The sequence below is a fragment of the Erythrolamprus reginae genome, chromosome 4 (assembly GCF_031021105.1).
Source record: "Erythrolamprus reginae isolate rEryReg1 chromosome 4, rEryReg1.hap1, whole genome shotgun sequence".
Taxonomy (NCBI): domain Eukaryota; kingdom Metazoa; phylum Chordata; class Lepidosauria; order Squamata; family Dipsadidae; genus Erythrolamprus; species Erythrolamprus reginae.
In genome coordinates this window covers 25926158-25998246 of record NC_091953.1, presented here as the reverse complement: position 1 = coordinate 25998246, position 72089 = coordinate 25926158, and the positions used below count along the sequence as shown (strand labels likewise).

General features: G+C 39.8%; 2 protein-coding genes across 2 annotated transcripts; one reads left to right on the top strand and one right to left on the bottom strand.

The window, feature by feature from the left end:
* Positions 1-21836: 21836 nt before the first annotated feature.
* Positions 21837-51632, top strand: SLC46A3 (solute carrier family 46 member 3). The gene is made up of 6 exons (XM_070749846.1): positions 21837-21950; positions 33769-33973; positions 35949-36813; positions 41785-41868; positions 44168-44324; positions 46152-51632. The coding sequence occupies exons 2-6, from the start codon at positions 33782-33784 to the stop codon at positions 46237-46239; spliced, it is 1386 nt and encodes a 461-aa protein (XP_070605947.1). The 5' UTR covers positions 21837-21950; positions 33769-33781; the 3' UTR covers positions 46240-51632.
* A 1550-nt stretch (positions 51633-53182) lies between these two features.
* POMP (proteasome maturation protein) lies at positions 53183-71037 on the bottom strand. The gene is made up of 6 exons (XM_070751696.1): positions 70795-71037; positions 61584-61681; positions 60783-60843; positions 56557-56658; positions 54982-55075; positions 53183-53681 (listed from the first exon to the last, which is right to left on the bottom strand). Exons 1-6 carry the CDS (start codon positions 70795-70797, stop codon positions 53614-53616), a joined length of 426 nt encoding a protein of 141 aa, XP_070607797.1. The 5' UTR covers positions 70798-71037; the 3' UTR covers positions 53183-53613.
* Between the last annotated feature and the right edge of the window lie 1052 nt (positions 71038-72089).

The following is a 72089-nucleotide window of genomic DNA, read 5'->3' as shown; positions in this document are numbered from 1 at the left end:
TTTGATAGGAGACTTTAACGCAATTCATAACACACAAAAGGATTATAAAACCGTAAAGAGAAAAGCCCAGGATAGGAAAATCTTACCCAACACATTTTTTGAAATGGTAAGAGAGTTCAATTTGTTAGATTTATGGAGAGAGACATCAGGGAAACATGGAATATACCCTTTTCTCAACTCCACAACAATCATGGTCGAGGATAGACATGGCTTGGGGAGATCTAGATATGGATAAGTGTATAGAACAAGTGGAAATCGGACCAAATATATGGGCAGACCACCACCCAATTATAATTAAGATAAGAGAACCTAAAAAAGACTTTCTAAAATGGTCCCTTAATCAGCTACTACTTATAGAAAAAGATTACATTGATCAGATAAAAAAGGAACTAACGTTTTTCCTTAAGGATAATTGGAACGAAGATACCTCTACACAAAACTTATGGGACACTTTAAAAGCATACATAAGGGGGATCACTATCTCATACTCTGCTAAAGTAAAGAAAATTTAAAATCAAAGAATTAAAGATTACCAAAAGAAAATTAAACAATTAGAAACCGATTTGCAACAAGACATCTCAAATGAAAAACTAAAAGAGGAAAAAGATAAATTAAAACATCAAATTAATTTAATAACTCAGGATGATCTAACATGGAAATTAAAAAGGGCTAAGCAAGACTATTTTGAAAATGCAAACAAACCGGGCAGATGGCTAGCCTACAAACTTAAAAAAGAAGAAAAAGAGCGATACATCCAATCTTAGAGGACAATAAAGGAAACAGATATACCACAATAGAAGGGAAAAAACAAATTGACACTAATTACTATAAAGATTTATATAAAAAAGAAATAAAATCACTTGAGGAACAAAAGGCATACATAAGAAAATCTGAATTGGGTGAATTGTCTGATAATGAAAGAAAAATGTTAAACAAAGAAATTACGATGATAGAACTGGAAGAAACAATAAAAAACTTGAAAAATAATAAATCCCCAGGCCCTGATGGCACACCCTGAAAATTTTATAAAGAATTCTCTATGGAGCTAGGAGATCTCTTACTAATATTATACAATGAAGTGTTAGAAAAAGGTTTAATACCAAATTCCTGGATGGAGGCAATCATGAGTCTAATACCTAAAAACGAATCAGAGAAACACAAAATCCAAAATTAGAGACCCATATCCCTGTTGAACGTGGACTATAAAATTTTATTAAATATAGAAGGTAACATAAAAACAAGAGAAGAGCTAACAGAACAAAATATAAACATCGGATGGTGGCCATACTAATCCATTCTAAGTGGCAAAAAGATATAAACAATGAAGGAATATTGACAAAAGATACAACTTTTGACAAACTAATATTAGGAGGGGAAAAGAACTTTATAACAAAAATATATAATTACCTAATAAACTATGAAATGGAAACGGAAATAGTAAAAGGTTCAATGACAAGCTGGGCAAGGAATTTCGGATACAATATCCATATCGAACAATGGGAAACAATTTGGGAAAAAAACTATAAAATTACTAAATCAGTAGCATATAAAGAAAATTCTATAAAAATGTTCTACAGGTGGCATATGTCACCATCAAGACTAGCCCAAATCTTCCCCAAAACTAAACCAAACTGCTGGAGATGCGCAAACAAGAACGGAACCTTTTTCCACATGTGGTGGACATGTCAAAAAATAAAAACATTATGGAGTAAAATTAGAAGCTGGATCTACGAAATCATGAAAATCAATCTTCCACTCAAACCAGAGATTTTCCTATTAGGGATAATAGATGTAAAACTCAAAAAAGAAGAATACTATTTAATTCAGCATATTATAACAGCGAGTAGAATCACTATAGCCCAATATTGGAAAAAAGAAGTACCAACAGATAGAGATCTGATTTAAAATTTTTTAGATTGTGCTGAATTTGATTCTTTATCCCAAAAAATGAAAAACAATAAGAAAACACAAAAAATAGAGCTGGGTTAATTTCTACAACTGGATTAATGTCAGGGAGAGAGAGAAGGAAAACTCGAAGTGAACAAAAAATAAAACAAATTTGGATATAGAAAAACATCACAAACAGAGGAAAAGTAATATCTTATTTATTCGCTGATTCCTTTTTAGAGATTAAAATTAACGATAATTATGACAACAATAACATAAAATGCAATACTTAGAAAAGAAAAAATGAGAAAAACAATTGTATAAATGTATAGATAGAGAACTTCGCTGTTACATAAAACCGGGAAAATAAATTTAAAGTATAGCTGCAAACTGGCAGCCCGGGGAGGGAGGGGGGAGGATGGATGGATGTTATATGTTTGATATAACCAAAAACGACGATTGTACTCACACTCCGTGAACAATTTGTTATGTCAATGTATTGTTTTATATCTTTGTAAATACTCAATAAATATTATTTTTTTAAAAAGAAAGTGAATGAAGGGGGAAGAGAAGTACTTCAATACCAGGGGTGGAAAAAATTTGACTCTCTAGATGTAGTTGATTTATTTCCATATAGACCTAGGCAAGATATCCAAAATTGAGAAATGTTGACAGGTGTAAATCTTGAATATGATTGAGGGCTCCTACCACTGATAACCAACATGGACAGTAAGTCCACAATTTTATTCTGTAGGGGAGAAATTAAAAAGGGGAAAAGCCAGTATTTTTCTGCTTATCTGTAAGCCGCATTTGGTCTGAGTAATATATCACATGCTTGGTAGCTTCAATCAGAAGTTTATTTTGCAATATTTTAATTGAAAATTTCCCCCCCAGTTTATTTATTTATTATATTTGTCAAACAAGTATAGAGTTATAGTTTGTATTAACATAACAAAGTATAAAGAAGTGATAAAAAGGATTGCAAGAGTCTCAAGACTCACTTATGTCTCCAGGCTTGGGGAAATTAAATATAGACCCCCCCCCCCCCGGTCAATAAATGTGATGTAAGGCTGTGATTGAATTGTTTGATTGATTTTAATATACTGGGTTTTTAGCTTACGTAGTTTTTTAATTAATTAGATTTGCTTTGTATTCACTGTTTTATATTGTATCCTGTGAGCTGTCCCGAGTCTTCAGAGGGCATACAAATCTAATTAATAACAACAAATCTAATTAATAATAACAACAGCAACAACAACGGCATACAAATCTAATTAACAACAACAACAACAACAATAATAATACAGAAAGACAGGGACGGTGGGCACAATAGTGCGCTTATGCATGCTCCTTACAGACCTCTTAGAAAAGGGGAAAGGTCAAGTTGGAATTATTTTGCTTTTCAAAATTATTTATAAATTATATACATTTATAAAAATGGATAACTTTATAAGTAGAAAGGTGTTTTTTTTTACAAATATGCTGCTTTTTGTGCTCTTGGGCTGACCATTAAAGCAGTAAACAATGGAATTGCCAAATGTTTGGCTTTCTTGTTCAAGGCTTTTAAGGGCTAGAGAACCACAAGATCCAAATGTGCTTTGAATAATCACAATGTATTTATCATCTTTCCTAATTTACACCTTTTCATACAGGTTGGGATTAGAATCTGCAAAATTCCCACGCAATCTGGTGGATTCTAACAATTGAAGCTCCAACCAGGAGAAAGCTGAGCCAAAGTAATGCTGTGAATAACACTCCAGCTTTTTTTCCCCCACCTTTTTTCCCTTAAGGTGCCTAAAATTAAAGAAGCCATTATCAGTTTCCTACAGATTTTTTAGAAGCTGCCCTGCTTTATTAGGAAACTCAAATTAACGGAAGCAATCTTGTTAGAGCTATTTCCCCAGTTCTTACATCCTGCTGGGGTGATTCATGTCTTTTTGTGCTAAGCTTGGAATCCAAAAGATATTTTTAAAAGGTTCTTCTGAATATGGCTGGTAATTACATCTTTTTTCTTTTTCCTCGCAAGATTTTTCAGTTTATTGAGAATCAAGGGCTCCAATTGCATCTCATAATCCCCAAATTTGTAACCATTCCCAATTTCACATCTGGCATTGTTTTTGCTACTACCCCAGCAGATTAAAAGCATTTAAGAAGCAGGCCAGATCCTCCAGACAACATATTTTACAATATAGTGTTAATGACTTTATAGCCCCAGATCCCGACTTTCTCTAAGAATATATTTTATGCAAATGCAAAAGGGCTTGAGCTATAAAATATTTATGAAGCTGCAGAGGGATAAGATCTATGAATAATTTACATATTTTGCCAGGCTAATGTGAGGGTGGCTATGATAAATAATTCTGTGTAATGAAGCTTCCTGTTAACAAGAAATCTTGCATCCTCTTTTTAATAATAGTGTTCCCTCAATTTCCGCGGGGGATGCGTTCCGAGACCGCCCGCGAAAGTTGAATTTCCGCGAAGTAGAGATGCGGAAGTAAATACACTATTTTTGGCTATGAACAGTATCACAAGCCTTCCCTTAACACTTTAAACCCCTAAATTGCAATTTCCCATTCCCTTAGCAACCATTTAGATTATTACTCACCATGTTTATTTATTAAAGTTTATTTAAAAAATATTTATTAAAGGCGGATGAAAGTTTGGCGATGACATATGACGTCATCGGGAGGGAAAAACTGTGGTATAGGGGGAAAAACGCGAAGTATTTTTTAATTAATATTTTTGAAAAACCGTGGTATAGACTTTTTGCGAAGTTCGAACCCGCGAAAATCGAGGGAACACTGTATTAATATAATTTAGCCAGGTGGGATGGGGACACGCCTTCTAGGTAATGATGCAGTGAGGCTGGGTAGAACTAAGAGTTTTGGCTTTTTTTCAGTTTGAATAGGAATTTTAAAAAATATTGTTTAGGCATCATAATATCTCAAAAATATTAGTATTAATAATTTTCTCTAGGATGTTGACAGAGGGATCCCAAAACTCAAGATGATGGATGCAGCTGCAAGATTGAAGCCCCGTCTTTTTATGTGTCATGGTATATCCAAATGGAAAAATGGGTCTTGAAATCCATTGGAATGAGCAGAGATGGCAAAATTGACTGCTCTACTTAGAGACAATAACATGACTTAAGTTTCTTGTGACTTGGAGGCTACTGTTAGCTTTCTTACAAGACAAGGAGAAAAATGATCTTTTGATGCTGAGGTTTGAGGATTGGATTGGATTGGATTGGATTAGAGAAACATTCCAGCTTTTTAAATATAAGATTATTTACTTGACAATTCATGATGTGTTAGATTAAAACTGAACATGTGAATATTGGTATTTTTAGAATGTGGATTACTAATATTTTAAGATGGTTCAAACATAGGTGTTATTTGTTTAAATTTAGAGAAAGATTGTTCTATTTATTTCTGGACTAAAAAAAGGAAGGTCAGAGGTCATTTTTGGTACAAAATTGTTTGATATATATTTTCTCGCTTTTAATTCTTTTGTTATTGCCCTCTTATTTTTTATGTTGGTTTGTTTTTTAGTATTTGACTTTGAAATACTTAGATTATCTACGGTTGACTTATCCAGATTCCTAAGAGGTCAGTAAGGGGCGAATACAAGTGCACTAGAGTGCCTTCCGTCCCCTGTCCTATTGCTCTCCTATATCTCCTATACCTTTCTTCTATTCCTATATCTCTTCTTTTATTCTTTCATTGATATGTTCTATTACTATACCTTCTTTTCTATTATTTCTTAGATATATTTTACTATGAAACATAGAAACATAGAAGTCTGACGGCAGAAAAAGACCTCATGGTCCATCTAGTCTGCCCTTATACTATTTTCTGTATTTTATCTTAGGATGGATATATGTTTATCCCAGGCATGTTTAAATTCAGTTACTGTGGATTTATCTACCACGTCTGCTGGAAGTTTGTTCCAAGGATCTACTACTCTTTCAGTAAAATAATATTTTCTCATGTTGCTTTTGATCTTTCCCCCAACTAACTTCAGATTGTGTCCCCTTGTTCTTGTGTTCACTTTCCTATTAAAAACACTTCCCTCCTGAACCTTATTTAACCCTTTAATATATTTAAATGTTTCGATCATGTCCCCCCTTTTCCTTCTGTCCTCCAGACTATACAGATTGAGTTCATTAAGTCTTTCCTGATACGTTTTATGCTTAAGGCCTTCCACCATTCTTGTAGCCCGTCTTTGGACCCGTTCAATTTTGTCAATATCTTTTTGTAAGTGAGGTCTCCAGAACTGAACACAGTATTCCAAATGTGGTCTCACCAGCATTCTATATAGCGGGATCATAATCTCCCTCTTCCTGCTTGTTATACCTCTAGCTATGCAGCCAAGCATCCTACTTGCTTTCCCTACCGCCTGACTGCACTGTTCACCCATTTTGAGACTGTCAGAAATCATTACCCCTAAATCCTTTTCTTTTGAAGTATTTGCTAACACAGAACTGCCAATACAATACTCAGATTGAGGATTCCTTTTCCCCAAGTGCATTATTTTACATTTGGAAACATTAAACTACAGTTTCCATTGCTTTGACCATTTATCTAGTAAAGCTAAATCATTTACCATATTACAGACCCCTCCAGGAATATCAACCCTATTGCACACTTTAGAGTCATCGGCAAATAGCCAAACCTTCCCTACCAAACCTTCCCCTATGTCACTCACAAACATATTAAAATGAATATCTCCTCTATAACCTTCAACATGTATTTTACTATGTGTATATAGATATATACCCACTAAAACCCTCATTGTGTATTGGACAAAATAAATAAATAAAAATAAATAAATTCAATAAAATAAAATAAAAACAAAAAATTATATTTGCCATTTTGACTTTTTTGACACCTTCCTTGCAAACTCTCATCAGTGATTTCCCCCATACTCTCAATGTGTCCTATCTTGCTACAAATGTTATCCCAAAGAATGGGGTGCCATTGCTGGAAAACTGAGAAATTTTGTGAGTAGGTTCCTTTTTCCAAATGGTTAGAGGGAGCTTGAGTTTATTCCCAAATTCCCAATAAATTTCTTTGGCATTTTTAAGGATTCATCTGACCCATAAAGCATCCTGTCAATATTTTAACTGATTTAATCGCAGTTTAAAACTCTCAGAAATTCTTTTATTTCCCCTCTTTAGAAATATGTGACATAGAAAAACATGGCAAGAAAAAAAAAAGTAGCTTAAGTTTTATTCATGCATCCATTCATTCATCTTAAACAGCTGCTATCTCATTAACATCCTTACAATTTATATTGACTATTCCTAATATGATTGGCTTGCTTATTTGTACCCGGACTATCATTAAGTGTTGTACCTTATGATTCTTGATGAACTTATCTTTTCTTTTATGTACACTGAGATCATATGCACTGTTGTGATTCAGCCTGAGGATGCTCAGGGATCAGCTGTGTCTCTGCTGGCTCCATGCCCGGAGGAGGATGACAGCGCAGAGGAGGGGGCTGGACAGTCGGACGGGGGAGAGGAAAATCAGGAATGGGATGAAGGAGAACAGCATGAGAGCCCCGGGGGGGGGGGTGCTCTCCCCAGCCAGTAGCTTGGAGTCATTAGGTGATGATGCACAAGCTGTAATTGACATGAGACAGCAACGTTCAGAGCAACGAAAGGAGCAGTTAAAGAGATATTTTCACCATTGAAGTAGAAACAGCTGGGTTTAGGTGTGGTACTCATCAGCAGGGTTTAAAAGCCATGTGGAGTGTTATCAGCTTGGCATGGCGTTATCCTGTCTTGTTTCTCGGCGTCTCTGTTCCTGGCTTGTGGCCCAGCAGCTTTGGAAGATCCGTGGGAGGTATAGGTCTGCTATCTACAGCCTTGGCTTGGCAGCAAGAATTCTGTATTGCTGCATGGACTTTTGGCCTTCGTGAATATATCTGAAGATACAGCATTTTCCTGTTTGTAAAGACATTTTCTGTTACCTGTGTTTTTCTTGAATTTTATAAAACTGCCTTTGCCTTTTACCAGTGTGTCTGGATTCTCTTTTTGGGTTGGTATTGGCTTCTGGAGTGACCCAGACAGAACATGCGCCAATGACAAATTCCTTGTGTGTCTAATCCCACTTGGCCAATGAAGAATTCTATTCTATTCTAAACATGACGCTAGGTAGAATTTAAGAAGGGCCTTTAAGAATAACCGATGCATCGGATGACAGTTTCACGTGTTGTATGACATAGAACTTGTAGTTTGAGCTTGAATGGAAACCAAAGAGTAATTGTTTAACACAAATTTAATTCAAAGTGCCAGATCCATCACTTACATTTGGATCAATGCAATCAGAGGACTGTGATATTTGTTTATTTAAACAATTTATAGATCTACTGGTCTCACTGTGGCAGGTACTTTTCCTTTGGATGAAGGGATCAACTTAAGAAAAAAAAAGCATGGATTAGAAGGGAGGGGGAAGGTTTCCTTGGATACTGATATGCCAATCAAGAGTTTATTGTCAAGAAGACAGCTGCAATCTTATTTATAGATTCCAGTAGCAAAGGAAAAAGAGCTGTGATTTCTTCCCATCACTCTGTCAAGCTCTAGTGTGCAAATGATAGTTGACAACTGCATCAAGAGCAGCTTGGATAAAAGCAGAGATACCAGGAGCAAAAACTTCAAAGGCAAACCAGCGAGTGGTTCTGGAGAATTTCCAAATTTCTCCGTCCCAGGTTCAAGGTTAGCTGCACATTACTGAAGAATGCTTTAATAACATTGAAAAGAGAAAGTGAATGAATTAAATGAATGAATTAAATGTTCAAAGGCACCTTTTTTTATTAAAAGAAAAATCACCTGGCCCACTTCAAATATTATCAGATCCAGCAGTTATAACCAGATTCCTGCAATAAAATCATTATCATTATTATTTATTAGATTTGTATGCCGCCCCTCTCCGAAGACTCTCTGAAGATGACTGCAATACATTTCTTTAAACAATTTATATGACTTCCCCTCTTGTTTCTGCTGATTTCTTCCCTTGGGTGAAGAATTTAATAAATGTAACTAACTATGGCTTGGCTTAACAAATGATGATCTATTGTTTGCTGTTAGGAAAAAGTTGGTTACCCAGCTTGGAGATTGGTGGACTTCAAGTTCCAGAATCCTCTCCCAGACAGGGGATTCTGGGAGTTGTAGTCCATATACCTGCCAAGGATCCTATGTTTTTGGAAAATAAATCTCTAGGAGAATTGTATGTTTCATTAATTGATCAGAGTAAGAGAGGAGTGGCAATGTATGTTAAGAAGAATATAGAATCTAAAGACATATATTCTGATCAAGAAGGAAGAATTTTAATGGTTGAAATAAAGATGAATAATCAAAAAATATAATTTGAACAAGAATTTCGCTAAACTAGGTATATCAACACAGGTGTATCAACACAGGTGTATCAACACAGGTATATCAACAAGAACCCTAACTATGAATATCAACAACAACCCTAACTATGGCTTGGCTTAACAAATGATGATCTATTGTTTGCTGTTGGAAAAAGTTGCTTACTCAGCTTGGAGATGGGTGGACTTCAAGTTACAGAATCCTCTCCCAGACAGGGGGATTCTGGGAGTTGTAGTCCATATACCTGCCAAGCATCCTATGTTCGGGGGGGGGGGAACCCCACACTGCATTAGGAAACAAATGTTACCAGCCGAGGGTTGAGGTGAACCAATTCTATCAGTACCATTTGAAAATATTGCAGAAGAATTTGAAAAACAACTAGCGGTTGAAGAAAAGAGAGAAACAGTTATGACGAGATCAGCAACAGAAAGGCAAAAGCCTTAAGATAGGAAAAATTAAAAAATTAACAAATATGGATCAACTGTTTAAATGGATCTCATTAAATGTTAGTGGACTTAACGCACCAAAAAAGGAGAAATAAAATATTTACTAAACTTAAAAAATTAAATATGGACATAATTTGCTTACAAGAAGTACGTATTAAAAATCAACATAAAAAGTTTTTGGAAAATAAATCTCTAGGAGAATTGTATGTTTCATTAATTGATCAGAGTAAAAGAGGAGTGGCAATGTATGTTAAGAAGAATATAGAATCTAAAGACTGAACAAGAAGGAAGAATTTTAATGGTTGAAATAAAGATGAATAATCAAAATATATTATTTGAACAAGAATTTCGCTAAACTGGACATGGCCAGGCGTATCAACAACAACCCTAACTATGGCTTGGCTTAACAAATGATGATCTATTGTTTGCTGTTAGGAAAAAGTTGCTTAACCAGCTTGGAGATGGGTGGACTTCAAGTTACAGAATCTCACGGAATCGGTGGTTCAGATATCTGTTTCTCCTACCTTTGCCTGGAGAAACTCCAATTTCTCCTTATTTTCCCATTCAGTCACCCATCCAAAATCCAAACCCAGGCTGTACAGGCTGTGCTATGCTATTGCACTATATACAGAAAATGCCAAGCATCCTATGTTCGGGGGGGGGGGGGAAACCCCACACTGCATTAGGAAACAAATGTTAGCAGCTGGGGGTGGGGGTGAACCAATGCTATCACTACCATTTGAAAATATTGCAGAGGAATTTGAAAAACAACTAGCGGTTAAGGAAAAGAGGGAAAGAGTTATGACGAGATCAGGACAGCACTGTCTTTCTGGATAGATAGCATGGAGCAGTGTTTTTCAACCAGTGTGCCGCAGCACACTAGTATGCCATGAGACAGGGACAGGGAAAATTAAACATGGGTCCCCAAACTATGGCCCACATGCCGGATACCGCCCGTGGAGGCCATTTATCCGGCCTCTGCCAGCCGGCTCCATCCGAACATAAACATTCCCCTCACAATCCCTCCAGCTATCAGTGACAGGAAGAGTGGAGGCACAGGGAACGCTCACTGACCAATCACCTTCTAGGATTCATCCCGACCACTAGCAATGAACCAATAGCAGGCCGCCTCTCATCCACACCCAGGAAGGTCCCCACTCAGGCTGCCGTACACTTGTCATTGTGTGGCCTTGGCGAGTAGCTGAAGCTGCTACTCCTCCCCATGGTCCAGATTTCTAATACTGGTCAGTACTGGAGGTAAATGTTGCCACCACTAGATGAAGCCTCAGCCTCAGCTGGTTATATGTGTAATATGTACTGTGTTAGAGTGTCATTCAAATGCAAATTTAATAAATAATAATAATAATAAAAGTAATTTTGTGTCATTTTGGTTGGTGGTGTGCCCCAGGATTTTGTAAATGCAAAAAAATGTGCCGCGGCTCAAAAAAGGTTGAAAATCACTGGCATAGAGGATAGAATAAATAAAATTACCAGGATTTCCTATCCTGTCCATCTTCAGGAATATATGCCAAAGAAGGGGGATATTTTTCTGATGCCCCCCCAAAACAGCAGAAGGCTACACAATAAACCTGATTTGAATGAAGTATGGCAGACTTTCAGGGCTATGACAAATGGAATAAGCATCTTGGCACATACAGGTACTCATCTAAAATTCCCACATGCTTCAAAACAGACTGTTTTGAAGACTCACATTCCAAATATGGTACTTAAGGATCCTTCTGGCATTTTCAAAGCCTAGTATACAAGCTTCTCCGACGGTGTTCCTAAGAAGTAAAGCTTACCAGTAACTTTAAAAAAAAATCCAGGTTGACTGAAATGATTAACAATTGTGATTGTTTGTATACAGAAATAACAGTCTGGTGTTTATTCTATTTTTAGTAAAAGAATGAAATACGATATTTACGAAAACCAAACCTATCTACTTCTAATTTTGCTGCTATTTCATACTCAACTTTATCTTTTATTTATGTACAATGTAATTATTTAACTATACTATATCAGGATATTGAGAATATTCATAGCACAACTTATTATCATAGATCTGCCGTTCACCCGCCCAACCTTTTAAATGTATTTTCCGTTGTTATTGTATATTGTCTATTGATGTTTATATGTTGTTATGTCTTTGTATGTAGTCTTGTAAGTAAAAAAATTAAAAAATTAAAAAAAAAGGAGAAGTAAAGCTTACCAGTAACTTTTAAAAAATCCGAATCTGTAAGAACAGACTGATTGAGGAAAAAGGTCACTGTAATCAAAGGTTAAAATGATGATTCCAAGGTCTAGTTTTCAGACCTCTACTCATCTGTAGTAGAGTATAGCAGTATTACTGCATGTTGGCACTGCATGAAGAGTCATAAAGAACAAAGACCAAACAGCTTCAAGGAAATGAATGCCTCTAAAACCCCAGTTTTAAATTGCTGACACATCATCTGAGCAATTGAAACTTTATTAGATACAAGGGATGGGTTCTGACCAGTGAAGGGCTGCAAAAAAGTACCACGAATGTTGTTCCTCTGCAACCAATTCCGATTTACTTAGACCAAGACTACTTTATAAAACTAAATCAAATGACAAGTAACTTTATTTGGCAAAATAAACGCCCTAGAATCCGGCTCAAATATATGCAGGACAGGAAGGAAGAAGGAGGTCTTACCCTGCCAATTTGGAAGGAATATTATAATGCCGCATCGTTAGTATGGTTACAAGAATGGATACTTCTGACTAATACCAGATTACTAAGCCTAGAGGGACATGACCTCCAAGTAGGCTGGCATTTCTATCTATTAGAAAATAAATTAAAAATCCATAAATACTTTACCAATCCCCTTATTAGAAAATCCCTCTTAAATACCTGATTAAAAATCAGGACACGATTCTATAAAGGAATCCCAACTTGGTATGTACCCTTAGAAGCTATGTTCACCCTAATCTACAAAAAAGGAATATTATAATAAGATATAAAGACATAAAAGACCATAATGGAGAAATTAAGTCAAGAATAGAATTGGAAACCATAGGCCAGAAGACAAAGTGGTGGGAATACCTTCAAATTCAATCTAAATTTTCAAAACATAAACACACACCAGGTATTGAAAAAGACAATATGTTAGATAAAATATTCACTGGTCCACAGGAAAAACTAATTACATTTTTTATTGCTGTTTAACAATTAACAATCTAGACACAACTACAGTTAAAACTAATATTAAAAAATGAAATCTAGATTTGAAAAACATGAAATTCACTTTGATGAATGGCAACTTAAGTGGAACAGGAACTTTAAAATGACACTAGCCATTCCATATAAAGAAAATGTAATTAAAATGTATTATAGATGGCACATTACCCCTGTAAAATTAGCGAAAGTAGACAAGAAACTATCTCCCACCTGCTGGAAATGTTTAAAGGAACAAGGTACATACTTTCACCTATGGTGGCAATGCGAAAAATCCCAGGCATACTGGAAAAAAATAGGAATCTGGTTAGATGAAATCCTCAACATAGAGATAGATAAAACTCCAGAATGTTTCCTCTTGGGTATTATAAGACAGAATTTGAAAAAAAAAATCAAATCTATCTAGTTATACATATTACTACAGCAGCGAGACTAGCATTCGCACAATGGTGGAAAAATAATGACATGCCACATGATGGACTAATATTAGAAAAGATTAAAAGCTGCGCAGAAATGACCAAACTAACTATGGAACTTAGAAATAACGAAGATTCTGTCTTTTATCATTGCTGGGACTCTTTCTACTGCTGGATAGAAAAAGGGGAAAAAAAAGAGAGAAGAAAATCTGATTAATTAACAATTGTGATTGTATGTATACAAAAATAACAGTCTGGTGTTTATTCTATTTTTAGTAAAAGAATGAAATATGATATTTACGAAAACCAAACCTATCTACTTCTAATTTTGCTGCTATTTCATACTCAACTTTATCTTTTATTTATGTACAATGTAATTATTTAACTATACTATATCAGGATATTGAGAATATTCATAGCACAACTTATTATCATAGATCTGCCGTTCACCCGCCCAACCTTTTAAATGTATTTTCTGTTGTTATTGTATATTGTATATTGTCTATTGATGTTTATATGTTGTTATGTCTTTGTATATAGTCTTGTAAGTAAAAAATTAAAAAAAAAATTAAAAAAGGAGAAGTAAAGCTTACCAGTAACTTTAAAAAAAAATCCAGGTTGACTGAAATGAATCTGTAAGAACAGACTGATTGAGGAAAAAGGTCACTGTAATCAAAGGTTAAAATGATGATTTCAAGGTCTAGTTTTCAGACCTCTACTCATCTGTAGTAGAGTATAGCAGTATTACTGCATGTTGGCACTGTATGAAGAGTCATAAAGAACAAAGACCAAACAGCTTCAAGGAAGTGAATGCCTCTAAAACCCCAGTTTTAAATTGCTGACACATCATCTGAGCAATTGAAACTTTATTAGATACAAGGGGTGGGTTCTAACCAGGCTGCAAAAAATGTTACTAGCACACTGTGGGCATGGCTTACTTTGTGGGTGGGGCTTGCTGGCCATGTGACTAGGTTTGATGATCATGTGACTGGAGGGTGACTTAAAGGTCACGTGACTGGCTTAAAGGTGGCAAAATTGACGTCACTCATGCCAAGGGTTTGGGTCAGGGTAAGGGTGCCTGTCCTTTCCTCACCTCAAAGTGATACAATTTCCCTTACTTGGCCTTCTCCGGGTCCCGTCGACCAAACAATGTCGTTTGGCAGGCCCCAGGGGAAGAGCCTTCTCTGTGGCGGCCCCGGCCCTCTGGAATCAACTCCCCCCAGAGATTAGGACGGCCCCCACCCTCCTTGTCTTTCTCAAGTTACTCAAGACCCACCTATATCGCAAGGCATGGGGCAACTAAGACATCTCCCCCAGGCTTTTTATATATAATGTTTGGTGTGTATGTGCTGTATGTTTTTTAATTATTGGGGTTCTTATATGTTTTTATTATTAGATTCGTCCCATTGTTATACTGTTTGATTACTGTTGTGAGCCGCCCCGAGTCTTCGGAGAGGGGCGGCATACAAATCTAATAAATAATAATAATAATAATAATAATAATAATAATAATAATAATAATAACAATAATACTGAACCTCCACAATATACTATTTAATTCTATGTATATATGCCAGATGTACATACATATTACACACAGGCACACAAAAATATACATTATCTGCTATAAAGAGTGTATGTGATTGTACACACACACGTGCATGCACAGATCTTCTAAAATTATACACATTCAACCTAATTTTACTGCGATAGCAAAAACATACCTAGAGTCCAGAAGGGAAAAAAAGAAAAAAAAATCCTATCAGTTCTACGTACCTGACCATACCCATAGAAGCCCATCACTGGTTCTAACTGCCAGTTCACTTCCTCTCGCACTGCTTGGATGTGTAGGCACAAGCCCATGTGCAATGCTCAAAACTCAGCTTCTGCGTATGCGCAGAAGCAAAAACAAGCAAAAAAAGCCAAAAACAAATAGCGGGTGCATACACAGTGCATGCCTAGAAGCAAAAAACAGTGAACATTTTTCCCTGAAAAAGATGGCGGCATTCATAGACTGTCATCGACAGAACTGAATCCGTGGCATCACCACCGGTTTACTACTGGTTCTATAGAACCGGAGCGAACTGGGAGGAATATGGGGGCTCGCAGCTGGCAACTGACTGCGGGTTACTCACAAATCCAATTGAGAGAAAAGACCTCGGACAAGAAACTTGAAAACAACTTTTTTCTCTTTGGCGAGGCAACCTGGGTTTTCTCTTTGGTGAGGCAACCCAGATTAAATCCAGGATGACCCTTTTATTGAAAGCAAAAAAAAAAAAAAAAAGCAGGCTTCTATGATGCTACATTTCACACGGGTCTGTTACACCAATTCAAACTCATAACGTATTAAGCGTACAAAATATAACCAGTAAAAATCACACAACTTGTGCTACATTTCAGAGTGCTGATTCATGAGGAAAAGAAAGCAAGAGCGAGAGAAGGGCCCCATCAGCCCACCTCATGATATATAATGCAGCAAAGAAGGCAAGATAAGAGTGCTGGGAAGGAGAATGTTGCTAGAGAAACCAGGTCATCATACGTGTCATGCTCAAGGTCTATGCTTTTTGCACGCACATTCCAAGACACTAGTTCCCGCGTTCCCACAGAGGAACCCACCTCTGACAACCTTACAATTTGCAAGCAGAAAAATCTCAGGAAGGGGCATGTTGAGTGAGGAGTACCTTGACATCCCTAAATTTGACGATCAGATAGTTCTATGTATGTACAATATCTAGTTGTTTTTCACTTTATCAGTTGTGAAAACTGTGTTAAAAACAAAGAAGCTTTCTTAACAGAACCAAACTATATTAATTGGTTTTGTAAATGTCAGTGATGACTAACCTTGTAATTTATGGGTATTAAACGTTACAACAGCTAGACACAAATGTAATAATTAACCAGTAAATAAACAGAAATGCATCAAAGAGAACGTTTGTTAGTTATAAGAAATTGGGTGGCAGTTGGCCTGAGCCCATAGGACAGTGATGGCAAACCTTCACGAGTCTGCGGAGAGGGGCGACATACAAATCTAATAAATAATAATAATAATAATAAACCTATGTTATAGTAAAGATTATACTCTAATGGGAGCTAGAAAATAGACTATTTCCGTTGTAGTGCCTGCCCTGTGGCATACTATGTCCCAGACATTAGATTGTAAAAGGCTAACAAAATAAAATCCAAAGTATTGAAATTAGGGAAGTGTTCCATGGCTTGAGGTACAATTAGGGAAGTGTTCCATGGCTTGAGGTACAAAGTTAAATGACCCGTATTATTCTTACTGTTTAGTGTTCCTTTTACAGACACATAACATACCACACAAACACACAGAGAGAGAGCTCAGAATCACATTTGTAAATTCTGCAACCATGTAACTTTGAATAAATATTTACCCAGTGTCCCTTTTGCTAATTGCTGACATATGGGACAGAAATCGATTCCACAGTCTTTTTGGATTACTGACAAAGAGCAAGATTTTTAAAATCAATTCTATAGTGGCACATCTAAGCCTTACACCTCTGAAGTAAGTGGATAAGGAAAATAGCCATCCCTTCCCTTGGAAAGAAATCAATCTTAAAAACAATAAATACATTTAATTAATTTTGTTTTAAAGGAAAAGGTGGTGGTCAGCTTCATCTCTATATATTTTCCAGAAGTCCCTCAATCCCTGGCTTTGTCGTCAGGCCTATTTTTAAAAAAAGATGGCACTCAAAGACCGAGACCGATCAAACTGTTTCTGTGATGTCATCATGACATAACCAACTGGATAGCTACCAGTTCGGGCAAACTGGTCCAAACTGGGAGGAATCCACCTATGATATCATGATATAAATTTGATATATAAAATAGTCATAGGAAAAAATATTCGGTAACAAAGGAAAGGAAAATATAGTGCTCCTAAAATCATAGAGCAATTAAAAAAGTATCTTATACAAAACTGTAAACGATAAAAGACAACAGCAACTATTGGCTGATAGAAGATAATATAAATTTATTCATAATTTGGAGGAATTTTCAAGTTGCACCCAGAATAATCTACCGAGCATCTAGAGAATATAAATATGAGGGGGGAAATGACCTCCAAATATCATAAAACTAGTTTAAATACCATTCAGTTTTTGTAATATATTTTGCTCACTTAAAAAAAACAAGAGATAACTTGTTTTGTACAAAGCGGACAAAAATGCTTGACTGAACTTTGTACAGTTTTAAAAAGGAACTTCTGTGTTCTGTTACCCAGGTATTAATCTAAATGAACTCAGTGCTGTGTCTGTGTAAATGTATTTATTTGGTAAATCTTCTGGAATTGCAAAATATTTTGGTTATTTTCAGCACTGGTTTTCACACCGATCTTTTTATGCAATTCACTTTTCTATTAAAAAATATTCATAATTGTTAAGCACAATGTTAAAAATATATACCAGTTATCACAACCGAAGTGTCCAATTTTTATTGATATTGCTGTAAAAGGTGATATTGCTGTAAAAGGTGATTGCTGTAAAAGGTGATTGCTGTAAAAGGTGATGTCAAGAAAAAGAACTGTAAAAAATAATGAAACATCATGACCTGGCCACTGAAACTACATGATTATGGATGAAACATGTAACAGTAATAACCCATTGTTATTGGGACACTTGATACCATGTCCAAGAATTTTATAAAATACATCAAGAAATTGCAGCTTCCTGTAATAATAACAGCAGCGGAACTGCAAAAAAACTGCACTACTTGGAACACCATACATCTTAAGATATTTGGTGGACACCTAGGATGCTGGAAGCAACCTGTATCAACCATCAGCACCAATCAGTAGTATTTCTGATACATTTTAAATGTTCAGTTGATGATGATTATGATACGATGATGATAATAATCCTCATCAGCATGATGTTGCCAAACATCTGAATTTCGTACACATGATCATGCGGATGCTACAAAGCTTGTGCAAAATGGTCATAAATCATATTTTTCAGTGCTGTTATAACTTTAAACCATTATTAAACAAGCTGTTGTTAGTACAAGGTACATGGTTGTTAGGGTTTGCCATTGTAAACTACCTATTGTAGTCTCTTGTACTATCATTTTAAATATTTTAGGCTGGTTCGCCATAAGAGGGCGCCAGTACTCCTTCCCTCAATGATGCTTTTTTGCTCATTGGCTTTTGCTTTGCCTTGAGGGGGGAGTGTATTTGCTTAGTGCTTGTTATGGATTGTTTCTATTTTGTATATATGTAAATAGTACTTATTAAGCATAACTAAGTCTGTGTCTTTTTCTTTGGCTTTACCACACATCCACATTCTGTTAAAATTCTCTGCTCAGTGTATGTCAAAGGTCTCACAGCCTAGCTATACTGAGACATACCAACAGCTGTTATACCTCAAGGATTATCAGTACTCTTTCCTGCTCCTCTTTTCCCAACAACTGCGTGAAGTGGGTAGGGCTGAGAATGCTTAGGTCAGTCACCCAGCTGGTTTTCATGCTTATGGGAAGCCTAAAAAACCTGGAACCAACAATGTGAAATCTCTAGCAGATAACTTTCCAAAATCATGTAATTAACTCCTACACACTAAGAGGATTTTGAATCTCAGCTTACATATAGTTGTACCTCTCTTAAGGCTCCCATAATTTTGGCACCACAATAGAAATAATATACGAGGTTTTTAATCTCAATATTATTACTGCTGGGCATTTAGCTTTCACATTGTCTGCCATTTATTATCAGTTGTTTTTACATTTGTCTATTAATGAGTGCTTCTAAAACAGGTTGGAGGCCACTTTGAATCTGGTAGATCTTGAGTGGCTACACTCCCATTAATTACTGTACACAAGATACTTCATTTCCCAGTTATTTAATCACACAATTCTTTGACTTGAAATTCTTTGAAATTCTGGTGTACATTTCACTAACAATTTATAAGCAAGCCCCAGCAAGGGATTCTGAAGCTTTGTGCTGCAAGCTTTTCATATTTGGTCAGCAGAATTTTGATCAATTTGTCTAGTGCTAAACCAGCTGCAAACCTTTTCAACAAAAATTAGCAAGGGGCAGCCATATAGTTATTTCTTAAGGACTTCCGTGTGGGGAAAAACAGCAGAAAATGATGTGGTGCAGAATCCATATTGCTGGATTCCTAAGTGAAGAAATCGTCTTTAAAAAACATTGTCTTCAGATGTCATGTTTCAGCCTAAAGTAATCTTAGGTGATGTATCAACCCAGTGACTTAACAAGCCAATCCATGCATATTGTTGACTAAATGATAATCTGTTCACACATATAAAGCAGAATTTATAAACCACGTTTTCCCAACCGACAAGCTCAGCATCCAGGATTGTCGCTGGAGGCACCAATCCCCCCTGAGCCCCAAATCACTAGTAAGTCAATCAGTTTGTACAACTGGTGGGAAATATAGCCATAAATAAAAATCTTAATGCAAGGTGTGAACATTTAACATCTACAACATGCCGACCAGAAATATGACACCAGCAACTTTACAAGGGAGAACCGGACTTTCTGGTTTTTCTTTGAATGAAAAATTGAAACCTCTTCAAAGGTAAAGTTGCTCCCCCCCCCAGGTTCCCCCTTAAAAAAAAAAAGCAGCTTTAGGACAACCGAGACCTGGAAAAACATTTTGTTTCTTCAAATGGCACGCCATCAAGATCTAACCAGGATATGCATGGGTTTTGTAGCTGTTGGTTGTTCATCACAGGTCTTTCTCTTTTCTTTCTCTTTCTTTCTCTCCTTTTTCTTTCTTTCTCTTTCTCTCTCTCTCTCTCTTTGTCAAATACGTAGTGGTGGTATACAAAGATATAACAAAGTTTATATACATGATACTAGTTTTGTATCTTTCTTTCTCTCTCCTTCTCTTTCTTTCTTTTTCTTTCTTTCTCTCTCTTTGTCAAATATGTATTGGTTGTTTACAAAGATATAACAAAGTTTATATACACGATACTAGTTTTGTATCTTTCTTTCTCTCTCCTTCTTTCTCTCTCTCTCTCTTGTCAAATATGTATTGGTGGTTTACAAAGACATAACAAAATTTATATACATGATACTAGTTTTGTATCTTTCTTTCTCTCTCCTTCTCTTTCTCTCTCTTTCTTTCTCTCTCTCTTGTCAAATATGTATTGGTGGTTTACAAAGACATAACAAAATTTATATACATGATACTAGTTTTGTATCTTCCTTTCTCCTCTTTCTTTCTGTCTCTTTTTCTTTCTCTCTTTCTCTCTCTCTCTTGTCAAATATGTATTGGTGGTATACAAAGACATAACAAAGTTTATATACATGATACTAGTTTTGTATCTTTCTTTCTTTCTCTCTCCTTCTCTTTCTTTCTTTCTCTTCTCAAATAACAAAGTTTATATACATGATACTAGTTTTGTATCTTTCTCTTCTTTCTTTCTCGCTTGTCAAATACTTATTGGTGGTATACAAAGACATAACAAAGTTTATATACATGATACTAGTTTTGTATCTTTCTCTTCTTTCTTTCTCGCTTGTCAAATACTTATTGGTGGTATACAAAGACATAACAAAGTTTATATACATGATACTAGTTTTGTATCTTTCTTTCTCCTTCTCTTTCTTTCTCTCTTTTTGTCTCTTTCTTTCTCTCTCTCTCTCCTGTCAAATACGTATTGGTGGTATACAAAGATATAACAAAGTTTATATACATGATACTAGTTTTGTATCTTTCTCTCTCTTCTTTCTTTCTCTCGTCAAATACGTATTGGTGGTATACAAAGATATAACAAAGTTTATATACATGATACTAGTTTTGTATCTTTCTTTCTCCTTCTCTTTCTTTCTCTCTTTTTGTCTCTTTCTTTCTCTCTCTCTCTCCTGTCAAATACGTATTGGTGGTATACAAAGATATAACAAAGTTTATATACATGATACTAGTTTTGTATCTTTCTCTCTCTTCTTTCTTTCTCTCGTCAAATACGTATTGGTGGTATACAAAGATATAACAAAGTTTATATACATGATACTAGTTTTGTACTGTTTTATATTGTATTTTATGTCTATTTGGCTGTGAGCCGCCCAGAGTCCTCTGGGAGCGGGGCGGCATATAAGCCTAAATAAATAAAATAATAAATAAATGACTAAAAATCTCCATAGACATTTCCTTGAAAAGCTGCGCTCGTCTGCAGCAGCCTGTCTCTCTGTCTCTGACATACACACACACAAAGTCGGTGGACTACAAATCACATAACCCCCACCCAGGATAGCTTCTTGAATATGCAGGTTGAGGAAGGCGGCGTCTTAGGATGCGCGCTCTCTCTCTTTTAAACCCTCTTCCCCCATCCCCCCCCGCAACAGAGTGGAGATGCGCGCAGCCGCAGCAACTCGAGAAGACACGTCACGCGTCACGCGCAGAAGAAAGGTCGGTCGCTCGGCCCCGAAAGGAGAGGCCCCGCCCGCGGGTGGAGTGATACACGAATGGAGCAATCGCTGCGCTCCTCGCCCCACAGCTCCCCCTAATGGTGACCCGATGAAACCCAGCCTTGGAAGAAAAGCCGGCGGCGAACCTGTCGTTCGCCGGCTACAGTTAAGGTCTCTTTCGCAGCCGAGGAGGTGCATCTTCCGCTGGGACTGCACCAAAGCGCTTGGAATTCCCTTTTCGGAGGTGAGCGGCTGGGGTTGGAAAGGAGGACCGCCGCGCAATAGTGCGGGTTTGCTTGCTTGCTAGCTGTGCTTATGCAACGCTCTTTGAGCACCTAGACAAGATAAGGGTTGATTGGGAACAACCTATACACATTAAAAACACTAAGATATATATACTGTATATATATAATGTACGGGAAAATGCATTAAACAGAGAATTATCCACATTTCTCCTTTCATCCCCCCCCCCATTTAAGTTACGACAGCTGCGCTCATGCACGGATCTGAGTTTTAACGTATAATTCCGAAGTGCTTTTAAAGTTGCGGGTTTGTTTGTTTTCGTGTGTTTTCCTTTATGTTCGGGTGGGAAGCGGCGTCCGCTTTGTTTTTCCAAACAGGACGATCCGTTAGATCAGTGTTTTTCAACCAGTGTGCCTTGGCACACTAGTGTGCCGCGAGACATGGTCAGGTGTGCCGCGAAGCTCAGAGAGAGAAAGCAAACAAGAGAAAGAAAGAGAAAGAAAGAGCAAGAGAGAGAAAGAAAGCAAGAGAGAAAGCAAGCAAGAGAGAGAAAGAAAGCAAGAGAGAAAGAGAGAGAAAGAGAGAGAAAGAAAGAGAGAGAGAGAGAGAGAAAGACATACAGGAAAGTAGGGAGGGAGAGAGAAAGAGCAAAAAAAAGGAAAGAAGGAAGAGAGAAAGAAAGAGGGATGGAGAGAGAGAGAAAAAAAGAGGGAGAGAAAGAGGGAGAGAGAAATAGAGCGAAAGGGAGGAAGAGAGAGAATTTTTTTGTCCAAACTTTTTTTAGCCCCCCCCCCCCCAATGTGCCCCATGGTTTTGTAAATGTAAAAAATGTGCCGAGGCTCAAAAAAGGTTGAAAATCACTGCGTTAGATTATATATAAACACCGTCATCCCCAACCAGACCGGCTGTTGGAGGGGGGGGGACACAGAAGAGAATAGAATTCTTTTTATTGGACAAATGTGAATGGACACACAATGAATTTCTGTTTGGTGCAGTGGAAGTGATGTGCCTGTGCCTGGAGGCTGTTGGGGTCTGGATGGGTGTCAACAGACTCAAACTCAACCCTGATAAGACGGAGTGGCTGTGGGTTTTGCCTCCCAAGGACAATTCCATCTGTCCGTCCATCACTCTGGGGGGGGGGGCGTCCTCCTCGATCCACAGCTCACATTAGAGAACAATCTTTCAGCTGTGGCGAGGGGGACGTTTGCCCAGGTTCGCCTGGTGCACCAGTTGCGGCCCTATCTGGACCGGGACTCACTGCTTACAGTCACTCATGCCCTCATCACCTCGAGGTTTGACTACTGGAACGCTCTCTACATGGGGCTACCTTTGAAGAGTGTTCGGAAACTTCAGATCGTGCAGAATGCGGCTGCGAGAGCAATCATGGGCTTCCCTAAGTATGCCCATGTTACCCCAACACTCCGCAGTCTGCACTGGTTGCTGATCAGTTTCCGGTCACAATTCAAAGTGTTGGTTATGACCTATAAAGCCCTTCATGGCACCGGACCAGGATATCTCCGAGACCACCTTCTGCCGCACGAATCCCAGCGGCCGGTTAGGTCCCACAGAGTTGGTCTTCTCCGGGTCCCATTGACTAAACAATGTCGTCTGGCGGGACCCAGGGGAAGAGCCTTCTCTGTGGCGGCTCCGACCCTCTGGAATCAACTCCCCCCAGAGATTAGGAGTGCCCCCACCCTCCTTGCCTTTCGTAAACTCCTTAAAACCCACCTCTGTCGTCAGGCTTGGGGGAACTGAGACATCCCCCCCTTGCCTATGTAATTTTGTGCATGATATGACTGTGTGTATGTATTTTATCTATTGGTTTCTTTTTTCTTTTTAGACTTTTTAATGTAAAACTGTTATTTTAGATTTTAATTATTAGATTTGTTGCCATGTATTGTTTTTATCACTGTTGTGAGCCGTCCCGAGTCTACAGAGAGGGGCGGCATACAAATCTAATAAATAATAAATAATTAAAAAATAATGTTCTCACTGTACATAGAAGAAAAAGATACATTTGTCAAGAATCATGAGATATAACATTTAACGATTGTCATGGGGTCAAATAAGCAATGAGGAAATAATCTATATTAATAAAAATCTTAAGGATACAACAAGAAGTTACAGTCATACAGTCCTAAGTGGGAGGAAATGGATGATGGGAATGATGAGAAAAAACTAGCAGAAATAGAAGTGCAGACTTAGTAGTTTGACAGTGTTGGGGGAATTATTTGTTTAGCAAAGTGATGGCGTTTGGGAAAAAACTGTTCTTGTGTCTAGTTGTCTTGGTGTGCAGTGCTCTGTAGTGACGTTTGTAGTAGTAATAATGCAGACTTAGTAAATAGTTTGACAGTGTTATATGTACCTGCTGTACATTATTATTATTATTATTATTATTATTATTATTATTATTATTATTATTATTAATTAGATTTGTATGCCTCCCCTCTCCGAAGACTCGGAGCGGCTCACACAGGAACACAAAATACAAATCCAAAAAGCAGAACAGTTAAAAAGGTCTTGATTAAAAAGCATTCATGCAACCCAAACATAAAACAGAGAGACCGAGGGGAATCAATTTCCTCATTCCTGGCGGCAAAGGTGGGTTTTTAGGAATTTGCCAAAGGCAAGGAGGGTGGGGGCAGTTCTAATCTTCAGGGGGAGTTGATTCCAGAGGGCTAGGGCCACCACAGAGAAGGCTCTTCCCCTGGGTCCCGCCAGAGAGCATTGTTTTGTCGACGGGACCCGGAGAAGGCCAACTCTGTGGGACCTAATCGGTCGCTGGGATTCGTGTGGCAGAAGGCAGTCCCAGATACATTCTGGTCTGATGCCATGAAGGGCTTTATAGGGCATAACCAACACTTTGAATTTTGACCAGAAACTGATCGGCAACCAATGCAGACTGCGTAATGTTGATGTGACATGGGCATATCTGGGAAAGCCCATGATTGCTCTCGCAGCTGCATTATAATGCTGTCTGCAAATAAGAGATGTATTATGGACTGTATTATAATTACTGTATAATATTATGGAGATATTGTATATCTTGTAAATAACACCTTAACTATATGTTGGCTTGTATTACTGAATGAACAACCACTACTGCCACATGTACTTTGGTTCAAATACAGTATTTCTATCATTGGGTATAAGCCCAGTGTGGAGTGCTGACAGAGGGAATTGTTTGTTTAGCAGAGTGATGGCGTTTGGGGAAAAAATGTTCTTGTATCTAATTGTGTTGGTGTGTAGTGCTCTGTAGCTATGTTTTGAGGGTAGGAGTTGAAACAATTTATGTCCAGGATGTGAGGGGTCAGTAAATATTTTCACAGCCCTCTTTTTGACTCATGCGGTATACAGATCCTCAATAGAAGGCAGGTTGGCAGCAATGGTTTTTTTTTCTGCAGTTCTGATTATCCTCTGAAGTCTGTGTCGGTCCTGTTAGGTTGCACAACCAAACCAGACAGTTATAGAGGTGCAGAGAACAGACTCAATTGTGTAGGAACTGGATAATAAGAACAACACTGTGTGTCTAGTGCAGAAAAGTTTCAGGATCTGATAACCCAAATCGCTGGAATTTGCAAGGGTTTTTTTGTAAAGGTTATTTCAGGCTCAGAGGTAGCTTAAGGCTCTCCCTTCACCGACTGACTCATTTTATGGTTCTTGAAATTGTTGCATAAGAGCTGTCTGTTTTGTGAAGATAACAGAATATATAAAGATGCCCAAATTCCCTCTAACTTCATAGCACCTTCAGGTTTTTTTTCAGTATTGTGCATCTACCGGGACCTTGTTTATTGAGAAAAACCCTGCTTGGATAAAGCGATAAAAAGAACAAATCTTTTATAGTTTTATAACTCCTGGAATCAACTGTTTTCAGTAGAATTTGGGTGCAAAACATCTTGACATGTGATAGATTACTAAACCAATGTTGACATTAACTTGTGCTATCACTTTGCAGCTCCTGTTCCTCAAAAGCCTCTACAGCTATGATGGACAAAAAGTCAGTTTTGTGTTTGTTTATTGTTTTAAAATAATTTAGGTTGCTCATTAATACAATTATCCCTACGGTGTATAGAAAACAATATAATATTAAATAAATAGACATCAAAGGCATTGCACAGAGAAATCTTTAAATATAATAGAATTTCACAAGTTTGTTACGATCTCTAAATCTATTAATTGGAGATAAGCAACCAAAATATATTTAGGATTTAAAAAGTCAGTGGTTAGGAATTTTTCACTACCAAAACCTAAGGCATGCTACTGAGAATCCCAATCCTTATTACCTCCAATTTCTGTGATTTAAATTATTGCTGTTTTATTAAATAATTGGGAATCAAAATCCTTGTCTGTCTATCTTGCCATATTTTCTACTTTGCCCGACAAGGTATTCTGGTTTTGAGTCCCAAGTTTCATTGTAGTGAATGAGCTCTGAAGAAAAATGTCACTGAGCTAATAATTGTGGATGTTTCTTATCCGTTATCAATAATCTGCCCATTACTGTCAAAGATACCTAATTCACATCAAATAACACACCACCTTTGAAAGGCCAGTGTCTTATCAAGTACAGTGGTACCTCTGCTTAAGAACTTAATTTGTTCCGTAACCAGATTCTTAAGTAGAAAATCCCAGCGACCAGTTAGGTCCCACCGAGTTGGCCTTCTCCGGGTCCCGTCGACAAAACAATGTTGATTGGCGGGACCCAGGGGAAGAGCCCTCTCTGTGGCGGCCCCGGCCCTCTGGAACCAGTTCCCCCCAGAGATCAGAATTGCCCCCACCCTCCTCGCCTTTTGTAAGCTCCTTAAAACCCACCTCTGTCGTCAGGCATGGGGGAACTGAGATATCCTTTCCCCCTAGGCCTATACAATTCATACATGATATGTTTGTGTGTGTGCTTGTTTGGTTTTTAATAAGGGGTTTTTTAAAAGTTATTTTAAATATTAGATTTGTTATATGCTGTTTTTATTATTGTTGTTAGCCGCCCCGAGTCTACGGAGAGGGGTGGCATACAAATCTAATAAATAAATAAAATAAATAAATAAATAAAAAGTTTGTAAGTAGAAGCAATTTTTCCCATAGGAATCAATGTAAAAGCAAATAATGTGTGCAAACCCATTAGGAATGAAATAAAAGCTTGGAATTTGGGTGGGAGGAGGAAAAAGAGGAGGAGGACAGTCGCTGCCGAAGGAAAAAGGTGAGGTGAGGGGAATCAAAAAAATCCAAAACTTTAAGACTTAAAAAAAAAAAGGCACTCTGAGGCAGCAAGGAGGAGCACACGCCTCCCAGCGTGAGGCTGCCTCCCATACACTGCGCCAAAGAAAGAAACCCAGGCAGGCGAGAGGGGGGTAACCTCCCGCTCCTTTGACCGAAAGGTGGATGCTATCTGCTTCCTCTTCCTTCCCATGCTGAAGGACTCCCCTCCCCCAGAAAAGCCTGAGATGGTGGAATGGAAGGAAATTGGCCGGGCCTCCGTGCCGCTCTCAAATTTCATGGGAAATTTTTCCGAGCTCAGGTTCTTAAGTAGAAAATAGTTCTTAAGAAGAGGCAAAAAAACCTTGAACACCCAGTTCTTATCCAGAAAAGTTCTTAAGTAGAGGCGTTCTTAAGTAGAGGTACCACTGTATCATGCCTGGCCTCAAAAATCCATTTTTGAACTTCTCACAAACTTTTCATGACATTGTATTTTGCGAATTATGCCAGTCATCAAACCAACTTGTTGCCTCAGATTAGCAGAAAGCCCTCTAGGCTATGATGTGGATTTAATTCACTAATGTATTTTAATGACTTAGATACTGTTTGATATTCCAGACTTTTAGATCACAATATTAGAACCACCAGTAATTGAGAACCTAGAAGAATAACGCTGGTGCAGCAATAGCTGCCAGACATTAAAATCTGCTTCTCCAAAGGATATTTGTACTACTTCTCTTAAATTTACAGGGTGTAGGAGGAAAGATGAGTGTGCATTTACTGATTTGCTGTTTGTGCAAAACAGAAGGTGAAACTGAAAATCACCAGAGAAGTCTGGGGGCCAGGCAGGGGACAAAATTGACCTGTGCTCAGTGTGGAAGGGATTGCTATTCTCGGATTGGCCTTTTTAGCTACACTAGATGCCGTTCTAGGAACTCTTTCCAGAGCATGACACCATAGTCCTGTGATGGCGAACCTTTGGGTAGGTGCTATCATGCATGCACGAGTGCCCATACCCATAATTCAATGCCTGGGGAGGCAAAAACAGATTCTCCCACCCTCCAGAGGCTCTCTGGGGGTTGGAAACGGACTGTTTCCCAACTTCTGGTGGGCCCAGTAGGCTCGTATTTTGTCTTCTCCAAGCTCCAAAGACTTCTCTGGAGCCAGGGAAGGATAAAATGCCCTCCGCCACCCCCACCCACCCGAGGCTCTCTGGAAGCCAAAAACGCCCTTCCAGAGCCTCTGTGCAAGCCAAAAATCAGCTGGCCGGCACACACATGCACACTGGAGCTGAGCTAGGGCAACAGCTCGCATGTCAGCAGATATGGTTCCGTGTGCCACCTGTGGCACCCAAGCCATAGGTTCACCATCAGTGCCATAGTCTTTCAAGACTGAAGGTTGCCAATGTTACTGTTGTGATTCAGCCTGAGGCTCCTCAGGGAACGGCTGGAACTCTGCCGGATCCATGCTCAGAGGGGGAGGACGATGAACAGGAGGGGGAGGACCAGGCAGAAGAGAAAGAGGAGGAGGGAGAGCAGCCTGAGACCCCCGGGGGGGGGGCTCTCCCCAGCGAGTAGCCTGGATTCATTAGATGAAGACGCCCAGGCTATCATAGATATGAGGCAGAGACGGGCAGCCCAAAGAAGGGGCCAATTAGCAAGGTATTTCCATCCCTGAATTGGTAACAGCTGGGTTTGGGTGTGATTCTCCTCAGCAGGGTTGAAAAGGCAGGCCCGCCCTTACTGTATTGTGGAGAGTTATCAATTGGGAGTCCTGTGACCTTGCTTCGATTCTTGGCGTCTCTGATCCTGGCTTGTGGCTTTGAAGGCTGAAGACTTGGGGGAGGCGTGGGTTTTATTACCTCCAGTGTTGTTTTTGCCAGCAAGAATCCTGTTTTATTGCCTGGCCGTCGTGAAACCTCTGTGAAGCTTCATAACGTTCCTGTCTGTAAGAACAGTTTTTGTTACCTGTGTTTGCTTTCAAATATATAAACTGCCTTTGCTTTGTACCAGTGTGTCTGGATACTCTTTTTAGTTGGTGTTGGCATCTGGGGGGACCCAGACAGAACACTTACTCAACAGGGTTTCTGAAATGATAGACCTAGGCCTCTGGGTGGAGGTGGCAATTGAGAGGGATGTGTTACATTTTTTAAAAACCCAGCCATCCTTGCACAGGAAATGTGTGAGCATTGCACAAGCCTCAGTTTCTAGAGATCAGGCCATCTTCTAGAGTTGTTAACCTGATCCTATGCAGCTTTTGCTCTGGCAATCTCACACTATTCACAGGACCCTACAAAACTTTTGCCAGACCTATCCTTGAATACAGTTCATCTGTCTGGAACCCATACTACATCTCGGACATCAACACCCTTGAAAATGTCCAAAGATACTTCACCAGAAGAGCCCTTCACGCCTCCACTCGAAACAGAATACCCTACGAAAGCAGACTATCAATCCTTGGTCTTGAAAGCCTATAATTACGATGCCTAAAACACGATCTAAGTATTGCCCACAAGATCATATGCTGCAACGTTCTACCTGTCAATGACTACTTCAGCTTCAATCACAACAACACAAGAGCATGCAACAGATTCAAACTTAATGTTAACCGCTCCAAATTTGACTGTTAAAAATATGACTTCAGCAACCGAGTTGTCGAAGCGTGGAACTCATTACCGGACTCAGTAGTGTCAACCCCTAACCCCCAACATTTTCCCCTTAGACTATCCACGATTGACCTCTCCAGGTTCCTTAGAGGTCAGTAAGGGGTGTGCATAAGTGCACCAGTGTGCCTTCCGTCCCCTGTCCAATTGTCTCTCTCTCTCAGTTATTAGACTTGGGCTGTGATGTGGGACTACAAAGCATGTATCATAGTCACATATATTAAATAGATTAAATTTAAATAGTGTATCTTTCTCCCCCAAGCCTAAACCCACTGAAATTATTAGTTTTATTGATGAGGTGTTACATAGTTTTTAAGGGTGCTATAGATCTGCAGTACTTATTCTCTCTCTCTCTCTCTAATTGAAAGAGTCTTCCAAGTTGCTTCCTACTTCCTCCATCTGATTATGTTCTGCCGGGCTCTCTGGTAGGAGCCTCCCGAAAATTCAAGGGCACAAATTTCAGACACACACACGTTTGAAAATTCAAAACAATGTTCTTTATCACAAAATTCAAAATAAACAAAGCACTCTTTTTGTATTGCAAAGAGCACTCTTCCCAAAACAACGGGGTAGTCTGTACAATTTCCCTTAAGCAGTCATGAAGTACTTAGCTAGCAGCTGTGAAGAAACTTCACACCCCTTCTTCTTCCTTTGGTTTCAAAGGCGTGAAAAGGCAACCAAGTCCAGCAACACAAGATTCCTGACGAACTCCGATCAGATATTCTTCCACAACGGCCAAACCCACATGCTGCTATTTATATCAGCAGCCCTAATTACTGGAGCCCCACCCAAACACAGGTGGCCTCCCTTATTTCCTGTAATATGTTCTTACTTGGTCTCTTCTACGCATAATTCTGCGCTTGCATGGGTCCAAAATGTCATCATCTAAATCAAGGGAAAATAAGGGAGATTGACTGCCTTGGCTGTGTGCCAAGCCCTCCTCTGCCGAGTCACTCCCACCTTCTTCTTCCTCCGAGGAAACTAAACACTGAACTGATTCTGTCGGCAATAACACAGGCCTGTGGCATGATGAATTACCCCTGCATTCACCTCCCCATTCCCTGGGGCAGGAGCTGGGCCAGAGCCAACCACAACAGATTATATGTCTCTAACCTAAAAGATCAGGTTAAAGACATATAATAATATGGAGGAAGTAGGAAGCAACTTGCTAGCATAATCTGTCAGTTTATTAAAATTCCAAGTGTTGACTCAGTGTAAGAACCTTCTACATTTCTCATGAGGACTAGTGAAATATTGCTCATTGGAATGCTTTCTAAAACAAGGGGAGATCCCTGCAAAATGCAGGCAGGCAAACAAAGCTACATTTTCACACCTTACGCTCAGTATCTAGGTATGTATGAAGTCTTCCTGGGCCTTTAGAAAACAATTTTTCTTCTGAAGCCAATCCCTGGTGCCAGAAAGGTTAGAGTCCAATTCTCTAAAAGTTAGCTGGTTAAAGAAAGAGGGGTGGAGCTAACTAAGGCTTCTGAGAGAGAAATATTGAAATCTTTTAAAAGCCTTTTCATTCTATTGACCCATCACTGCCTCCACTACAGGGGTGAAATCCAGCAGGTTCTGAAGGGTTCTGGAGAACTAGTAGTAGAAATTTGGAGCAGTTCAGAGATTGTTGGGTCGCGGGTTTTACCTGGGGTTATTGTTTTAATTTATCTTTGACTTCTTTTTATTGTAAATTGTATTTTCATATTGTTGTAAGCTGCCCTGAGTCCTTCGGGATAGGGTGGCATAGAAATTAAAATAAATAATAACAATAACAACGACAACAACAACAACAATAATAACTGATAAATGCCACTTCTGGCTGGCCCCAGAATGGGGTGGGAATGGGGGCTTTTGCAGTATCCTTTTCCCTGCCATGCCCACTAAGCCATGGCTACAGAACCGGTAGTAAATCCAGTAGTAAAAAAAATTGTGCCACTGCATACTGCATCGTGCCACTGCATACAAAAAATTGTGCCACTGCACACTGCATCGTGCCACTGCATACTGCTCCTTTTTCCAAAGTTACATTCCAATATGTAACTCTGAGTCCTTGGAGAGGGGTGGCATATAAATTAAATAAACAAGCAAGCAAGCAAGCAAGCAAATACAGTGATACCTTGTCTTACAAACTTAATTGGTTCCAGGACGAGGCTCTTAAGGTGAAAAGTTTGTAAGATGAAACAATGTTTCCCATAGGAATCAATGGAAAAGCGATTAATGCGTGCAAGCCCAAAATTCACCCCTTTTGCCAGTCGAAGCGCCCGTTTTTGTGCTGCTGGGATTCCCCTGAGGCTCCCCTCCATGGGAAACTCCACCTCCGGACTTCTGTGTTTTTGAGATGCTGCAGGGGAATCCCAGCAGAGGAATCCCAGCATCGCAAAAACAAGCGCTTCGCTGGCAACGGAAGTCTGGAGGTGGGGTTTCCCAGCGAAGGGAGCATCAGTGAAATCGCAGCATCGCAAAAACACCAAAGTCCTCGAAACCCCCCATCTGGACCTCTGTGTTTTTGCGATGCTGTGATTTCACTGAGGCTCCCCTCGCTGGGAAACCCCGCCTCCTGCTGGGATTCCCCTGCAGCATCACAAAAACACAGAAGTCTGGAGGTGAGGTTTCCCATGGAGGGAAGCCTCAGGGGAATCCCAGCAGCACAAAACCGGGTGCTTCGCTGGCAACGGAAGTCCAGAGGTGGGGTATCCCAGGGGCGGCGGTGGGTTTGTAAGGTGAAAATAGTTTGTAAGAAGAGGCAAAAAAAATCTTAAACCTTGGGTTTGTATCTCGGAAAGTTTGTATGACGAGGCGTTTGTAAGACAAGGTATCACTGTACATACATACATGCATGCATACATACATACACACACATTTTTTTTAAAAAAAAAACCCTGTCAATTCACTGAGAATACCCTGGGATTAAAAATTAGAAAGGAAGAAACTCTTCTTTGTAGAGTGTTCAGAAGTTGCCTGAAACAAGATTGTAGACCATGTTCAGTTAAAACCCATTTAAACATTTCATTGCTTTCCTTAAAAAGTTGTTCATTGTTTTGAGTTTTATTATAGCTAAGCAGCTTCTAACGGCAGAAAAAGAAACCAAAAAGAAAGAAACACAAAATAGAATCACCTGCCAACTTTCCCATCTTTTGATTAATGATCAGCCATGAATTCTCTCATGAATAATGCACTTGGGGAAAAGGAATCCTCAATCTGAGCATTGTATCGGCAGTTCTGTGTTAGCAAAAACTTCAGAAGAAAAGGATTTAGGGGTAGTGATTTCTGACAGTTTCAAAATGGGTGAACAGTGCGGTCAGGTGGTAGTGAAAGCAAGTAGGATGCTTGGCTGCATAGCTAGAGGTATAACAAGCAGGAAGAGGGAGATTGTGATCCCCTTATATAAAGCGCTGGTGAGACCACATTTGGAATACTGTGTTCAGTTCTGGACACCTCACCTACAAAAAGATATTGTCAAAATTGAACGGGTCCAAAGACGGGCTACAAGAATGGTGGAAGGTCTTAAGCATAAAACATATCAGGAAAGACTTAATGAACTCAATCTGTATAGTCTGGAGGACAGAAGGAAAAGGGGGGACATGATCGAAACATTTAAATATGTTAAAGGGTTAAATAAGGTTCAGGAGGGAAGTGTTTTTAAGAGGAAAGTGAACACAAGAACAAGGGGGCACAATCTGAAGTTAGTTGGGGGAAAGATCAAAAGCAACGTGAGAAAATATTATTTTACTGAAAGAGTAGTAGATCCTTGGAACAAACTTCCAGCAGACGTGATTGGTAAATCCACAGTAACTGAATTGAAACATGCCTGGGACAAACATCCATCCATCCTAAGATAAAATGCAGAAAATAGTATAAGGGCAGACTAGATGGACCATGAGGTCTTTTTCTGCCGTCAGTCTTCTATGCTTCTATGTTTCTTCCTGTGAAAAGGCTAACCTTTTGTTTTCTTCTTGAATTATAATTAAAGCAAAATCCCGAGGATGAAGAAAACCTTGTTGCTGGAGCCTGCCATTTCCTTATATGTTTTTGCCTATGCTTTGACCACTCCTCTGAAGCAGCAATATGTATACAAGAGGATCTGGGAAGAAACGACCAACTCTACCTTCATAGTTCAAGACAATATATCTCATTGTGAACTGAATCAAAGCAACCCAACCTATGTGATGCAAAAGGTAAGATCAGATTATGTGCTCCAGATAAAGTTAAGCAGAGTTAATGATGCATAATAGCAAATCATGTTGAATGATCATGTTCAGACAAGAGGTTTCACACCTGGCAAATCATCACTTAGCTGCAATTACTTAGTTGGGAAGCTTCCAGCAAATCTGAGGGCTGAAGAATAGTCCAGAAACAAACAAACCGAGTCGGGGTGGCGCAGCAGATAGAGTGCTGTACTGCAGGCCACTGAAGCTGACTGTAGATCTGTAGGTCAGCGGTTCAAATCTCATCATCGGCTCAAGGTTGACTCAGCCTTCCACCCTTCCGAGGTGGGTAAAATGAGGACCCGGATTGTGGGGGCAATATACTGGCTCTGTTCAAAAGTGCTATTGCTAACATGTTGTAAGCCGCCCTGAGTCTAAGGAGAAGGGCGGCATAAAAATAGAATAAATAAATAAACAAACAAAAGCTCAATAAGCACTATTTTCCTGGATGCAGTCAACGTCACACACATGCAATTCACTAAGGAAATGCCTTTTTTCAGCATTGCAAAATGAAATGCAGAAATTATTTGTGAAGTTTGGAAAAATGCACAACCCTATCCTTAGAATATGAACACTATTTGATTCAGAGGTGAATTTGTCTTTTCTCATTTTTCAACTAACCCTGTTTAGCTATCACATTGGTAGTATGGCTTTAGAATACAGTGATACCTTTTCTTACGAACATAATTGGTTCTGGGACGAGGTTTGTAAGGTGAAAAGTTTGTAAGATGAAACAATGTTTCCCATAGGAATCAATGGAAAAGCGATTAATGCATGCAAGCCCAAAACTCACCCCTTCTGCCAGCCAAAGCACCCGTTTTTGCGCTGCTGGGATTTCCCTGAGGCTCCCCTCCATGCGAAACCCCACCTCTGGACTTCCGTGTTTTTGGGATGCTGCAGGGGAATCCCAGCAGAGGAATCCCAGCAGTGCAAAAACGGGTGCTTCGCGGGCAATGGAAGTCCAGAGGTGGGGTTTCCCAGCGAGGGGAGCCTCAGCAAAATTGCAGCATCGCAAAAACACAGAAGTCCTCCGAACACCACCTCTGGACTTCTGTGTTTTTGCGATGGTGCGATTTCGCTGAGGCTTCCCTCGCAGGGAAACCCCACCTCCCGACTTCTGTTGCCAGCGAAGTGCCCGTTTTTGCGCTGCTGGGATTCCGCTGCAGCATCGCAAAAACACGGAAGATGGTGCTTCCCATGAAGGGGAGCCTCAGGGGAATACCAGCAGCGCAAAAACAGGCGCTTCGCTGGCAACAGAAGTCCGGAGGTGGGGCATCCCAGTGGGGCGGCTTGGCTTTGTAAGATGAAAATAGTTTCTAAAAAGAGGCAAAAAAATCTTAAACCCCAGTTTTGTATTTCAAAAAGTTTGTATGACGAGGGGTTTGTAAGACGAGATATCACTGTATTCATAGTACAGTGTTCCCTCGATTTTTGCAGGGGATGCGTCCTGAGACCGCCCGCGAAAGTCGAATTTCCGCGAAGTAGAGATGCGGAAGTAAATACACTATTTTTGGCTATGAACAGTATCACAAGCCATCCCTTAACACTTTAAACCTCTAAATTGCAATTTCCCATTCCCTTAGCAACCATTTAGATTATTACTCACCATGTTTATTTATTAAAGTTTATTAAAAAAAATATTTATTAAAGGCAGACGAAAGTTTGGCGATGACGTATGACGTCGTCGGGCGGGGAAAACCGTGGCATATTGAAAAAACCCACGAAGTATTTTTTAATTAATATTTTTGAAAAACCGTGGGATAGACTTTTCGCGAAGTTCGAACCCGCGAAAATCGAGGGAACACTGTATCTTTGATTGCTGGTTTCTATACACAAAGCATTGTAGTAAGCCAGAATTGCTATTTATAAATGAGACCAGAAGTTGAATTATAATGCACACACTGATTGATTTCTATTCTATCCTTGTTTTATTTTCTTCTTCCAGGAAGTCCAAGCAAAAGCCTCTCTTTTTGCTATGAAAACTGACTTATGTGGGGCAATTTTCAGCATTTTGGTGGCCTTTGTCCTCGTAGCAAATGGAGACCGATATGGACGCAAAATGTCATTGGTTCTCCCCCTATTGGGGAATCTTATCAGCAGCATGTTCCTCTTTGTTATGTCAGACTTATCTTTGCCCCTCTACCTTTTCTACGTTTTCTCCTTGATTGGGGGGCTGTTTGGGGACTTGGCTACTTTTCTTGGGGGAACTTTTTCCTTTGTAGTCGATTGCTGTGAGACTCAGAAACAAAAGACCATCCGAATAGCCGTGGTTGACTTAATCTTTGGATTCACATCCGGATTGGGAGGATTGCTCTCCGGATACATCCTGAAAGGAATCGGCTTTACGTGGACGTTCCTCACGATTTCTCTGTTTCACATGGTCAACATTTTCTACGTCATATTTTTCTTGGATGAAACAGTGAAAGTTTCTGCACTCCAGACACAATCTTGGCGGGAAGGCCTTAAAGAGACTCTTTCCGGAGTATACGTGCTCTTTAAATCCTCCTCCTGCAAGAAGCGAATTTTAATCGCCTTGCTGCTTTGCACGTTCATGACGTACCTGTTCACAATGTTTGGAGGGATTAGTCTCTACGTGCTGTACGAACTGAACGCTCCCCTCTGTTGGAACGCCATTTACATAGGATACGGCTCAGCCGTGTCCACCACCGTCTCCGTCACTGGATTTCTAGGGATTGTTTTCCTTTCTCAGTATCTGAGAGATAGCTACCTTGTTTTTATTGGAATTTTCTCTTACGTGGGAGGAAGTGTCATGGCTGCCTTTGCCAACACTACATTGTTGATGATGTTGGGTAAGTTTCACGTAGTTGGGTTCAAGGATGATGGTGAAAACATTTTGATAAGGTAGATCAGTATTTTTTCAGTCTGGGTCACTACTACTATTACTACTACTACTACTACAACAACTACTACTACTACTACTACTAATAATAATAATAATAATAAGCTTCTTAAAACCCACCTCTGCCATCAGGCATGGGGGAATTGAGATTCTTTCCCCCTTAGGCCTTTATAATTTATGCATGGTATGTTTTGTATGTATGTTTGGTTTTATAATAAGGGTTTTTAATTGTTTTACTATTGGATTGTCACATGTTGTTTTATCACTGTTGTTAGCCACCCCGAGTCTACGGACAGGGGTGGCATACAAATCCAATCCAATCCAATCCAATCCAATCCAATCCAATCCAATCCAATCCAATCCAATCCAATCCAATAAAATAAAATAAAATAAAATAAAATAAAATAAAATAAAATAAAATAAAATAAAATAAAATAAAATAAAATAAAATAAAATAAAATAAAATAAAATAAAATAAAATAAAATAAAATAAAATAAAATAAAATAAAATAAAATAAAATAAAATAAAATAAAATAAAATAAAATAAAATAAAATAAAATAAAATAAAATAAAATAAAATAAAAATTTATTAGATTTGTATGCCGCCCCTCTCCGAGAACTCATTTAAGATATGTGGATCTCAATTCCTAGATTTCTCCAAGTCGGGGAATTCTGTGAACTGATGGAAACATATCTCAGAAGTGCCCAGATTGAGAAATATTGATGTAAGTGATTAGAAAATGGGTGGTGCTTGTTATTTTCTGCATTATTTATGGTGCTGGTCCAAGACTCACGTCTTTCTCGTGATCAGCAGTTCAGGCATTCATTCATTCATTAATTCATTCATACATACACACACACACACACACACACACACACACACACACACACACTTACTTCTATGCTGCCAAATCCCAAAGAACTCAGGGCGGCTTACAATAAACAATATAAATGCAACACAATGAAAAAGAAGTCCAATATAAAATCTAAAATATACTGCTCAAAAAAATAAAGGGAACACTGAAAGAACACATCCTAGATCCGAATGAATGAAATATTCTCATTGAATACTTGTTCTGTACAAAGTAAAATGTGCACAACAGCACGTGAAATTGATTGTCAATCAGTGTTGCTTCTTAAATGGACAGTATGATTTCATAGAAGTTTGATTTACTTGGAGTTATATTGTGTTGTTTAAGTGTTCCCTTTATTTTTTTTTTGAGCAGTGTAGTTGGCAATGCCAGGGGATTTAACCAGGACTTTCTGAACACAAGTTTCAATCTCTACATTCCAACTCTGGAATATGTAAGTGGATGAACCTTGTAATCTTTTAGAAATGTTGTGCTTCACATTAAAATTCCCATGCCTTTAGGACAGTGGTTCCCAACCTTTGGGGCTTGGTGGACTGCCGGGGGTTGAATGGGCCGTGGGCGCACCAGTTCGGTGAACCGGTAGTGGCGGTGGAAGGCTCCGCCCACACTCTGGGTGCAAAAAAGGGGCAACAAGTATGATCAAGGAAATGGAGCACCTCCCTTATGAAACCAGGTTGCAACGCCTTGGTCTCTTCAGCCTTGAAAGTCGGCGTTTAAGGGGTGACTTGATCGAAGTGTATAAATAATAATAATAATAATAATAATAATAATAATAATAATAATAATAATAATTTATTGGATTTGTATGCCGCCCCTCTCCGCAGACTCGGGGCGGCTAACAACAGTAATAAACACAACATGTACAATCCAATAATAAAAAACAACTAAAAACCCCTATTATAAAACCAAACATACACACAAACATACCATGCATAACTTGTAATGGCCTAGGGGGAAAAGCTATCTCAACTCCCCCATGCCTGGCGGTATAAATGAGTCTTGAGTAGTTTACGAAAGACAGGGAGGGTGGGGGCAGTTCTAATCTCCGGGGGGAGTTGGTTCCAGAGGGCCGGGGCCGCCACATAGAAGGATCTTCCCCTGGGGCCCGCCAAACAACATTGTTTAGTCGACAGGACCCGGAGAAGGCCAACTCTGTGGGACCTTATCGGTCGCTGGTATTCGTGCAGTAGCAGGCGGTTCTGGAGGTAATCCAGTCCAATGCCATGTAGGGCTTTAAAGGTCATGACCAACACTTTGAATTGTGACCGGAAACTGATCGGCAGCCAATGCAAGCCACAGAGTGTTGAAGAAACGTGGGCGAATCTTGGAAGCTCCACGATGTCTCTTGTGGCTGCGTTCTGCACGATCTGAAGTTTCTGAACACTTTTCAGAGGTAGCCCCGGCACTGCAAAAATCATGCAGGGAAAAGAAATGATGGATAGAGAAAAATTATTTTCTCTATCACACAATACTAGGACCAGGGGGCACTCCCTAAAGCTCATAGATAAAAAAGTGAGGACAAATAAAGGGAAATATTTCTTCACCTAGAGGGTCGTTGGTTTATGGAATTCACTTCCAGAAGAGGTCATGAAAAAGGGGGCAACAAGCCCCTGGATAGCTTCAAGGCAGGATTAGACAGATTCATGGATGCCAAGTGTATCGGTGGTTATTGAAACGGATGTCTATGTTGTTTGAGGCAGGTAGGATTCCCTTCGGTACCATTTGTTGGGGGGTCAAGGGTAAGGGAGGGTTTTTCCTTCTCCTTCTGCTCAAGATCTCCATATACAATTGGTGGGCCACTGTGTGACACAGAATGCTGGACTCGATGGGCTTTGGCCTGATTCAGCATGGCTCTTCTTATGTTCTTATGTCATCAAAATCGCTCTTTGCATGCGCAGAGTCTGCACACTCCCATTCCCGAACCGGTAACAAAGGTAAGTGAAACCCGCTACTGGCCCCTGGCCTGTTCGTTGCCCAGGGATTGGGAACCCCTGCTTTGGAATCTGTAAAGCACAATAACAGCAGCGTAAAATATAAGCGGCAAACAGCAAGCAGCAAAAGTACCAGAGGTAACAATTTATATAAATTGTACCAAAAGACCCTCTTGAAGTAGCATCATTATAACTTAGCTTCTAAAAGTTAGCAATAAAAGTAAAATGTAGCTAGTTGCTACATTTTATTTATTTATTTATTTATTGGATTTGTATGCCACCCCTCTCCGGAGACTCGGGGCGGCTAACAGCAACAATAAAGCAGTGTACAATAGTAGTCTGATGTTAGAAACAATTAAAAACCCATTAATATAAAAAAACCCAAACATACATACATACATACCATGCATAGAATTGTAAAGGCCTAGGGGGAAGAGGGTCTCAATTCCCCCATGCCTGACAGCAGAGGTGGGTTTTAAGCAGCTTACGAAAGGCAAGGAGGGTGGGGGCAATTCTAATCTTTGGGGGGAGTTGGTTCCAGAGGGCCGGGGCCGCCACAGAGAAGGCTCTTCCCCTGGAAAACAGAGCTGAATCTTCCAATTCCTGTCCCAAGTTGGCAGAAGAGGCCCATAACAGATACAGTGATACCTCGTCTTACAAACCCCTTGTCATACAAACATTTCGAGATACAAACTCGGGGTTTAAGATTTTTTTGCCTCTTCTTCCAAACTATTTTCACCTTACAAACCCACTGGGATGCCCCGCCTCCGGACTTCTGTTGCCAGCGAAGCGATCATTTTTGCGCTACTGGGATTCCCCTGAAGCTCCCCTCCATGGGAACCACCACCTCCGGATTTCCGTGTTTTTGTGATGCTGCAGGGGAATCCCAGCAGTGCAAAAACAAGTGCTTCGGTGGCAACGGAAGTCCGGAGGTGGGGTTTCCCAGTGAGGGGAGCCTCAGCGAAATCGCAGCATCACAAAAACACGGAAGTCTGGAGGTGGGGTTTCCCATGGAGGGGAGCCTCAGGGGAATCCCAGCAGCGCAAAAACGGGCCCTTCGGCTGTCAAAAGGGGTGAGTTTTGGGCTTGCACGTATTAATCGCTTTTCCTTTGATTCCTATGGGAAACATTGTTTTGTCTTACAAACTTTTCACCTTACAAACCTCGTCCTGGAACCAATTAAGTTTGTAAGACGAGGTATCACTGTATTTGGCTATCTGTTGTCTATTATTTTCTTGTCTCTTAATCATTTTCTATAACTGGGGAGATTTCATTCTCTTAGTTTGTCAGCTTGGGGAATTGATAACTTTCCCTTTTCTTTGTCTAATGTCTCCACAATGCTTTTGAATAAGATAATGTTGTTGTTGTTGTTATTATTATTATTATTATTATTATTATTATTATTATTATTATTATTAATTAGATTTGTATACCGCCCCTCTCCGAAGACTTGGGGCAGCTCACAGCATACAATATAAAACAGTGAGTACAAAGACAAATCCAATTAATTAAAAACTACATAACCCAAAACCTCTAATATATTAAAAACCAATCAAATCGCAGCCATACATCACATTTATTGGCCAGGGGGGTCTAGATCTAATTGCCTCAAGCTTGGCAACATAAGTGAGTCTTAAGATTCTTACGGGAGGCGAGGAGGGTGGGGGCAGTGCAAATCTCTGATTCCAGAGGGTCGGGGCCCCCACAGAGAAGGCTCTTCCCCTTGGCCCCACCAAGCGACAGTGTCTGGTTGATGGGACCTGGAGAAGACTGACTCTGTGGGACCCAACCGATCGCTGGGATTCATACGGCAGAAGGCAGTCCCACAAGTAATCTGACCCAATGCCATGTAGGGCTTTGTAGGTCATTACCAACACTTATAACTAATTTAATACATTTCATGACTTTTGTCCATTTTCTACCATGCTGTGCCGCCCCTAAACCATGACTGGTGCTATATGCAACTGAGGGAAACAACCCAACTGTGCAATGTTGAATTTAAAATCTGTATGTAATGAATTCCTTACAATTGCAATTATTTGTCACAGTATAAATTGATTCGCTATTTGGGGTAATTATGTTAAAGACTCTTGACTTTCGTGCCTCTTGTTTTGTAGTGAGAATACCATCAATGCTCCTTTTCATACCCATTCCAGTGATTCGAGCCATGTTGTCCAAAATAGTTCTTCCTAATGAACAAGGTGAGCGGGGGCTGCTAAAGAATTAATTGTAAGTGTCGAAGGAATTCCGCGAAGCTCCTTGGATCTGTCAGTTTGTATTTTCTCCCTGAAGCAACAGCTGTATATTGTATCATCTTAATTATTTCTGGCACTCTTTCTTTCTTTCTTTCTTTCTTTCTTTCTTTTTTCCTTCCTTCCTTCCTTCCATTCTTCCTTCCTTCTTTCTTTCTTTCCTTCCTTCCTTCCTTCCTTTCTTCCTTCCGTCCTTCTTTCCTTCTTTCTTTCTTTCTTTTTTTCTTCCTTCCTTCCATTCTTCCTTCCTTCCTTCCATTCTTCCTTCCTTCCTTCCATCCTTCTTTCTTTCCTTCCTTCCTTCTGTCCTTCTTTCTTTCTTTCTTTCTTTCTTTCTTTCTTTCCTTCCTTCCTTCCATCCCTCTTTCCTTCTTGCTTTCTTTCTTTTTTTCTTCCTTCCTTCCTTCTTTCCTTCCTTCCTTCCTCCTGTCCTTCCTTTTTTCCTTCCTTCTTTCCTTCCTTCCTTCCTTCCATCCTTCTTTCTTTCTTTCCTTCCTTCCTTCTGTCCTTCTTTCTTTCTTTCTTTCTTTCCTTCCATCCTTCTTTCTTTCTTTTTTCCTTCCTTCCTTCTTTCTTTCCTTCCTTCCTTCGTTCTGTCCTTCCTTCCTTCGTTCTGTCCTTCCTTCTTTCTTTCTTTCTTTCCTTCCTTCCTTCCTTCCTTCCTTCCTTCCTTCCTTCCTTCCTTCCTTCCTTCCTTCCTTCCTTCCTTCCTTCCTTCCTTCCTTTCTCTGCCCACTCCCGAAGGACTCAGGGTGGCTAATAGCAATAAAATAACAAAAACAATATAAACAATTAAACCACAATAATAGCAATAGTATAAAACCCTATTAAAATCTCACTAATGTAATCACACCATGTGTCAGCGTTCCAAATAGCACCTGAGAAATAAATCAAGTCCTAGTCCAGTTCTCTCAGTCAGAGCTCGGTTTATTAACAGAACCATGTTGGCTACGCCATTGTCATTCCGATGCTGAATAGTTCCCAGAATCCCACCTAGGTTAAGGTTCATCTTACATCCCCCACACCCACAAGTTCATCATGAGAGTCAGTCGGTGTGCAGGGGCTTATCAACTTCCTCTTCTCTTCAGTTGAGGCAGAACAAACGGTGACCTTGGCTTGGAGAAAGGAATCTTTGGTTGTGTCTAATAACTTTCCCCTCTGACTACTCACTACCCCTCCCATCCGCCCTTGTGTTGTGTCAGGCCGAACTCTCTAACTGTACATGAAGGCTTCGGCATGACACCATGTCATACATCCAATCATATCTTATTTAGGCCGGAATTAAAAAGCGTAGAAATCACCCACATCCCCCACTCCTGCCAGCAAAGCCAGGTTTTCAGGGCTTTCTGCAAAGCCAATAGGGTGGGGGACAGTATGGACCTCGGGGGTAGTTGCTTCCAGAGAGCCGGCGCCACCACAGAGAAGACCCTCTCCCACAGTCCCGCCAATTGACACTGCTTAGCCAATGGGACCCGGAGAAGGCCGACCTTGTGGGCTGTAATTGGTTGGTGGGAGCCATGCGGCAGGAGACAGTCCTGTAAATTTGGTGAATGGAGGCAGAGGCACAATTTTTTCCCCTTGTTTTCCTCCCCCAAAACTAAGTTGCATCTTAAACTCTGAAAAATGCTGTATCTGGTCTGATTGTTTGGGTCTAACTTGTGTGGTTCAGACATTTGCCTGACTCTCAGAGAAATTTATTTATTTATTTATTTATTTATTTATTTATTTACTTACTTACTTACTTACTTACTTACTTACTTACTTACTTACTTACTTACTTACTTACTTACTGGATTTGTATGCCGCCCGGCTAACAACAGTCATAAAACAATGTACAATAATAATCCAATAAATACTAAAAATGATTTAAAAACCCATTAATATAAAAAGCCAAACATACATACAAACATACCATACATGAAATTGTAAAGGCCCAGGGGGAAAGAGCATCTCAATTCCCCCATGCCTGGCGGCAGAGGTGGGTTTTAAGTAGCTTACGAAAGGCAAGGAGGGTGGGGGCTATTCTAATCTCTGGGGGGAGTTGGTTCCAGAGGGCCGGGGCTGCCACAGAGAAGGCTCTTCCCCTGGGTCCCGCCAAGCGGCATTGTTTAGCCTTGGATTGCATGTGCAGACCGTTAAATCAATCAGTCATTTCATTCTGTCGTTATCTTTATATTGATAGCAATGTAGTTATACACACAAACACACACATCTGGATTGCTGTAATAAAGTTTTTCTTTTTTGACAGGAGCCTTATTTGCTTGCATTGCCTGCTTAGAGGTTCTGACTGGGACCATTTCAATTACTGTCTTTAATACCATCTATGCAATGACTGTGGCTTGGTTCCCGGGCTTCAGTTTTCTCTTCTCAGCTGGCTTCTGCATAATTCCACTGAGTTTAATGAGGTAAGCAGGGATCATTCATTTTTTTAAGTTTGGAATCTGTTTTGTAATTTCCCAGAAATGTTATCTTCATACAAAAGGGATATTAGTTTTTGTTCTGCCAGTGTGTTTCAACCGCCCGTAATTACAGGGTAATTAATCCAGGAAGACACACACTACACGATAAAAGGAAAACCCAAAAGTTTTTATAAACAGAAAAACAGAAACAGCTCCCTTTTTAAATGTCAAAGGGATTTTCTGGTACATACAAGGCACAGGTTAAATGCAGTCCAATTGCTCACCCAATAACTGGGAAATTGAGTCCAATTCTAAAGTCCAGAGAGTCCACACACAATCTTGAACCACAATCTTGACGAAACAATGAATCAGATAAACTGCCATGAGGCTAAAACACCAGGTTGCACTTTTATCTGTAGCACTAATTACAGCAGCCCCACCCAACCACAGGTGGCCTCATTTTCTCTTGTAATAATCCTTCAGTTGTTGTCTCCTATGCATCACATCCTATACGTGGATGTGTCATTAATTCTTGTTCAGAATCCAAGGATGATACAGATGATTGATCTCCTTCTGGGCTGTCTGCCAAGCTCCCCTCTTCCCTGTCACTCATGCTTCCTTGGTCAGAGGAGGCTTCGTCGGCAGATTCCATCGGGAGCAAAACAGGCCTGCGGCATGTGGATGTTTCCCCCACATCCACCTGCACATTCCTTGGGGCAGGAGCTGGGCCAGAGCTAACCACAACAATTTTTTATTTCCAATTTTCACCATTCATAGAGAGTCGTATTTTTCAGTTTATCCTACAAAATGACAGAAAATATCTTATTTTATTTTGATTTGATTTGATTTTGTTTATATTGTGATCTTATCCTTTATTATTTTAATGGTTTTTTTAAGCTGTAAGCCACCCAGGATCGCTTTGAAAGGAGATGAGCTACAAATAAATTAAACAGATTAAATTAAAATGCTATTCTGGGGCTGTTGTTTTCTATGATACCCCTGTCCATTTATTCTGTACCAATCTAAATGCCCACATTTCTCAGTCAGAAAAGATCTATGGGAGGACAAGAAGAAATGAAAAATGTAAACAGAACTAAAATAATAGAACAATGAAATAAACGCAATGAGAATATTTCAAATTTGCTGTTGATTCTGAACATTTGAAGTATGCACATCTTTGAATCTGATTTTCAATTGGCCTGGAGCACAGTGGAGCACAGGAAACTTAAGACAAACATCTACTCATGTAATAATAGGGTTAGGGTTAGGTAAATTGAAATTATCATTTAACCTGTTTAGTATTTTATCAGGACAAAATAATCTTGAAAATGGCTTGTTCAAAGAAGGTGGGAAAGGATATAGTATTACAGGCATATTATTTTAGGGGTTTCCCCAAATATGTATTTATTTTACACTTTGAAACTACCCAATAACTAAAGATCTTACAGCAGTTTATAATAAAATATACTAAAATACAATTTAAAGCAAAACATACACCACAAATATAAAATAACTATAAGCTAAAATTTTCAAAATCGACTGTTGTCTATTTGGGACCAACCTACCACCACCCTGCAATATTAATTTGTCCTGATGAAAGCATATTAACGTGTCTGAAATGCTCCAAAAAAATTAGGGCCACCTTTAGTTGCAATCTAAAAATGGCACAAGGAAAATATTTGCTTCGTAAATTAACTTCAAAAAAAAAAAGATTGTGTGTTTTTCTGTTGCAAAAGAGAATTCTAGACTTTTTGCATTACAATTTATGACAATTTTATGGCTTGTGTTTCTTTTCAATGGAGTTACTATGTCTTATCTCCTCCCCCCCCCCAGTTGGTTTATGTATGTTACTCGGCATGAAGAGGACTATGCACAACTCGTCAATGAAGAGAGCTGTCCTGGCCAGAGTGACAGCGGCTGAGCAAAGAATACACCTAGCAGTTACTGCTGTCAAGTTCTATAATGGCTTTATCTCTAGGAGGTGTAGCCAGACCTTCAATGCTTTCAATGGTGCTGTTTTGAGAATTCCACAATACAGTAGTACCTCTAGATACGAGCTGCTCCACATGCGAGTATTCCAAGTTATGAGCCACGACGGGAGCGAAATTTCTGTTCGACACCCGAGCTCAAATTCGGGATACGAGCCGAGCTTCCACTAGGTGGCACAAGAATCCTTGCTTCTGGTTATCTCAGCAGGGAAAAACAAAGGCTAAAGGCATTCGTTCGAGATACAAGTTGATCGACATACGAGCTCGGTTCTGGAATGAATTAAACTCGTATCTAGAGGTACTACTGTAATTGATTGGCTCAAGATTGCTTTTATCTAGGATTGCTATAGGGTGCCATGCAAGGGATGGAAAGTAAATTTAAACGTGGGGTTTTCCTGTCTTAGATTTTTTTTTCTCATTGCTGCCCTGTCACACATTACCCTTTGATCCAAACTAGATCAAGACATAGTTTAACTAAAAAAAGAATACTTGCTTCGTCAGATCACAGATTATAAAATTCTTATGATAAACAGGTTTAGAATATTGATTAGATTATATGTGTTTTTTAAACCCCTCCAGTAATCTCTGTCCTGAATTCAAAATTCTCAAGATTTATTTATTTAGGTCAGTAAGGTTAATCTTTCACCATCACCCTATGAAGTAAGTATCTCTTCTTTTTTGTCTCCGTTAGGGTTTTTTAATCCCTATTGTATTCATTGGCTCCTCTTTTAACAAATGCGTAGACTTAGAAAAGGTGAAGTCCCAGTGGCTAGACAATGTTGGTTGGCGGGGCCGTGTGGAAGGGACTTCTTTGTGGCGGCCCCAGCCCTCTGGAACCAACTGCCCCCGAAAGCCCGTACTGCCCCTACCCTACTGGCCTTGCAGAAAACCATTAAAACTTGGCTCTGCCGGCAGGCTTGATACTACCTAGATCCGGACGAAGGTATGAATTATTTTTTATTTTTTTAATGGAGTTTTAAAAATGTTGTTATATTGTTTTTATATGTTGTACGCTGCCCAGAGTCCAGAAGGAGTTGGGCGGCCTATAAATTGAATTAAGTAGTTAGTAAGAGATGGGCTGAAACTGGGGAAAACTAAAGTCTGCTTTCAGCCATAAAACAGCCAGATCTAGGCCAAAAACCATCCGAACTTCCTTCAGTGGTTGCTATGGAGAAAACAAGGAAGGCCACAGTAGATATTGACTTAAAGTCTAACAATGGAATGCAATAACAGTAAAGTTCAGTTATTCATGTTACTTACAGGAATTGAAAAGCAAAGTGAAGGAGTGGTGAGAAAATCATAACCCTCCATTCTCTCAACCCGTTTAGTTTTGTAAACAGGGCATGTAGAACACGGGTGTCAAACTCTCGTCATCACGGTGGCGTCACGTGACGTTTCAGGACATTTTTCTCTTTCACAGTGGCGGGATGGACGTGGCCTGCGCGTGATGCGTTTGGCCCGCAGGCTGCCAGTTTTGACACTTCTGGTGTAGAAGACACAGCAAAAACCACACATTTGCACTCTAGGATGGAAAAAAGGGTCAGCCAATAGGCGAACGTAGCTTTCTAGTAGGATACAAGAACCTGTAAACTGGAAATTTCCTTCAGAAAATAGAAAGCATATTTTTATTGAGAAAAAAAAACAGAGTTACAAGTTCTGGCAGTGTAAGGATTTTATGAAGTGTAAGGATTTTATAAACAAATGAATTGAATTGAAAATGAATGAGTGAGTGAGTGAGTGAGTGAGTGAATGAATGAGTGAGTTAGTGAATGAGTGAATGAATGAGTGAGTGAATGAGTGAATGAATGAGTGAGTGAGTGAATGAGTGAGTGAGTGAGTGAGTGAATGCATGAATGAATGAATGAATGAATGAATGAATGAACGAATGACGCATGCCCTGATCCAACAGGACTCTTTAATGAATTTCTCTTATCTAGTTGAGAAATCCTTGCCTGGATACTTGCCTCTATCTCAAATTTTTCTTAGCAAATTTTTCTGAACATAAAATTGTAGCAATATTATAAAGACTTGAAATCCAAAGGCTCACATTAATAGTTTGTATCCACTGTATAGATCAGTGATGGTGAACCTATGGCATGGGTGCCACAGGTAGCACGCGGAGTCATATTTGCTGGTACGTGAGCCATTGCCCTAGCTCAACTCCAAGGTTCATGTGTGTGCTGGCCAGCTGATTTTTGGCTCACACAGAGGCTCTGGGAAGGGGTTTTTGGCTTCCAGAGAGCCTCCGGGGGGGATGGAGGAAGGCATTTTTACCCTCCCCTGGCTCCAGGAAAGTCTTTGGAGCCTGGGGAGGGCAAAAAATGAGCCTACTGGGCCCACCAGAAGTTGGGAAACAGGCCATTTTCGGCCTCTAGAGGGCCTCCAGGGGGTGAGGGAAGCTGTTTTTGCCCTCCCCAGGCATTGAATTATGGGTGTGGCAACTCGCGCATGTGCACGCACACGCTTCTTCGACACCCGAGGAGAAAAAGGTTCGCCATCACTGGTATAGATGCATTTTGAACAGAGAGATAGGGGAATGAGGGGATTTTTCCAGGCATGTACAACAGTCAACAAATTTATGTGCTGTGGTTAAACAAAGTGGCGTTACTATTTTTTGTAGGAATCATTCCCTTTAATAGGTGAAAGAGTAAACTCAACCAAAAACCTCTCTTATTCCACATGGTCTCTGAAAAGCCTCTGCCTCTTGATTTTATGCAACGAAGTACAGTAGATTATTCTCTACTTTGTGTTCTGTCTGGGTTCCCCCAGACCTCAACACCAACTGGAAAAAACAGCCAGACACTCTGGTAAAAGCAAAAGTACTTTATAGCTGGAAAAAAGAAACACAGAGGAAAACCTGTTCTTCCCAACAGACAGGCTATAATACTTTACAGCAGAGTCCTGATGTCCAGACAATACAGCAAGCTTCTTGCTGGCACACCCACCCCAAGGTTTCAGTAGTCAAAGGCACAAACCAGGATTCCAAGACGCCAAAGTTCACAGCCAGGTCCCAAGACTCTCAAAGATAAAACTCCACAAGCCAGGAAGGGTGGGTCTGCCTTTTAGCCTTTCCAAAGAGCACCACACCCAAACCCAGCTGTTGCCTCTTTAATGCTGAAAGTACCTAGCCAATTGGTCCCTTCGCTGTGTAGCTCTTCTCTGTCGCAGATCAATTATGGCTTGTGCATTTTCCTCTAAGGAATCCAGGCTGCTTGCTGGGGAGAGCTCCCTCTGGGGGGACTCTGGCTGTCCTCCCTCTTCTTCAGCCTGGGATTCCTCCTCCTCGTCTGCCTGCACCTCCTGTTCCTCATCCTCTCCCTCTGAGCTGGAAACCGACAGAAGATCAGCCGTTCCCTGAGAGGCCTCAGATGGAACCACAACACTTTGGAAGGCTGAGTCAACCTTGAGCTGGAGTTGCGCAGTGGCTAGGGTGTAGCACTGCAGGCTACTACTAGCTGTAGTTTAGCAGTTCAGATCTCACCACCTGCTCAAGGTTGACTCAGCCTTCCATCCTTCTGCGGTGGGTCAAATGAGGACCCAGATTGTTGGGAGCAATATGCTGATTCTGCAAACATCTTAGAGAGGGCTGTAAAAGCATTGTGAAGTGACATATAAGTCTAAATGCTAATGCTAATAGAGCCAGTTTGGTCTCACGCCTAAGATACCAGACTAGAAACCATTTGACCGTGGGTTCTGTACCCACTTTAGGCATGAAAGCCAACTGGGTCAGTCACTCACTCTCAGCCCAGCCCACCTTACAGGGTTGTGGCTTTGGGGGAAATAAAAGAAGAGTATTAGGTATGTTCATCTTGTGCTATTTATAAAAATAATAAGAGGTATATAAATACAGTGGTACCTCGAGTTAAGAACTTAATTCATTCCACGACCAGGTTCTTAAGTAGAAACGTTCTTAAGAAGAAGCCATTTTTCCCATAGGAATCAATGTAAAAGCAAATAATGCATGCAAACCCATTAGGAAAGAAATAAAAGCTCGGAATTTGAGTAGGAGGAGGAGGAGGAAGAAGAGGAAGAGGAGGAGAGTCGCTGCTGAAGGAAGAAAGTGAGGGGAATAAAAAAAATCCAAAACTTAAAAAAGGCTTAAAAAAAAAAAGAGGGACTCTGAGGCGGCGAGGAGGAGCACGTGCCTCCAATACACCCAGAACGAGGCTGCCTCCCATACACTGGCTGCTGCTGCTGCTACCTCTTCCTTCCCATGCTGAAGGGCTTCCCTCTCCTCTCTCTCTCTCGCTTTGTAGCTGGCGCCTTTCCTTCGCTGTGGTGACTCCTCGGCTGCCCAGAGCGAAGGGAGTGTTTCTTTTCTCTGGGCACTGGCAGAGGTTTATTCCTTCTCCAAGCGCCCAGAGAATGTTTGCTCTGGGCTTTGTTTGCCCAGCGCTTTGTTTGCTCTGGGCTGCCAAAGCCTCCTTAAGGATCACCGAAAGGCTCCTCTGGCAGCCCAGAAAAGCCCAAGATGGCCGTGATTAATGGGGGAATGGCAGGAAACTGGCCAGGCCTTCGTGCCGCTGTCAAATTTCCTGGGAAGTTTTTCTGGGCTCGGCTTCTTAAGTAGAAAATGGTTGAACACCCAGTTCTTATCTAGAAAAGTTCTTAAGTAGAGGTACCACTGTATTAGAATATTAACAGATTCTTATTTACTTATTCTTTTAAAAAATTTAAATATTAAATAAGAATATGTATTGTTTTCTTTTTTAAATTTTTAAATTAAAACTCAATAATTATTTTTAAAAAAAAGAATATTAACAGAAAAATATGTTACAACTTCCTGATGTTTGCCACCATCTGTTAAATCCTTTATAATGTAATGTGCTCACTGCCCTAAGGTATTAAAGCATACAGCTTTAGACATGCTAGTCACATGACCTATCAAATCACATGTGCCAGAAAGGCAATCTGCAGAATTTGTTGTTTGCTTTGAAATGCACTATGCAATTTGACATAAGAAGTCAGGTTTTTAATGGTGTTTTTATTTTGCCCGGGGACTGGCAAGTAGCCGGGACATGCACCAGTGGTTTTAGGAGAATTTTACTATGAATAATGAAAGTGACATGCACAGGATCCACAGTGCTTGTACTTCAATGTGTAACTGCCTGCAGAGCAGGCTATTTATTATGCTTTCAAGCTGCTGTTGAAGGCAATGTTTAAATTGAGGTGAAATGACCATTTGATAATGTAATGGCTCCATTGAATACTGTGGTTTCTGGGTAATTCTATGCAGGGTTGTACTTTGCAACCTTTAGTGGGTTGTGGCTTTTGTATTTTTGTAAGGACACACTGTTTTATTGTTGTTAATAAAGACTAAAAACTATGATGAGAGAAGCAGTCTTGTCTTCTGTTGCCCGCCATTGCAATTATGCATATTTTATCTCAGGTGTTTTTAATATAATTCTTAATTTTTCCATCTGGTTCTGAAACCTTTTGCATTTTTATGCTTCTGCAATTAAACCAAAGATATGCATCTAATTGATCCACAGTTACTGTTATAAATTGCCATGTAACTATAAAATGCTTGTCTTCCAAGAAGCTGCAAGCGCATAAGTCATTGTACTTGTTCAGTGCCACTGTGAGACATGCACCTATTTCTACGTTTCTAAGTAGTATTAACTATTTAGATATTAAAGGAAAATACTACTAGATGAGGGGTCAAAGCAATGGAAACTGCAGTTTAATGTTTCCAAATGTAAAATAATGCACTTGGGGGGAAAGGAATCCTCAATCTGAGTATTGTATTAGCAGTTCTGTGTTAGCAAAAACTTCAGAAGAAAAGGATTTAGGGGTAGTGATTTCTGACAGTCTCAAAATGGGTGAACAGTGCAGTCAGGCAGTAGGGAAAGCAAGTAGGATGCTTGGCTGCATAGCTAGAGTTATAACAAGCAGGAAGAGGGAGATTATGATCCCTCTATATAGAGCGCTGGTGAGACCACATTTGGAATACTGTGTTCAGTTCTGGAGACCTCACCTACAAAAAGATATTGACAAAATTGAACGGGTCCAATGACGGGCTACAAAAATGGTGGAAGGTCTTAAGCATAAAACTTATCAGGAAAGACTGAATGAACTCAATCTGTATAGTCTGGAGGACAGAAGGAAAAGGGGGGACATGATCGAAACATTTAAATATGTTAAAGGGTTAAATAAAGTTCAGGAGGGAAGTGGGGTAGATTCCTGAAGCTACCACTGAATGTCCAATGTGTTCCTGTTCGTAATTGAGAGTGTTTCACCTAGCCATTGGTAGCTTTAGGAAATAGGCAAGATTGTGCACATCCCCCTATCATTTAAATCAGAGGTCTTCAAACTTGGCAACTTTAAAACCTGTGGACTTCAACTCCCAGAATTCTCCAGCCTGGAGAACTCTGGGAGTTGAAGTCCACAAGTCTTAAAGTTGCCAAGTTTGAAGACCTCTGATTTAAATGAGCTCACTGTCCTTCTTTCTCAATTTACAAGTAGGCCCAAAATGCTTATTAACCTGCTTGTTGAGAGTCAGTGTCTCCCTCTTCCTCTGATTCAGACATTACCATCATTGGGGTTTCTACAGTCTCTGGAGGTTCCTCAGATTCCAACTCTCCCTGACTCTCACTATGTGACTCAGCTGTCAAGAACACTGACCCAGGGTACCAAGACGGCCCTAGTTCATCCTCCTCAGAATCTGTGGCTAATTGACCCAGTCGTGGACCACTCACAACAGCTAGGTCCTGCTCTTATGATTGATTATTACCAGATTCAGCTTCTGCCTTAAAACAGCATTAGTGGCAAATAGGCTAGCATTACATGCAACTCAACAGCCTCCTAACAAAAAACAAGTCCTGCTTGGGGTGAACAATTTTGAAGATGCTATTAAACACTCAGAAGAAGTCCCAATGCTTGTTGAAAATGTTATTTATTGTTTAAAAGACATCAGCCATGAGGAACAAAGAAAAATTAACAGCAAATCCCTAGCTTTAAAATTGCAAAAAGTTCTTCTGCAAAGATTTGCTAATCTGGGCAATTTGATATTTTCCTGTTTCTGGATATATTTTGATGCGTGGCCTTCTCTAACTATAAACATGAGCCACTATAACGTTGGGTATAGTTATACAGCCTTTTTAAAATATCCAATTCCTAAGATATTTGGCAATAAACACGGAACAGGATGCTTGTAACGTTTATTATCTTTTTTTCACTGAGTTGCTGAGAAAACTGCGTATCAAAACAAGTATTTTTTCACGTTCATTTAATATAGTTTATTTCAACCCTCACAGACACAGGTAAGAATGTTGTGGTGAGCAGAAAAAGCTGTAATCTGTTAAGTATTATAATAAACCAAGTTTATGTTCAACCATCATATGAGGCTCTGCCATTAGTTCACTTTGTGCAGGATCTGGAAAAGAGATTTAATAAAATGTTAATTTAAGACAATTGAAGGCAGAAACAGGTCACTTATGCATTACAATTTTCTTTATTTAGTCAATATTGAGCAAATTTAATGTATGCACTTATGCATTACACTTTGTGTCTTCATTTAATCTGTATTGAACAACTTTAATATATTCAGGTGAGGATTGGCCTCAATAAAATCTAGTATTGGTTTCTTATACAGTGGCACCTCTACTTAAGAACTTAATTCATTCCGTGACCAGGTTTTTAAGTAGCAACGTTTGTAAGTAGAAGCAATATTTCCCATAGGAATCCATGTAAAAGCAAATAATGTGTGCAAACCCATTAGGAAAGAAATAAAAGCTTGGAATTTGGGTGGGAGGAGGAGGAGGAAGAAGAGGAGGAGGACAGTTGCTGTCGAAGGACCAAGGTGAGGGGAGGGAATTTTAAAAAATCCAAAACTTTAAGGCTTAAAAAAAAAAGAGGGACTCTGAGGTGGCAAGGAGTATGCGTCTCCCATACATCTGGCGTGAGGCTGCCTCCCATACACTGTGCCAGAGAGAGAAATCCAGGGGGAATGGCAGGAAACTGGCCGGGCCTTCGTGCCACTCTCAAATTTCCTGGGAAGTTTTTCTGGGCTCGGGTTCTTAAGTAGAAAATGGTTCTTAAGAAGAGACAAAAAAAAATCTTGAGCACCCAGTTCTTATCTAAAAAAGTTTTTAAGTAGAGGCATTCTTAAGTAGAGGTACCACTGTATAAGAGGTTGTTTCCTACAGTGTCCAGACATCCCATGCATAAATATTTCCTCTCTTCCTGGAAGACTCTACAAAATAAAAAATTTATGATACGAAAAATATTTAACAGGAATGAAAAGAAAGGAGGAGAGAGACGGAGATAATGAGACAAACGTAACTCTCTTGAAAGCCAAGATGAGGAAATATGACGAAGCGCATGTAGTGCTTGGCTACCCTGTGATTACGGTAGGAGACAAGGAAAGACCGCTATCTTTACTGCATTTAAAAATGTTGGCATGAAGCCAAATAAATTAAGGCGTCGCTTAAATACATTACATCCCAATCACGCTAATACGCCGCTTGATTTTTTTCAGTGAAAACATGTCGAATATTGCAAACAAATGTCCTGGCTGAGAGTTTTGGGGGGGGTGGGGGGTGGCAGGCAGAATATTTACTTCTTCCTGGGTAGGGGGGGCATAACAGAAAATAATGAACTATGCCAATATGGGAATACGACTAGGTTCAGTCTTGTCTCCTACACAGAACTAAAGACTTCAGAAAGATTCTTACCGCCAAAAATATCTTCAAAACCAATGCAGTGATCATTGCCTTTTAAGATATCCAGTGAAAGGTTAGAGCTGTGAAGGAAAGGCAGGCGCTGGATCTAAGAAAAGATTTTACCAGTTAGTCATCCATATTTACTAATAGTGAGATACATTAAAGTAGAGGTCTTCAAACTTGGCAACTTTAAGACTTGTAGGATTCAACTCCCAGAATTCTCCAGCCAGCTATGGAGGGTGGAGAATTCTGGGAGTTGAAGTCCACAAGTCTTAAATTTGCCAGGTTTGGGGAACCCTGTAATAAAAGAACAAGCAAAAGAGTATCAAGTTTCCACCCATTTAACGTTTGAAGAAGGACGGCAGGACCCAGGGGAAGAGCCTTCTCTGTGGCGGCCCTGGCCCTCTGGAACCAACTTCCCCCAGAGATTAGAATTGCCCCCACCCTCCTTGCCTTTCGTAAGCTGCTTAAAACCCACCTCTGCCGGCAGGCATGGGGGAATTGAGATACTCTTTCCCCCTAGGCCTTTACAATTTTATGCATGATATGTCTATGTATTTTTGGTTTTTATAATAATGGGTTTTTAACTGTTGTTAGTATTGGATTATTATTATATGCTGTTTTATTACTGTTGTTAGCCGCCCCGAGTCTGCGGAGAGGGGCGGCATACAAATCCAATAAATAAATAAATGAATGAATGAATGAATGAATGTAAACAAGCATGAAATGTATTGAAAAAATACTTTCTAAAAATATGAACTTTACCATTTTGCCACTATACAGAAATACTACAGCTAAACAATCTCCCTTCTTCTTAGATGGCATCAAGAAAAAGAAATTGTTCTTCAAAATAATATTTCTGTCCTGGCCTCACATTCATTTTTGTCTACATAGTTAATATGATTCTTCCATTTGAAAAATAAATTGCTGGGGGTGTGGGGAGGGAGACACAGAACTTTTCAGGCAAGAGATATCAGTGTTGATTAATAATATTTTACATTATACTTAATATCGTAAAATGGCAAGTTCCGTGAAGGGGTAATTCCCCAACACGTAATGCCTAGTAGAATTCTCTACCGAATTTTAAAATAATGACTCTACAAGGGGTGAGTGGAGCTTCCTTTAGAAGCCCCGCACAAATCTATATATATTTATCAAAAAGTAAAATTTATAAAGTTTCAGACTTAAATATAAAAGATTTCTTGAATTTCAGTAAGTGACCAAACTACTGTGGAAGCCCTAAACTTGTACCCTGAGACTCTGGATAGAGCAAAACAAGCACAGATACAATCCTATCAAAATTAACATTTTTGCCCATGAATATTTGATCATTTTTTAACATAAGCATTTTTGAACAAGGTGCCCTGTTAATGGCTACCTTAAATATTATTGTGCTGTGATTTTTTGCTTTATTCCTTTCTCTTATGTTTTAATTTTATGCCATGCTATTAATTGTTCAATATTTTTTTCAAACTGGGATAGATAATAATTAATAGCCATTGTAACTCTGTAAAATTTTAACTTGCGTTTTAGATTTTTAAAAATAAAACTAAAATCTGGGGGGAAAATTGTTGAAAATAAGCCTACCTGTTTCACTGCTTTGAATTCCATTTGCAACTTTAATGGCGCATGTAGTCCTTGGATATTTCTCAGAGTCGAAAAATTCATTTGATCCTGAGTTAAGGAAAACTACCAAAAGAAATGGTAAAAACATTATTTTACATTCTAGGCAGTCGGATGTGAATTAACGTAGTAAAAACTATGCACATAGAGAAGGCTGGTACAGTAATCCCTTGTTTTTCATGGGGGATGTGTTCCAAGACCATTCATGAAAAATGAATTTCCATGAAGTAGAGGAAAGATAGTTTTTATGTATTTAACAAGCATTTGGACTTTTAAAACCCACTCTCTGCATTAAACAGTCATTCTATAATGTTTCTCAGCTGGAACTACATGTGATATCCTACCAGTTACTTTAATAGAGTACAGTAGTACTGTAGAAGAATTTTATGAATTTAAAATTTTCAATGGATTTAATGGATTTAACCCCCCTTTGAAAACCCGTGAAGTAGTGAATCCGCAAAAGATGAACCGCGAAGTAGCAAGGGATTACTGTATTCATTTCCCCCCTCACTGAACAGAAAAAGAAAATCTCCTGTCCAAAATAAGAAATATGTAAATATATAGGACAACACATACTGTAAAATAGACATAATATAAGAGGGGGGGGGAAAGAAATTCAAGCATGTTGTGGCCTGCTTGTTGCTGGCCCCTCCAGCAGCCAAAATTGGAGGAGGCATGGGAGTTAGGGTCAGCCTCAGGGCAATCTGGGAGCTCTGAGGTGGAAGAGGGAATGGAGCTGGCAGAGACAGAGAGAGGCAGAGTTTGAACCATCCATCAGGCCTCAGATGGAATCATGGAGGTGGTTGATGAAGAAGAGGAACAGCTGGGTCCAGTGCCTTATACGCAGCTGCGCAGAAAGCAGAAAAGTGGGAAGCTGTGGGCCAATCCTGGGGAAGGAAAAGCCACAGCTGGTAACAAGGCCACACCCTAGCTCTGGAGATAAAAGGCAGGGGATGGAGATGAATTACTGTGGCAGACAACTATACATCTTCCTTCTTTTTAGGCTGCGAGATAAACTTTTTGCCAGGGCTACCTGCATTCCTAACACAGGTGAAACTCAAAAAATTAGAATATCATGCAAAAGTTCATTTATTTCAGTAATGCAACCTAAAAGGTGATAGGTAATATATGAGAGAGACTCATTACGTGCAAGGCAAGATAGTTCAAGCCGTGATTTGTCATAATTGTGATGATGATGGGGTACAGCTCATGAAAACCCCAAATCCACAGTCTCAGAAAATTAGAATATTACATGCGATCAATAAAACAAGGATTGTACAGAGAACAATATCGGACCTCTGAAAAGTATAAGCATGCATATGCTGCAACGTCCTACCAGTCAATGACTACTTCAGCTTCAACCGCAACAATACAAGAGCACGCAACAGATTCAGACTTAATATTAACCGCTCCAAACTTGACTGTGAAAAATATGACTTTAACAATCGAGGTGTCGAAGCGTGGAACTCATTACCGAACTCAATAGTGTCAACCCCTAACCCCCAACATTTCTCCCTTAGACTATCCACGATTGACATCTCCAGGTTCCTAAGAGGTCAGTAAGGGGCGTACATAAGTGCACTAGTGTGCCTTTCGTCCCCTGCCCAATTGTCTCTCCTTTATCTCATATATCATATATATTTTCTTCCTTTCATATATCTTCTCTATTTTTACATATTATCTTTATATATATTACTTCATGTCTATTCTCTTCCATATGTATTGTGTATTGGACAAATGAATAAATTAAAAAAAACAAAAAACTTGGTTAGAGCCCCTTCTGCATCAATTCTGCAGCAATTACTGCCTCAAAGGCAGAGTGGCATGGAAGCTATCAGCCTGTGGCACTGGTGAGGTGTTATGGAAGACCAGGATGCTTCAATAGCGGCCTTCAGCTCTTCACAATGGCCAAACCAGAACTTCTTTTTCTGAACTTCTGGTTTGCCCATTGGGCTGTTTTTCACACTCTGGGGCTTCAAGGAAGATACCCTGAAGCCTCCAGAGGGCGAAACAGCCTTCCCTAAGGCCAAATATCAGCTGGCTAGCCTGCGTTTGCATGCTGGAGCTGACATGGGACAATGCCTCACGTGGCCTCTGATATGGCTCTGCGTGCCACTGTGGCACACATGCCATAGTTTCACCATCACGGATCTAGACTTTCCAATGTCTTTTGTTGGTCACAACTACCTGATCCATCAGAGTGGGGAGGCAGGGAATGTTGCGGGTCCCATTCCCAAGGGAGATACACCTGGTGAGACCCAGAAGGGCCTTCTCTGTGGTGACTCCCGCTCTCTGGAACACCATTCCCTTAAATATTAGAACGGCTCCCAACTCTAATACTCTTCTGGAAGGCACTGAAAACCTGGTTCTGCCAGCGGGCCTGGGAAACCCAGAATGGGATGGAACCCATTAAATGGCTTATGTGATTTGCTGGGGCGGGGATAACTTTATTATATTACCGGTATATTAATTTATTTTATTCTTTTTTATTCTTTTTATTGTTTTAAGTGAGGTTTTATATTCTGTAAGCTGCCTTGAGTCGCCCATATGTGAATGGGGTGATATAATTAATTAATTTTTTTGATTTTCATCTAATGCCTGCAGCCTCTCTCCCCTGTTGAGATTATTATATGTATAAAGATGGAAGCATTTAAAAATGCCCACAATGGAGGAATGGTTGGCGAAGATGACCCTTTTGTAGAAAAGGCAAGATTTCCTGGATCAACCAAAAGATAACAAGTACATTTATTAGTGAAGGAAACCCTTTGTGGACTATTTGCTGAAAATGGAAAGAATGAATTGGTGATTTATGGATTTGATGATTAGAAAGGGCAAAATATCAGGTGGAATTCATGATATAACTTTAAAGACATAGAAAAGATGATAAATTTGTAAACTGCCACAAAGATTATTATTATTTGTTTATTTATTGACCACTTTTCTTTACTCTAATTTAAATTTGTATCATTTATTTACTATTGGATAGAATTCTTAAATAACAAATAATTTTAAAAAATTCTTCAGTCTCTCGATATAACTGAATTAATTTTATTTTAGGCTAAGCTCTTTATACCTCCCTCTACCCTACTTCATTTTCTTCCTTTCTCAATCAATCATGGGTCTCACTGGGCAAAGATTTGCCCTTCTTCGTTCAATTTCTCTTCACTTCTGTGTCTTCCACTTGTTATTCGACTCCTCTAATGTGATATGATTGACAACAGGAAATTTTAAGTTCCAATGGGATTTTCAACATTCCCATTTACTCATAAATTACCCTTTCAAGGTGTTCTGTAATCTGCTATCATTTTTGCAGCTTGTACTAATTATTCAAAAGTACCTACAGTGATCCCCTGAGTTTCGCGATCTCGATCTTTGCGAAACGCTATATCGCGATTTTTCCACCCGATGACGTCACTCCCTTCCTTTCTCATCTTTCTTTCTCTCTCTCTTTCTCTATCTTGCTTCTTCCTCTCTCACACTCTCTTCCTCCCTCTCTCATCTCTTTCTTTCCTTCTCTCTCTTTCTCTATCTCTCCCCCTCTTGCTCTCGAGCGGCAAGCGAGCAGCCGGGCGGGTGGGTGAACGGGCAAGCGGAGCGGCCGGGCGGGCGAACGGGCAAGCGAGCAGCCAGGCGGGCGGGTGAACGGGCAAGCGGCAAGCGATCTTGGGGTTTCCCCTTTGCCTGGGCGGCGGGGAAGACCCAGGGAAGGTTCCTTCGGCCGCCCAACAGCTGATCTGCTCCGCAGCGCGGCAGCAGCGAGGAGCCGAAGATGGGGTTTCCCCATTGCCTGGGCAACGGGGAAACCCCATCTTCGGCTCCTCCTGCTGCTGCGCTGCAGAGCAGATCAGCTGTTGGGCGGCCGAAGGAACCTTCCCTGGGTCTTCCCCGCCGCCCACACGCAAACTCCACCATCTGCGCATGTGCGGCCATGGAAAAAGGGGCGCGCATGCGCATATGGTGTTTTTACTTCCGCACCACTACATCCCGAAAAATCGATTATCGCGAGGGGTCTTGGAACGGAACCCTCGCGATAATCGAGGGATCACTGTATTCTGTAAATTATTGGTTGATTAGAATGTCTGAGTTAATTCCGATTTTAGTTCAGGCATCTGAAAAGATACATTTTACAATGGACAGGTTTTTTCATATCTATAACTACATCTACACCTATAATATTCCCTTCTACTTACATTCTTCTCTGAAAGTTCCAAAGGATGAACAGGAAAAAGTTCACTCTTCACATGTGGAAAGCTGCAAACACAAGTAAACAGAGATGCCGGATAAAATCATGTGAAAATCTTGTGAATGAAGGCAAATATACATGTCAGTCTTGCTTCCTTCACCAGCTTTATAAGCCACTCCAAAAGCCTGACAATCTGATAGAAACTACAATTATTTTAATAATTTTTTCCTTCATTTTTATCACTGTAATGTTTAATATACAGTATTAGCACATTTATATACTACTGAAAACGTTTTAATTGTATTACTACATTTTACTGATACAGTGATACCTCTACTTACAATCTTAATTTGTTCCACGACCAGGTTCTTAAGTAGAAAAGTTTGTAAGAAGCAATTTTTCCCATAGGAGTCAATGTAATAGCAAATAATGCATGCGATTGGGGAAACCACAGAGGGTGGAGGCCCTGTTTTCTCCCAGAAGATTCCTAGAGAGGCTCCACGGAGGCTTCTCCCCGCCTTTTCCGGCCCTGTTTCCTCCCAGGAGATTCCTAGAGAGGCCCCACGGAGGCTTCTCCCTGCCTTTTCCGGCCCTGTTTCCTCCCAGGAGATTCCTAGAGAGGCCCTATGGAGGCTTCTCCCTGCCTTTTCCAGTTACAGTTTCGGAGGCTCGGGTTTGTAAGTGGAAAATGGTTCTTGAGAAGAGGCCAAAAAATCTTGAACAGCCGGTTCTTATCTAGAAAAGTTTGTAAGTAGAGGCGTTCTTCGGTAGAGGTACCACTGTATTTCTATAAACCTCTGGCACCTACCCTCTGTGCATCACATCATGACTTTCGAATGTTCCGCTAGCTGAAAAATCAGGAACTGAAATGCTGTCCTTCAGCTGAGATCCAAGCCCTCTGGTATTCTTAAACAGAAGAAAGCTATTATTGTAGACAGGCAACATTGTTCATTCTAGTACAATTAAATTCTCTGCATGACTACAAACTTTGCAATATTTGCTTGTTTAAATACAGGCAGTCCTCGACTTACAACCATTCATTTAGCGACCAATCAACATTACAGTGGCACTTAAGAAAGTCGTAGGACCATTTTTCACACTTATGGCCTTTGCGGCATCCCCAGGGTCACGTGATCAAAATTTGGACCCTTGGCAACTGGTTCATATTTATGACTGTTGCAGTGTCCCGGGGTCATGTGATCACCTTTTGCAAACTTCCAACAGGCAAACTCAATTTCACTTAATGACCATGTTACTAACTTAACTGCAGTGATTCCCTTAACAACTATGGCAAGAAAGGTCATAAAACGGGGCAAAATTCTTAACTGTATCACTTTGTACCAGAAATTTTGGGGTCAAATGTGGTCACAAGTGGAGGATTAACTATAGATAACAGCATTCAAAGTTAAGGTTAACACAAAACATTTCCCCCCTGTTTACTACACTTTTAACACAGAGCACATATTCTCTTGTAGTAAATTTGGATTGTATGACTAATGCTTGCTAAATCAATTACTTTGGTATGCAGGCTGTTCTTAAACAGTTCTTGTGATTACAAAAATTAACGCTTATTGGCATTACTAAAATCTTTTTATTTTTATAAAATACAGAAACATTTTTATTATATTTTTATCCATACAGATACTGTACTAACTCAACACAACAAATATAGTACTCCACACAACAATACAATTTAAGCCTCTGTTCCTGCAATCTGATTAAACATACTTCTATCAAACTGTAAAAATCAAAGAGAGTTCATTAAGAGACTTGCCACAATGGTAACAATTCTTTCTATATTTAAAGTACTGTATCTCTAAACATTCTCACTTCCAGGAAGGCCAAAGGAGCATAGAAACCATAAATTTGAGTTAGTTACTAAAAACTTTGAGAGAGAGAAATTATATTTGGACTTTTAGCAGCCAAGTACTGTACCTTTGAAAAGTGTTCGGAAACTTCAGATCGTGCAGAATGCGGCCGCGAGAGCTATCCTGGGGCTTCCCAGATTTGCCCATGTTTCTACAACACTCCGTGGCCTGCACTGGCTGCCGATCAGTTTCCGGTCACAATTCAAAGTGTTGGTAATGACCCTTAAAGCCCTACATGGCATTGGACCAGAATACCTCCGGAACCGCCTCCTACCGCACGAATCCCAGCAGCCAATAAGGTCCCACAGAGTTGGCCTTCTCTGGGTCCCGTCGACTAAACAATGTCGTTTGGCGGGCCCCAGGGGAAGAGCCTTCTCTGTGGCGGTCCCAGCCCTCTGGAATCAACTCCCCATAGAGATTAGAACTGCCCCCACCCTCGTCTTTCGCAAGTTACTTAAGACCCACCTGTATCGCCAGGCATGGGGGAACTAAGACACCTCCCCCAGGCTTTTACATTTTATGTATGGTATGTGTGTGTTGTATGGTTTTTAAATGATGGGGTTTTTTAGCTGTTTTTTAATATTAGATTTGTTTCCATTGTAACATTGTTATTATTATTGTTGTGAGCCGCCCCGAGTCTTCGGAGAGGGGCAGCATACAAATCTAATAAATTATTATTATTATTATTATTATTATTATTATTATTATTATTATTATTATATCTATCTGATAAACAACAGAGAGGGAGGCAGGAGAGGGAGAGGTAGAAAGAGAAGGAGAGTTGAAAACTCAGGGATATGGAAAGTGGTTTATTTACTACTAAAATCCATTATAAAATGACAAAAATCCATTACAAAACGAGCAGAGTACATGAAGGGAAAACACTTACCATAAATTGGTAGAAATAGGGTCTGTGATTAACAAAAAGAACAAGACTTCCTAATGCTTTATATACTATTTAGTGACAGGATCCCCCCCCCCACTAAAATATACAGTGTTCCCTTGATTTTCGCGGGGGATGCGTTCCGAGACCGCCCGCGAAAGTCGAATTTCCGCGAAGTAAAGATGCGGAAGTAAATACACTATTTTTGGCTATGAACAGCATCACAAGCCTTCCCTTAACACTTTAAACCCCTAAACTGCAAATTCTCATTCCCTTAGCAACCATTTAGATTACAGTAGTCCCTCACCTATCGCTGGTGTTACGTTCCAGACCTGGCCGCGATAGGTGAAATCCGCGATGGGGAATTTATCGACTGATAGTACTTATTTAAGTATTTATATTGTAATTGTTTGGTGAGTTTTCATTGTTTTAAGTGTTTATAAACCCTTCCCACACAGTATTTATTTTAGATACAGTATTTAAATACAGTATTTACAATTTTAGATTTTTTTTTTTTTTTTGAAAAACCTGCCGATCGAGTTCGGCGGGCTGTTTAAATCTGCCGATCGACTTCCTCAGAAACCCGCAATGAAGTGAAGCCGCAGTAGGTGAAGCGCGGTATAGCGAGGGGCTACTGTATTACTCACCATGTTTATTTATTAAAATTTATTTAAAAAAATATTTATTAAAGGTGGACGAAAGTTTGGCGATGATGTATGATGTCATCGGGCGGGAAAAACCATGGTATAGGGAAAAAACCCACAAAGTATTTTTTTAATTAATATTTTTGAAAAACCCTGGTATAGCCGTTTCGCGAAGTTCAAACCCGCAAAAATTGAGGGACCACTGTATTAAATATTCCCATAAGACTGTACATAATTCTAAGCAGTTGATCACTATAAACAACAGTACAATGAAATAAAATTAAGACCATATGACAAGCAGTCATGGAATATAGAACAGAGTAATTTATGAACTGAGACACACAAGCTGATGTTATACTATGAAGCCAAGATTCCCACAAGTATTAGCAACACTTGTTTCCTTTCCCACCATCAGCTTTTCTTGTTTATTTTAAGTGCATCTTATTTGTGTCTCTCTCAACCCGTCTGCATGGGATATTACACCACATAATCCCGACAGGAATCTCCAGGCATTTCCTTTGCCCAAACACACACCTCTATTTTACAAATATTTAGAGTGTATAAATTTAAAATGAGCCTACTTATTAAAGCACAAGGCCTGAAAGTGGATGGATTAAGTAAATAAGAGGCTGAACTGCAGGAAATCCTTCCAACAATGACACCGAAACTAATGTGCTATTGCTTCCCTGTGGAAGTGAAATATTTGCAAAGTAAATCCTGCAACAATCTTGACAGCAGACAGCAAACCAGCCAAAGTAAAGGAGAGGCGTCTCATTCCAGGGCAAAGTGAATGGGTGCCATTGTTCAAAAGCTGCATTTCCATTAACTCCAGGAGTGATGCTACCATATTTAATAAGTAAAATGTCTTTTTATACAATGGCTGCTTAGAAACATAGAAGTCTGATGGCAGAAAAAGACCTCATGGTCCATCTAGTCTGCCCTTATACTATTTTCTGTATTTTATCTTAGGATGGATATATGTTTATCCCAGGCATGTTTAAATTCAGTTGCTGTGGATTTATCTACCACGTCTCCTGGAAGTTTGTTCCAAGGATCTATTACTCTTTCAGTAAAATAATATTTTCTCATGTTGCTTTTGATCTTTCCCCCAACTAACTTCAGATTGCGCCCCCTTGTTCTTGTGTTCACTTTCCTATTAAAAACACTTCCCTCCTGGACCTTATTTAACCCTTTAACATATTTAAATGTTTCGATCATGTCCCCCCTTTTCCTTCTGTCCTCCAGACTATACAGATTGAGTTCATTAAGTCTTTCCTGATACGTTTTATGCTTAAGACCTTCCACCATTCTTGTAGCCCGTCATTGGACCCGTTCAATTTTGTCAATATCTTTTTGTAGGTGAGGTCTCCAGAACTGAACACAGTATTCCAAATGTGGTCTCACCAGCGCTCTATATAGAGGGATCATAATCTCCCTCTTCCTGCTTGTTATACCTCTAGCTATGCAGCCAAGCATCCTACTTGCTTTCCCTACCGCCTGACTGCACTGTTCACCCATTTTGAGACTGTCAGAAATCACTACCCCTAAATCCTTTTCTTCTGAAGTTTTTGCTAACACAGAACTGCTAATACAATACAGTACTCAGATTGAGGATTCCTTTCCCCCCAAGTGCATTATTTTACATTTGGAAACATTAAACTGCAGTTTCCATTGCTTTGACCATTTATCTAGTAAAGCTAAATCATTTACCATATTACAGACGCCTCCAGGAATATCAACCCTATTGCACACTTTAGAGTCATCGGCAAATAGGCAAACCTTCCCTACCAAACTATGTCACTCACAAACATATTAAAAAGAATAGGACCCAGAACAGACCCTTGTGGCATAAATTGGAAATCAATCATCTCCACAATTTCTAGCCATTGCTGGACTTTTCTTTTAAATCAAGTACTCATTTCATTCCTTTGTTTACTTGTCCATCCCAGTGTGATGATTGTACCACTATTTGTTTTCCCCCCATATATACTGCAAGTGGTTTCAGTGCTGGATCTTGTCACCATAGTTTGAATATTTGCACAAAGATACGATTTCTTACATGTCCTATACAGTGTTCCCTCGATTTTCGCGGGTTCGAACTTCGCAAAAAGTCTATATCAGTTTTTCAAAAATATTAATTAAAAAATACTTCGTGGTTTTTTCCCCTATACCATGGTTTTTCCTGCCTGATGATGTCATATGTCATCACCAAACGTTTGTCCGCCTTTAATAAATATTTTTTTTAATAAAGTTTAAAAAATAAACATGGTGAATAATAATCTAAATCAGTGGTTCTCAACCTGGGGGTCGGGACCTCTTTTGGGGTCAAATGACTATTTCACAGGGGTCGCCTAAGACCATGGAAAAAGACAAATTTTGCATGGTGTTAGGAAATAAAGCTTCTGTTCCCGGTGCCTTGAAACATATTTTTACAATCTGACCAATCAGGCATTTATAGTGCGGGTGTCGCTATAACCTTCCTGCCAATCAGCTTAAAGCTCTGTTGTAAGAATTGGCGCTAGACTTAGGGTTGGGGGTCACCACTACACGAGGAACTGTATTAAGGGGTTACGGCATTAGAAAGGTTGAGAACCATTGATCTAAATGGTTGCTAAGGGAATGGGAAATTGCAATTTAGGGGTTTAAAGTGTTAAGGGAAGGCTTGTGATACTGTTCATAGCCAAAAATATTGTATTTATTTCCGCATCTCTACTTCACGGAAATTCGATTTTCGCGGGCAGTCTCGGAACGCATCCCCTGCGAAAATTGAGGGAACACTGTATATATTTATTTGCAACTGTTGTTTTAGCAAAATCCATATAAAATTACAAATATCCACATTAGTTTAATACAACCCCTCTAATACTAACAACTATGCTGTTGTATAGTTCTTATAGCCATTGAAAATGGTAATTGTTATACCTTCATCTGTATCAGTCAACAGAAAACAGTTTTTTTTCCTTTCTAAACTAGAATGATTCGGCTGGATTAACAAAGGCAGAAGAACCAATATTTGCATACATATGTTATTTCCTAATTTATATCCAGCCTACCAAAAGTAACATATACAACATTCCTGTCTTCTACTTTTATCTCATAGTCATAACCTGTGAGATAAGGTATGTCTGTATATGGGGTTTTAACACTTTTAGCAATCTATATTAGTCTTTTAAAGTAAATTAGATTTCTTTTATGTATTATTGTATTTATGATATTGCACACCTCCTTGAGTCACTGTGAGAAGGATGGCTTAAAAATCAATCAATCAATCAATCAATCAATCAATCAATCAAACAATCAATCAAACAAACAAACAAGGTGAGCTGAAAGAGAGCAGCTGGTCTAAAGTAGCCAAATGAACTTCCAAAGACGAGTGTCTACTTGAACTTGGGTTTTCCCAATCTTAGTTTAATATCTTTTGGAGGATTATCATTTGTCCATCACTGGCGCTTTTTCAAGCATGCAAGCAATCATATTTCTGGGCTACAGAATGCATTTGAAATGGAAAGCAGAGTTAGATGTAGACCCTGCAATCAAATCTACTGTATTAATCCAATTGATGATGTTTGTCCATCGTGTTCGAAGAGGGCCTTAACATCTATCTCCTTCCTCTTACTGTGGAGGTGAGCAATGTGGTCCTAAAGAGGGCTGCTCAGTCACTCAGATAGACGCGGAATGCAGGTGTTGCTTTGGTCAGCAAGAAGATGACCATTAGACTTGAGTCACCTGTGTGCAGGTGCACAGCTACAGCTCCCAGTATATCCACAACTGCTGCTTCCTCGCTTGTTCACCACCACAGGACATCCCCCCCAATTAATTATTATTATTATTATTATTATTATTATTATTATTATTATTATTATTATTATTATTATTTATTAGATTTGTATGCCGCCCCTCTCCAAAGACTCGGGGCGGCTAACAACAATATAAAAAGACAATGTAAACAAATCTAATATTAAAAACAATCTAAAAAACCTCAATTTAAAAAAACCACTCATACATACAAACATACCATGTATAAATTCTATAAGCCTAGGGGGAAGGGAAATTTCAATTCCCCCATGCCTGATGACAGAGGTGGGTTTTAAGGAGCTTGCAAAAGGCAAGGAGGGTGGGGGCAACTCTGATATCTGCGGGGAGCTGGTTCCAGAGGGTAGGGGCCATCACAGAGAAGGCTCTTCTCCTGGGTCCCGCCAAACGACATTGCTTAGTCGACGGGAACTGGAGAAGGCCAACTCTGTGGGACCTAACCAGTCGCTGGGATTCATGCGGCAGAAGGTGGTCCTGGAGATAATCCAATTAGCATGGTTGAAGTCCATGTAAATTTTGTTATCAAACCCAGGTTGACAAAAAAGATCAGCCTCCCTTAAACAATATAGAAGAAAAAAACAGATCGACAAGTAACACAGCTCCTTTAAATTCTGCTGCAGTTACACCAGTAAATTAAAAAAATGAAACTCCCTTTATAAACCTGAAGATGTGGCAATCCCTAGGCCGTTACAACTGTATACATGGTATGTTTGTATGTATGTTTGGTTTTTATATAATAAGGGGTTTTAATTTGCTTTTAGTACTGGATTTTATTGTATATTTTCATGATTGTTGTTAGCCGCCCCAAGTTTTCGGAGAGGGGCGGCATATAAATCCAATTAAACTAAACTAAACTAATTTTGCTAGCTGCTCCCTAAACCCTGCTGAGATAAATACAATATTAATATTAATATGGGGCCACATATTGAATGATACATCATCTAGTTCCAGCCGCAAAAGATGTGCATGATTTTAGTAATGGGTTTTAAATTGTTTTCCTTTAAACTGTTCCTTTTCAGATGTTGCTTTCTTGTTGTAAGCTGCTCAGAGTCCTTCGGGAATCGGGCAGTATATACATTAAATAAATAAATAAATAAATAAAATTAATGAATAAATTAAATCGTCACCCTTTTTATCCAATGATATCCTGCAGAAATCTAAAATTTTGAGTTGGCCAAGAAAAACCTTCAGGCTAGTTAAAGAAAGTAAAAGAGTAAAAGAAAGTAAAAGTAAAAGAGAAAGTACAAGTGATACCTAATCCTACATAGCTTCTGATCCGGTAATCTCACACTACTAACCAGAGCACACAAAATTTTCACCAGACCAATCATTGAATACACCTCATCTGTCTTGAATCCACATCGCATTTTGGACATAAACACTTTAGAAAATGTCCAGAGATACTTTACTAGAAGAGCCCTTCACTCCTCCAGTTGCAACAGAATACCCTACGCAACTAGACTTACAATCCTAGGTTAAGAAAGCTTAGAACTACATCGCCTTAAATACAATTTAAGCATAGCCCATAAAATCATCTACTACAACGTTCTTCCTGTTGACAACTACTTCAGCTTCAACCACAACAACACTCGAGCACATCACAGATACAAACTCAAAGTAATCCGCTCTAAACTTGACTGCAGGAAATACGACTTTAGTAACCAAGTAGTTGATGCATGGAACTCACTATGTAGTATCATCACCTAACCCCCAAAACTTTACCCTTAGACTATCCACTGTTGACCTCTCCCGATTCCTAAGAGGTCAGTAAGGGGCATACATAAGTGCACCAGCGTGCCTACCATTCCCTGGTCGTAATGTTTCCCTCTTGCCAGTATCATGTATATAAACATTGTTATATCTTTGTACGTACTGAAAGAAAGAAAGAAAGATGGAAAGAAGGAAGGATGGATGGATGGAAAGAAGATATTCTGGCATTGGGCCAGAATATCTGTGGGACCGCCTTCTGCTGCACAAATCCCAGCAACCGATTAGGTCCCACAGAGTTGGCCTTCTCCGGGTCCCATCAACTAAACAATGCCATTTGGCGGGACCCAGGGGAAGAGCCTTCTCTGTGGCGGCCCCAACCCTCTGGAACCAGCTCCCCCCAGAGATTAGAACTGCCCCCACCCTCCTCGCCTTTCGTAAACTCCTTAAAACCCACCTTTGCAGTCAGGCATGGGGGAATTGAAACATCTCCCCTGGGCGCTTGTGTGTATGTTTGCTTTTAATAATGGGGCTTTTAGTGTTTCTTTTAAATTATTAGATTTGTTATATATTGTTTATTATTGCTGTGAGCTGCCCCGAGTCTACGGAGAGGGGCGGCATACAAATCTAATAAATAAATAAATAAATAAATAATAAATAAATAAAAGAGAGGGAGGGGAAGAGAAAGAAAAAAGAAAGATGGATGGATGGATGGAAAGAAGAAAGGGAGGGAGAGGAAGATGGATGGAAAGAAGGAAAGGAGAGAAAGAAAGCAAGAAAGAATCCTAAATTGGGGGAAAAGACCCCACGTGGCAATGTAGCCCCCCCCTTCTGGACTCTTGGAACCAAGGGATCACCAGGTCTGCTTCTGATAACGCAGAACCTCGTCGGGGAGCCAGGGTGAATTGACCATTAATTGACCATTAAGCTGAAACCCCCCCCCCCCCCCACCACCACTACCCACCCTGCCCAAAATCCCGGATATGTCCGGCCGTCGCTCCGCAGCACGCAGGAGCCAATACCCCACTCCCCCAACTTTTCGCCCGCCCATCCCGCGCGCGTTTTTCCCCCGTCTCCCCTTCAACCCTGCAACGACCCGCTCACCATCTTTGCACAGTCACCGGGCGGCTATGCTTCCTTCCGCGGGTTGCAGGGGAACGAGAAGCGCGGTGACGTCAAAATACAGCCGCCCGACTTGGACGACATTCTCAGGCGACGGGGAAGGAAGAAAGTAGAATGAGTTCGGGGCACGCGAGGGGGCGGGGCTTGGAAAGGTCCTCTACCGGGCTAATAGGACGCGGCCGCCACTTACGGGCAGAAAATTGTATTCTAGCACAGGGGGTCTCCAACCTTGGCGACTTTAAGACTTGTGGACTTCAACTCCCAGAATTCATAATTTGCAAATGATGATGTTGCATAATTGGCAAGCTGGCTGAGGAATTCTGGGAGTTGAAGTCCACAAGTCTTAAAGTTGCCAAGGTTGGAGATCCCTGCGGCTGCGTTTATTCTCCTTTTGTTTACGGGGTTTGAAGTTTAAGCGTCTTCATTTCACAAATTATTGCACTTATTATTAGCTGGTTTCTATTTCTGATAGGCCTGCTGTGATATTTTCTCACCGTTGCAGCCTCTGGGAGGTCAAGATAAAAGTGGGGAGGAAAAAGTACATTAAAGACTTGCATTTTTTTTTTTAATGTTACGGAATGCAAAATATAGGAGGCCCAAGCACAATCAATTTACGTTTCCTGAACTCTTCTAAGACGGGTATTACATGCTTGGTTTTATAATAGTTGTGAGAAATATAGTCCATCTATTATTTGTGGACACCCTCTGTTCCATTACTAGAAAACTCTTGTGGAATAATTCCTTGACAAACCAAAATCATTTTTCTTATTATTTATTTATTATTAATTGGATTTGTATGCCGATCCTCTCCGAGGCTGACAACATATCAAAAACAATATACAATATACAAATTAAAAAATCCAAAAAAATCCAATTAATTTAGCTAAATTCCTTAAAAAATCCAATTAATAACATTTAAAATCACTCATTCCCATTCGAACAGCAAAGCATACCTTCCAGTTTAAATCAATTGTTTCTTAAGTTATATTTTGCAGCAACTCTAAAACAAGCCAGTTTTCACGTTCAACATTACCATCCTTCCAATATTTGAAGACAACTATCATGTTTGCATGCAGTTTTCTCTTTCCCAGGCTAAACATTTTAGACAACACTTTCTCAAAACTTGCTTACTCCACTGCCTTCCTTTACCATAGTTGGTTGTTCTTTGGATATTCTCCAAACTTGTCATTACCCTTTCAGCGACATTTCTTTTCTGAACTATGAAAAGGTTAACATGTTTACATCCAATACTTTATCAAACTTAGCACGTGAATAGG

Bases quoted from the DNA above. Each gene is read 5' to 3' on its own strand.
- SLC46A3 (XM_070749846.1), top strand. From the start codon at position 33,782: ATGAAGAAAACCTTGTTGCTGGAGCCTGCCATTTCCTTATATGTTTTT. The intron at 36,814-41,784 runs GTAAGTTTCACG...CTTGTTTTGTAG, and splicing joins TACATTGTTGATGATGTTGG to TGAGAATACCATCAATGCTC. The intron at 44,325-46,151 runs GTAAGCAGGGAT...CCCCCCCCCCAG, and splicing joins ATTCCACTGAGTTTAATGAG to TTGGTTTATGTATGTTACTC.
- POMP (XM_070751696.1), bottom strand. The intron at 60,844-61,583 runs GTAGGTGCCAGA...TTGTGTTTGCAG, and splicing joins CATGATGTGATGCACAGAGG to CTTTCCACATGTGAAGAGTG. The intron at 56,659-60,782 runs GTAAGTAGAAGG...TTCTTTTGGTAG, and splicing joins TGGAACTTTCAGAGAAGAAT to TTTTCCTTAACTCAGGATCA.